The 72,089-nt window shown below is 34.9% G+C and overlaps 5 protein-coding genes across 6 annotated transcripts; 2 read left to right on the plus strand and 3 right to left on the minus strand.

Annotated features, from left to right (window-relative positions):
- Positions 1 to 2,174: 2,174 nt before the first annotated feature.
- Positions 2,175 to 20,395, plus strand: LOC107917357 (uncharacterized). The gene is made up of 4 exons (XM_016846715.1): positions 2,175 to 2,372; positions 2,887 to 3,136; positions 19,365 to 20,150; positions 20,229 to 20,395. Exons 1-4 carry the CDS (start codon positions 2,175 to 2,177, stop codon positions 20,393 to 20,395), a joined length of 1,401 nt encoding a protein of 466 aa, XP_016702204.1.
- A 20,244-nt stretch (positions 20,396 to 40,639) lies between these two features.
- LOC107917932 (uncharacterized) lies at positions 40,640 to 45,730 on the plus strand. The gene is made up of 6 exons (XM_016847354.2): positions 40,640 to 41,063; positions 41,177 to 41,369; positions 41,812 to 41,898; positions 42,277 to 42,663; positions 44,047 to 44,206; positions 44,390 to 45,730. The coding sequence occupies exons 1-6, from the start codon at positions 40,993 to 40,995 to the stop codon at positions 45,511 to 45,513; spliced, it is 2,022 nt and encodes a 673-aa protein (XP_016702843.2). The 5' UTR covers positions 40,640 to 40,992; the 3' UTR covers positions 45,514 to 45,730.
- Positions 45,731 to 45,859: 129 nt separating this feature from the next.
- Positions 45,860 to 47,874, minus strand: LOC121212503 (protein NETWORKED 2A). Its single transcript, XM_041085380.1, has 2 exons — positions 47,376 to 47,874; positions 45,860 to 47,249 (listed from the first exon to the last, which is right to left on the minus strand). The coding sequence occupies exons 1-2, from the start codon at positions 47,872 to 47,874 to the stop codon at positions 45,916 to 45,918; spliced, it is 1,833 nt and encodes a 610-aa protein (XP_040941314.1). The 3' UTR covers positions 45,860 to 45,915.
- LOC121223617 (protein NETWORKED 2A-like) lies at positions 47,768 to 49,009 on the minus strand. Its single transcript, XM_041105503.1, has one exon. The coding sequence runs from the start codon at positions 48,667 to 48,669 to the stop codon at positions 48,154 to 48,156; it is 516 nt and encodes a 171-aa protein (XP_040961437.1). The 5' UTR covers positions 48,670 to 49,009; the 3' UTR covers positions 47,768 to 48,153.
- A 2,715-nt stretch (positions 49,010 to 51,724) lies between these two features.
- On the minus strand, positions 51,725 to 55,021 carry LOC107916811 (uncharacterized). 2 transcript variants are annotated; one of them, XM_016846186.2, is made up of 3 exons: positions 54,359 to 55,021; positions 53,213 to 53,748; positions 51,725 to 52,288 (listed from the first exon to the last, which is right to left on the minus strand). In XM_016846186.2, the coding sequence occupies exons 2-3, from the start codon at positions 53,673 to 53,675 to the stop codon at positions 52,239 to 52,241; spliced, it is 513 nt and encodes a 170-aa protein (XP_016701675.1). In that variant the 5' UTR covers positions 53,676 to 53,748; positions 54,359 to 55,021; the 3' UTR covers positions 51,725 to 52,238. The 2 variants fall into 2 exon arrangements, with proteins under 2 accessions (XP_016701675.1, XP_040961493.1); XM_041105559.1 differs by lacking the exon at positions 54,359 to 55,021 and adding an exon at positions 53,960 to 54,315.
- Positions 55,022 to 72,089: the final 17,068 nt, after the last annotated feature.

Raw genomic sequence — 72,089 nt, forward strand, 5'->3', positions numbered from 1 at the left:
AATTAGGAGTCATGCCATATATGTATAGATTCCTTTCTGAGTATAGTTTCTATAGAAACAAACGGCATCAGTATTGAAGCTCTGTGGAGGGAGATATCCAAATCGTAATGCATGAAGGTCAGTGTAGTCGATCCCTGTAACAGGGGAGACTTTGACTAATAAACTGTACTAATTGGCCCAACCAAAAATTCTAGAAAAAATTTGTAGATGGCTATATGAGTCTAGTTTCAGGGAAAAATCACGAATCTGATTTTCGAGTTGTGAAACTCAAGATATGATTTTTAAGGTGACAGTGATGCAGTTAGCCAGCTTGCCTGGAAAATTTAAAATGGATTGTGCAAAGAAGTGATTTAAGTCTGCAAACCCCTCGTGTCCGACTCCGGCGACGGACTCGGGTACGGGGTGTTACAGCTTTTCGGTCTGATACAACTTACTTGTACATATAGAGGCAGCATGAGTCTGATGAAAGAACACCTGTGCTATTTGGATAAATATCAATATATTTACATGAAAAAGAGAGGAGAGAAGAGGATTTTCTTGAACCTTTCTTTTGAAGCATTTTAGCTATGGTGGCTTAAATCTTCTATGGGTGAATCGACGTGAATGGGATGCAGGTTAGCTCTTAATGAGGACCCTTGAGTGTGATACAAGAGGGAGTTGAGAGATCAAATCGAGATTTTCTAGGAATAGTGCTCTCCACTTGTTTCTTTTATATTTCTTTTCTAGACAATGGTGATTACTTTCTATTTCATGTTTGTATGAAAGTACACATGATTTTTGGGTTAAATGTTATTTAATTCAACCTTGCTTCTACTGTTTAATCTTTGAGTTTGAATGTTTTTAGCATGGAAATGTTATTGCAGTCACTAACACTGGAAAGCGCAGCAACAGTTCAAGCTAACAAGCATGACAACGAAAGTTGTTTGAGGATTAGAGGAATTTAATCTACTTGTTCTTAATAGTGTTCCATTGCTAGCATCGGAAGGTGTAGTTAATGTGCATGTTTAAGTCTTAGATTAAATATAGAATTTAAGCTTGGTAACATATTCATTGTAGTTTAATGCATCGACAATCACCTATCCTTTTTACCTTGTGAGCACTTAGTATTTTGTTGAATATTCACATTGGGGATCCCAGTTTCTCACTATTATATTTTATCTTATTATTTTCAAGTTATTGCTTCGACGACTACTCTCACAGTTTATCTCATTTTATCTATTTATTACACTAACATTGATAAATAAAAGACAACCATCCTCGTGGGATCGATATCCGACAGACTCATATTTGCCTACTATATTTGCATCGACAGTGTTCGGTTGCACATTATTGCTGTGCCGTTAAACAGCCAACCAAGTTTTGGTATTGTTGCCGGGGATGGCGTTTGTTTGATGTTTATTTTTGTTTATTTTTATTTCATAATATTTAGTTGTTACTAACTTGTTTTCTTTTTGCCTTTATTTTCACGTTTTTATTTTTAGTGTTGTATGACCCGAAGCAATTCGGATTTTATTATCGATTTTGATCTAGAAATTGAAAGAACTATTTAGAGAAGATGTTGAGAACAATGGAATATGGCTTTGCCAAGAAATAATGCAGTCATACCCCCGATACAAAACCAAAATGCTAATGACCTATCGTTCCAGCAAGATACTCAAATACAAAACAGGCCTATACGAGATTTCGTAGTACCTGTCTTGGATGACTTACAACCGGCAGTTGTTAGGCCAGCAATCTAAGCTGGGAATTTTGAACTCAAGCCAGTAATGTTCCAAATGTTGAATTCTAATGGGCAATACGTTGGACTGCCACATAAAGATGCATGAGAACATCTAAAATCATTTTTATTGATTTGTGCTTCCTTTAGTCAACAAGGCGCTCCGAATGACGCTTTGAAGATGCAATTATTTCCTTATTCCTTAGAAGGAAGAGCTCGTACTTGGTTCCTTGGGTTGCCTGTTAGATCAATTACTTCTTGGAATGCACTAGCAACACAGTTTGTTTTTCGATTTAACCCACCGACAATGAATGCTTATCTCCAAAATGATATTACAGCTTATCATCAGCTGGATGATGAAAATCTTCACACCACATAGGAATGTTATAAATCTTTCCTTCGATGTTGTCCCGTGCATGACACTCAACAGGAAACACAAATTGAGATTTTCTATAATATGCTGAATTCACACACAAGAAATCTTGTCTACGCATCAGCCAATGGTCCTTTGCTGGATTGTACTTTTGATGATGTTATTAGAATTCTTGAGAGAATTGCTCAGAATGATTATCAATATCCTATCCCTAGAGCTGCACAAGCAAAAGCTACTCTGAGAGTTATTGAATTAGACTCAATATCTGCACTTAATGCTCAAGTTTCTTCTCTTGCAAATATGATAAAAAAAATATGCAAGGGACTAGTGACGTTACACCTATACAAGTCGCTCAACAAGTTGATATTCTGACCTTTTGTTGTGAGATTTGCAGTGATAACCACAACTATGAAGATTGTCCACAATATGCAGAAAATGCCTTTTATGTCAGTAACATCCGTAACAATTCTTATGGCACCTCTTATACTAATTCTACACGCAATCAACATTGGGGAATTTAGAATTCTAGAAAAATACTGCACCATTTCGATATGGGAATATATCTACTCAGGGTAGTTATAATCCAAGGCAAGGGAATTACAATCAACAACAATAGAACTACAATCATCACCCTCTGATGCATCCACAACCAGGCCAAATGAATATAAACCAGAATCAGACGTCGCCACAACCCTTTTCAATGTCGAATCAGCATGGTCAAGAACATTGATGACAACAGTACATACATGTTTCTCCTTCTGACCTGTTAGCAGCTCTTAAAGCTTTAATGTGATAGCATATGACTCACACAGAAGCTATTGTGCAAGGGAACTCATCTTCTATTCAGGCGTTGGAAGAACAATTAGGACAACTTGCTTCAAATCTGAAAACTCGACCACTGGTCACACTACCTAGTGACATGGAAAATCCCAGTTCGAGAGGCAAAGAACACTGTAAGGCTATCACTCTTAGGAGTGGTAAACAAACTGGTGAGCCGACTACAGACTGTGTTGTAGCACCTCAAGATACTAGTAAAGTGATCCCTGGTAAGAAGTTGAATCTGAAGAGCCTGTTGATGTACCAGACAAAGAAGTTCCACAAGCTGTCACTCATATGCCTCATATCCGACCCTCAAAACTGTTGATGCAAACAAGGGTGTCGGCACAATCAGATGTGTGACAGCCCAAAATTGACCCTAGTCGGGAAGTGGTTTCGGGACCGCTAAACCGAGTCACTGAAATGTTTGAATGTGATATTTATTGTCTAGAATATGTAATTATGAATGTGTGAAAATTTCAAGCTTCGATTTAGTCGATTGCATGTGAATTCAGTTAGTAGGACTTGTGTGACACTTTTGAAATGTGATAGGCTAATCTATAAGGATCTAATAGTGCATGTAATAAAAAGGGAGGACTTGCATGTCAAATTTCCCCCCTAATTAGTAGTGGCCGGCCATGCTATGAGTGGAAACATGTCACAAACATGTTATGTTAATGAGGTATGTTAGGAAAAATAAAATAAGGAGTATGGGTAATAAAGAAATGGAAAAAAAAAAGAAAGAATGTGTGTGAGTGTTCCCCCCCCATTGTCGTGAGTTGAAGAAAAGAAAAAAAATTTGTTCATCCTTTTTTTCATTTCTTTTGGCCGAAAATTCTAAGGAAGGAGGAAGGAGTTCTTGCTTCATGTTTGGTTGGGAAGAGGATTAGGAGGAGGTTTGGCCATACTTGTATCTAGATTAAGGTATGTTTGAGGTTGTGCCATGAGATTCATGCATGTTTTTAGTTGCTAGCTTGAGTTCTAATTAGCCCATGGTTCAAATCTTTGCTATGTCATGGGGATGATATTCGGCCTAGGTGGATTTTGTGTTAATGCCATTGCATGCTAAATATGAAGCTTGTTAATGATACATGTGATGGTGGATTGATGACTCTTGGATTTTCTTTTTAGCATTTTTGAGTGAGACATTAAGTTCTTTGTTTAACCATGACCAAAATTGAAATGGTATGGTGTTGTGATGTATTCGGCCATGGTATATCCATAAGTATGATTTATGCTTATTGCATGGTAGGTAAGATTTGTGTTTTGGATTTATGTTCATGTTTAGTTATAATCAACTTTGAGATTCAGCTCTTGCACATATATATATATATGTTTCACATGACGTATTGGTATGACATATACAATATCTCAAGGTATATATTTACATATGATGGTGTTTCGGTTATGGAGTACATGATGGATGCGTATTGAGTTATAATATGTAATGCATTAGTTAGTAAAAGGTATGCCATTTGTGTGTGGTATTGAGTATATAATTGGCCTCAACATAGACATGCATAATCGGCCACATGAATGAGTACATAGGTTGATGTGTTGTTCGGCCATAGGTAAGCATATTGAAGGCTTTATCTTGACTTAGAAAATTCGGCTAAGGAGAGTATTAACTAATGTGTTGAGTTTGATTCATGATTCCGTACATATGTGACTTTAATGTCTAATGAATATATGTGGGCCAAGTACCTTGAGTTCCTCTTTTCGATGCTCAAATGATTAAATTAATTTATTTGTTAAATTAAGCTCAAGAGCAAAGGGGAACTAAATCCGATAAAGGGAAGGAAAAAGTGGTCGAATAGCCATCAGAATCATTCGACAACATCCGAGGTAAGTTTTCGAGTAATGGGACTTAAATTATGATTTGATTAGATTATGTCTTAAGTAAATCAAAATCATGCTCTTGTATGTGGCTATTGAGCCGAAATTGTAAATGTGATAAGTGTCTTGTGTTTGAGCTTTGGTAATGAAAATGAAATATGAATGTGTCATGATTTATTGATATATGTGCATGGTTACTCGAATGATATCCGGGCGAAGTCCTAAAGGGTTTTGTGCTAAGCGACTACATCCGGACTAAGATCCGAAGGCATTTGTGCTAGCGACTATATCCGGGCTAAGTCCCGAAGGCATTTATGCTAGTGACCATATCCGGGTTAAGACCCGAAGGCCTTGTGCGAGTGGTTATATCTGGCTAAACCCCGAAGATGCTTGATTTGGGAATGAGCGATCTTGCTGTAAAAATTTAAATTAATACGCTCGTAAAATCCCAGCGATGAGGTATGTTTCGTGTGTGCTTTGAATTAGTTGATCCCTTACAAATCTGTATTCGCTCAGTCGATAAATGAGCTACCGGCCTTTGGCTAAGTTGATCTTTTGTGTATGAACATAAGGGTTGGTAATGTGAAGTAAGTATGATATTGAGAATTTGTGCATATGAAATTATCCGTTTAGCTATATGAATGCTATACTTTTGTTGTGCTGGAATCCCTTGCTCAAAACTTACTAAGCATAAATTGCTTCCTCCGTTTCTTTGTTTCTCTGTTTTATAGATTTTGGCTCGTCAGCTATCGGACTCGAGATTTTTGGAAGTCGAAGTCTCCCACACTATCAAAGCCCCCTTTTGGTACAATTTTGGTTGAACTTTGAAATGGCATGTATAGGACTACCCTTCTTGTTGTTGGTCATGTACCCATGGATTTTGTGTAAATTTGGATAGCCATGCGAAAATGGCTTATATACATTTTTAGCATAGTACTATAATCGTTTTGTATGTTGATCACTAAGAGGTATGGAAATGTTTGGAAACGATTAGCCATTGGAATGGTTAATCATGATTATACTTGGTGCTATATATGCAAAAAAAGGGCTAATTGAATCATGGAAACTATGAAATAGGTAAAGTCTACCTTAAAGGCAGATGCTGACAGCAGCAGCGATGTGGATGTGAAAAATCACTAAAAATATTAGGAATGGAATTAAATAGTGAATAAATTATGTAAATGAACCTTGATGAATCTAATTTCATATGGAAGAAACGAAACGGTCATATGAGTTGTATGTTAAGAGATATTTAGGTTTTCGTGAAACAGGGCCAGAACGGTTTCTGGATTCCCTGTTCCGACTTTGGAAATTCATTATAAATTAACCAGAGACAATTAGGAGTCATGCCATATATTTATAGATTCCTCTTTGAGTCTAGTTTCTATAGAAACAAACAGCATCAGTATTGAAGCCTTGTACAGGGAGATATCCAAGTCGTAATGCACGAAGGTCAGTGTAGTTGATCCCTGTAACATGGGAGAATTTAACTAATAAACTGTACTAATTGGCCCAACCAAAAATTATAGAAAAAAATTTGTAGATGCATATATGAGTCTAGTTTCAGGGAAAAATCACGAAACTAATTTTCGAGTTGTGGAACTCAAGATATGATTTTTAAGGTGAGAGTGACACAGTTAGCCAACTGTCTGGAAATTTTTAAAATGAACTGTGCAAGTAAATAAATTAAGTCGGTCAGCACCTCGTGTTCGACTCCGGCAACGGTCTCGGGCACAGGTGTTACAATTTCATTGGTATCAGAGCTACGGTTTAGTCGATTCTAGGACTACCGTAATACGTTTGGGTCTAGCTATACATGCCATTTTGTGATTATTTGATAGTGTGGTGATTTCTGACAATTGAAAATGTGTTTATTTATAGTAATGGATCCCGATCCCGACCGAGCGGTAGCTGATGATCTTAAGAGTGTGGCGCATGCTCCCACACAAGGGACAGCTCCGGCGGACTCTCAACCGATTGCTAGTAATCCAAATGACGAAGCTAGACAAGCTTTCTATAGCGTAATGAATGATTGGTTCAACCAATACATTCGAACTAATACGGCTGTCCACAACCTCCATTCCCGACTAATGCCACCCCTGCACCTACAATACCTCCGGCAACTGACCAAATAAGGTCAAATAAGCCCCCAGTTGACAGAATCTGAAAACACGGGGCTACTGAATTTAAAGCTACGGACAACGATGATGCCGAGCAAGCTGAATTTTGGTTGGACAACAGTATCCGGGTACTCGACGAGCTATCTTGCACACCCGATGAGTGCCTAAAGTGTACTATCTCCTTGCTACGTGATTCTGCCTACTATTGGTGGAATACGTTGACTTCTGTTGTGCCTAGAGAGCAAGTAACTTGGGAGTTTTTCCAAACCGAGTTTCGGAAAAAGCATATCAGTCAGAGATTCATTGACCAAAAACGGAAGGAATTTCTTGAACTCAAACAAGGTTCCATGTCGGTTACCGACTATGAACAAAAATTTGTGAGGCTTAACCGGTATGCGCGAGAATGCATTTCTTCAGAAGTTGTGATGTGTAAATGTTTCGAGGATGGACTAAATGATGATATAAAGCTGTATGTTGGCATCTTGGAAATCCGAGAATTTGTGGCACTTGTTGAGCGAGCTTGTAAAGCTGAGGAGCTAAGTATGGAGAAAAGAAAAGCTGATATGGGAGCAAAGGAGTTTTGTAAGAGGTCTTCGGGGAAGCCCTTCCCACAGTCATCGAAGAAATTTAGAGATGACTTAGGCCGGTCTAAGGACACTTCGGGTTTCTCTAGACGAGATCGCGATCGACCCCTTGTGAGCACACGAGTCACTTCGGTCGCCAGTGTTGGAAATGATCGTCGAGACAGAACGGAATGTCGATATTGCGGTAAATGGCATTCGGGGAGTTGTAGATTCCATGACCGCTCCTGTTACAAGTGCGGATCAGTTGACCACTTCATTAAAGATTGCCCGAGGTTGTCTGAACAGAATGTAAATCAGAGTGGGAAACCGGGTGCTACCACTGCTCGAGGTAGACCATCTAGAAATACGGGCAATGCTAGTGGTGGTCAGAGAGGATCTAGAGATGCTACGACCAGATCCGAGGCTCGCGCTCCTGCTAGGACTTATGCTATACGCGCACGCGAGGATGCTTCCTCGCCAGATGTTATTACCGGTACTTTTACTCTCTTTGATACTAATGTGATTGCTTTGATTGACCCTGGTTCTACTCATTCTTATATATGCGAAACCTTAGCATCCAGTAAGACTTTACCTATTGAGTCTACTGAGTTTGTAATTCGGGTGTCAAATCCCTTGGGTCGTTACGTGCTTGTCGACAAAGTGTGTAAGAAATGTCCCCTAGTAATTCGAGGTTCCTGTTTTCCAGTGGACTTGATGCTTTTGCCGTTTGATGAATTTGATGTTATTCTTGGTTTGGATTGGTTGACCGTGCATGATGCGGTTGTGAATTGCAAAAGCAAGACTATGGATTTGAGGTGCGCAAATAACGAGATGATCCGAGTTGAGTCTACGGACTTAAAGGGGTTGCCAGCTGTAATATCATCAATGTTGGCCCAGAAATATGTAAGAAAGGGGTGCGAAGCATACCTTGCGTATGTACGTGATGATAAGGAGTTAGAAATAAAACTCGAATCTGTGCCGGTGGTTTGTGAATACCCGGATGTTTTTCTCGAAGAATTACCGGGTTTGCCACCTGTTCGGGAGATAGAGTTTGGTATTGAGCTTGTACCTGGGACTACGCCGATTTCGATAGCTCCGTATCGTATGGCACCAACCGAGTTAAAAGAGTTGAAAGCTCAGTTGCAAGAATTGACGGATAGAGGTTTCGCTCGACCAAGTTTCTCACCTTGGGGTACACCAGTATTGTTTATGAAAAGAAGGACGGAACCATGAGGTTGTGCATTGACTATCGTCAGCTGAATAAAGTGACGATAAAGAATAAATATCCGTTACCGCGTATTGATGATTTGTTTGGTCAACTAAAGGGAGCCTCAGTGTTTTCAAAGATAGATTTGAGATCGGGTTATTATCAGTTGCGGATTCGAGATTCGGACGTACCCAAAACTGCTTTCAGAACGAGGTACGGTCACTACAAGTTCTTAGTGATGCCGTTCGGGCTCACTAATGCCCCTGCGGTATTTATGGATTTGATGAATCGGATCTTCAGACAGTATTTGGACCGGTTCGTAGTTGTGTTCATTGATGACATCTTGGTCTATTCAAGAGATGAGACCGAACATGCTGAGCACCTGAGATTAGTGTTGCAAATTTTGCGGGATAAGCAGTTATATGCTAAGTTCAGTAAGTGTGAGTTCTGGTTAAGAGAGGTTAGCTTCTTGGGTCATGTGGTACCCGCATCGGGTATTCGAGTTGACCCGAGCAAAATTTCAGCCATACTTAACTGGAAGCCTCCAAGAAATATTACTGAGGTTCGGAGCTTTTTGGGACTTGCCGGTTACTACCGATGGTTTGTAAAAGGTTTCTCGATGATAGCCACACCAATAACGAAATTGCTTCAGAAAGATGTTAAGTTTGAATGGACAGAAAAGTGTCAGAAAAGTTTCGATCAATTGAAAACTCATTTGACGGAAGCTCCAGTACTAGTGCAGCCCGAATCCGGCAAAGAGTTTGTCATTATAGTGATGCCTCCCTACTTGGGTTGGGTTGCGTATTGATGCAAGAAGGTCGAGTTGTGGCCTATGCGTCGAGACAATTAAAGCCACATGAGAAAAATTATCCGACCTATGATCTCAAATTAGCTGCCATCATATTCGCTTTGAAATATGGCGACATTACTTATTTGGTGAGAAGTGCCATGTATTTTCGGATCACAAAAGTCTCAAATATTTGATGACTCAAAGAGACTTGAATCTGCGACAAAGGCGTTGGCTTGAGTTGTTGAAAGATTATGAGCTTGTCATTGATTATCACCCGGGAAAGGCTAATGTGGTTGCGGACGCCTTAAGCCGGAAATCACTGTTTGCTTTACGAGCGATGAATGTACACTTGTCTGTTCTACCCGACAATGTGTTAGTAGCTGAATTAAAGGCCAAACCATTATTGATTCATCAAATTCGTGAAGCTCAGAAAGTCGACGATGAATTGGTTGCAAAATGGGCTGAATATGTTCCGAATATGGAATCTGAATTTCAAATTGATGATGACGATTGTTTGAGGTTCAAGAATCGTTTGTGTGTTCCAAGAAATTCAGAACTTATTTCGATGATTCTGAATGAAGCTCATTGTAGCCGAATATCAATCCACCCGGGGAGTACGAAAATGTACAACGACCTAAGACGTCAGTTTTGGTGGTATGGTATGAAACGAGACATTTTCGACTTTGTTTCGAAGTGCTTAGTATGTCAGCAAGTGAAGGCGGAACATCAAGTGCCCACGGGTTTGCTTCAGCCGATCATGATACCTGAATGGAAATGGGAACGAGTCACGATGGATTTTGTATCTGGGTTGCCAGTGTCGGCAAGTAAGAAAGATGCGATTTGGGTCGTCGTTGATAGATTGACTAAGTCAGCTCATTTTATCCCCGTACGCACGGATTTTTCAATGGATAAACTAGCTGAATTGTATGTTTCTTAGATTGTGAGATTACACGGGGTACCTATTTCTATCGTGTCGGATAGAGACCCGAGATTCACCTCACGATTTTGGAAGAAATTGCAAGAAGCTTTGGGTACCAAGCTGCATTTTAGCACTGCTTTTCACCCCCAAACCGATGGTCAATCCGAGCGGATAATTCAGATACTTGAGGATATGTTGAGATGTTGCATCCTCGAGTTCAGTGGTTCATGGGAACGGTATTTGCCTTTGATTGAATTCGCTTACAATAATAGTTTTCAATCAAGTATTAAGATGGCACCTTACGAGGCTTTGTACGGTCGTAAATGCCATACACCATTGTTTTGGACCGAGCTCGGTGAAAGTAAAATTTTCGGAGTTGATTTGATTAAAGATGCCGAATAGAAAGTAAAGGTAATCCATGAAAGTCTGAAGGCAGCCACAGATCGTCAGAAATCGTATGCGGATTTGAAACGAAAAGACATTGAATATCAGGTGGGAGATAAAGTGTTTCTTAAAGTTTCGCCTTGGAAAAACATACTCAGATTTGGCCGTAAGGGCAAGTTGAGCCCGAGATTCATTGGGCCGTACGAAATCTCCGAACGAGTTGGTCCAGTTGCGTATAGATTGATTTTGCCCCCTGAACTTGAAAAGATTCACGACGTCTTTCATGTTTCGATGCTTCGACGTTATAGATCCGATCCGTCACACGTGATTAATCCATCAGAAGTTGAAATTCAATCTGACTTGAGTTATGAAGAAGAACCGATTCGTATCCTAGCTCGTGAAGTGAAAGAGTTGCGAAACAAAAGGGTTCCGTTAGTAAAGGTGTTATGGCTCAAACACGGAGTCGAAGAAGCTACTTGGGAAACCGAGAATGCCATGAAAGAACGATACCCAAACTTATTTACCGGTAAGATTTTCGGGGACGAAAATTTCTTAAGTGGAGGAGAGTTGTGACAGCCCAAAATTTCTTAAGTGGGGAAGTGGTTTCGGGACCGCTAAACCGAGTCATCGAAATGTTTGAATGTGATATTTATTGTCTAGAATATGTAATTATGAATGTGTGAAAATTTCAAGCTTCGATTTAGTCGATTGCATGTGAATTTAGTTAGTAGGACTTGTGTGACACTTTTGAAATGTGAGAGGCCAATCTATAAGGATCTAATAGTGCATGTAATAAAAAGGGAGGACTTGCATGTCAAATTCCCCCCTAATTAGTAGTGGCCGGCCATGCTATGAGTGGAAACATGTCACAAACATGTTATGTTAGTGAGGTATGTTAAGAAAAATAAAATAAGGAATATGGGTAATAAAGAAATGGAAAACAAAGAAAGAATGTGTGTGAGTGTTCCCCCCCCCCATTACCGTGAGTTGAAGAAAAGAAAAAAAAATTTGTTCATCCTTTTTTTCATTTCTTTTGGCCGAAAATTCTAAAGAAGGAGGAAGGAGTTCTTGCTTCATGTTTGGTTGGGAAGAGGATTAGGAGGAGGTTTGGCCATACTTGTATCTAGATTAAGGTATGTTTGAGGTTGTGCCATGAGATTCATGCATGTTTTTAGTTTCTAGCTTGAGTTCTAATTAGCCCATGGTTCAAATATTTGCTATGTCATGGGGATGATATTCGGCCTAGGTGGATTTTGTGTTAATGCCATTGCATGCTAAATATGAAGCTTGTTAATGATACATGTGATGGTGGATTGATGACTCTTGGATTTTCTTTTTAGAATTTTTGAGTGAGACATTAAGTTCTTTGTTTAACCATGACCAAAATTGAAATGGTATGGTGTTGTGATGTATTCGGCCATGGTATATCCATAAGTATGATTTATGCTTATTGCATGGTAGGTAAGATTTGTGTTTTGGATTTATGTTCATGTTTAGTTATAATCAACTTTGAGATTCGGCTCTTGCACATATATATATATGTTTGCACATGACGTATTGGTATGACATATACAATATCTCAAGGTATATATTTACATATGATGGTGTTTCGGTTATGGAGTACATGATGGATGCGTATTGAGTTATAATATGTAATGCATTAGTTAGTAAAAGGTATGCCATTTGTGTGTGGTATTGAGTATATAATTGGCCTCAACATAGACATGCATAATCGGCCACATGAATGAGTACATAGGTTGATGTGTTGTTCGGCCATAGGTAAGCATATTGAAGGCTTTATCTTGACTTAGAAAATTCGGCTAAGGAGAGTATTAACTAATTTGTTGAGTTTGATTCATGATTCCGTACATATGTGACTTTAATGTCTAATGAATATATGTGGGCCAAGTACCTTGAGTTCCTCTTTTCGATGCTCAAATGATTAAATTAATTTATTTGTTAAATTAAGCTCAAGAGCAAAGGGGAACTAAATCCGATAAAGGGAAGGAAAAAGTGGTCGAATAGCCATCGGAATCATTCGACAACATCCGAGGTAAGTTTTCGAGTACTGGGACTTAAATTATGATTTGATTAGATTATGTCTTAAGTAAATCAAAATCATGCTCTTGTATGTGGCTATTGAGCCGAAATTGTAAATGTGATAAGTGTCTTGTGTTTGAGCTTTGGTAATGAAAATGAAATATGAATGTGTCATGATTTATTGATATATGTGCATGGTTACTCAAATGATATTCGGGCTAAGTCCTGAAGGGTTTTGTGCTAAGCGACTACATCCGGACTAAGATCCGAAGGCATTTGTGCTAGCGACTATATCCGGGCTAAGTCCCGAAGGCATTTATGCTAGTGACCATATCCGGGGTAAGACCCGAAGGCCTTGTGCGAGTGGTTATATCCGGCTAAACCCCGAAGATGCTTGATTTGGGAATGAGCGATCTTGCTGTAAAAATTTAAATTAATACGCTCGTAAAATCCCAGCGATGAGGTATGTTTCGTGTGTGCTTTGAATTAGTTGATCCCTTACAAATCTGTATTCGCTCAGTCAATAAATGAGCTACCGGCCTTTGGCTAAGTTGATCTTTTGTGTATGAACATAAGGGTTGGTAATGTGAAGTAAGTATGATATTGAGAATTTGTGCATATGAAATTATCCGTTTAGCTATATGAATGCTATACTTTTGTTGTGCTGGAATCCCTTGCTCAAAACTTACTAAGCATAAATTGCTTACTCCGTTTCTTTGTTTCTCTGTTTTATAGATTTTGGCTCGTCAGCTATCGGACTCGAGATTTTTGGAAGTCGAAGTCTCCCACACTATCAAAGCCCCCTTTTGGTACAATTTTGGTTGAACTTTGAAATGGCATGTATAGGACTACCCTTCTTGTTGTTGGTCATGTACCCATGGATTTTGTGTAAATTTGGATAGCCATGCGAAAATGGCTTATATACGTTTTTAGCATAGTACTATAATCGTTTTGTATGTTGATCACTAAGAGGTATGGAATTGTTTGGAAACGATTAGCCATTGGAATGGTTAATCATGATTATACTTGGTGCTATGTATGCAAAAAAAGGGCTAATTGAATCATGGAAACTATGAAATAGGTAAAGTCTACCTTAAAGGCAGATGCTGACAGCAGCAGCGATGTGGATGTGAAAAATCACTAAAAATAGTAGGATTGGAATTAAATAGTGAATAAATTATGTAAATGAACCTTGATGAATCTACTTTCATATGGAAGAAACGAAACGGTCATATGAGTTGTATGTTAAGAGATATTTAGGTTTTCGTGAAACAGGGCTAGAACGGTTTCTGGATTCCCTATTCCGACTTTGGAAATTCATTATAAATTAACCAGAGAGAATTAGGAGTCATTCCATATATGTATAGATTCCTCTTTGAGTCTCGTTTCTATAGAAACAAACAGCATCAGTATTGAAGCCCTGTACAGGGAGATATCCAAGTCGTAATGCGCGAAGGTCAGTGTAGTCGATCCCTGTAACATGTTAGACTTTAACTAATAAACAGTACTAATTGGCCCAACCAAAAATTATAGAAAAAAATTTGTAGATGCATATATGAGTCTAGTTTCAGGGGAAAATCACGAAACTAATTTTTGAGTTGTGGAACTCAAGATATGATTTTTAAGGTGACAGTGACACAGTTAGCCAGCTATTTGGAAATTTTTAAAATGAACTGTGCAAGTAAATGAATTAAGTCGGTCAGCACCTCGTGTTCGACTCCGGCAACGGTCTCGGGCATGGGGTGTTACAATATGTATCTCTACCATTACCTTTTTCACAAAGATTCGGGGAGAATGAGCATGGGAAGTAGTACCAATAGTTCCTAAACACATTAAAGCAACTTCAGGTTAACATTCCTTTAATCGATGCTCTTGTGCAAATTCCAAATAATGTGAAATTTATGAAGGAGCTCTTGTCCAAGAAAAAGAAGCTCAGTGATATAGAAACTATTGCACTCACAAAGGGTTGTAGTGTTGTTCTGACAAATAAGTTGCCCCTCAAAATGAAAGATCTTGGGAGCTTTACTATCCCATGTTCCATTGGCAACCATTATTTGGGCAAAGGCCTTATGCCACTTGGGAGCTAGCATCAACTTAACGTCACTATCTACTTTCAAAAAGTTGGGAATTGGTCACATGAAACTTCTACTGTGACATTGCAACTAGTTGATCGATCCTTGGCTCAATCTAAAGGGAAAATTAAAGATGTCTTAGTTCATGTGGATAAATTCATTTTTCCAATTGATTTTATTATACATGACTACGAGGAAGACAAGAAGGTTCCCATAATCTTAGGATGACCATTTTTAGCCACAGAACGAACTCTTATTGATGTTTACAAAGGTGAACTGACCATGCAACTTAACGATGAGCACTTTACCTTCAGTATTTTCAAATCTATCCAATGCAATGACAAAAAATAATGCCATATTGTCGATGTGCTCGATGATTTAAATGTAGAAGAATTCAACGACCAAAGCACAATACTTTCTGAGGAGTTTTCCGTGACATTTGATGATGAATTCTTAGATAATTGTGACAATAGGGTTGACGCTAATCATATTATACTCAGGCATGGATAGCAGATTTAATCCTTAGATTTGGCTAACAAAATAGCTCCAATTTTTAATTCATCTATTGATGAAGCTCCTACTCTAGAATTGAAACCATTACCTACTCATCTTAAATACGTCTTTCTTAGTGATAACAATACTCTCCCAGTTAGTCTCCGCAACACTGGATGTCACTCAAGAAGAGAAATTGGTCGATATTCTTAAGCAACATAAATGAGCTATTGCTTGGAGTATTGTCGATATCTGAAGCATTAGGCCATCTTTTTACATGTACAAGATCAAGTTGAAAGATGAAGGCAAGCAATTGATTAAGCAACAAAGAATATTAAACGAGAAAATGAAGGAAGTTGGTAAGAAAGAAATTATAAAGTGGCTTGATGCTGGAATTATTTATCCTATTTCTGATAGCAATTGGGTAAGTCCAGTGCAATGCGTTCCTAAAAAGAGTGGCATCACTGTGGTTAGCAATGACAAAGATGAATTAATTTCTACACGCATTCCTACAGGATGGCGAGTCTGTATGGATTATCTTAAACTTAATGCTGCCACAAGGAAGGACCACTTCCCACTTCTTTTCATTGACCAAATGTTGGATAGCTTGCTAGAAAAGCCTATTACTATTTCTTAGACAGCTATTTTGGATACAATCAATTTGCGATTGCACCGGAAGATCAAGAGAAAACAACTTTGACCTGTCTCTTTGGTACTTTTTCTTTTCACCGTATGCCTTTTGGTCTTTGCAACGCACCAGCCACATTTCAAAGGTGCATGATGGCAATATTCTTAGATATGATTGAAGATTCTTTAGAGGTTTTTATGGATGATTTCTAAGTCTATAGGAATGATTTTGATCATTTTGCTGACAATTTGGATAAAGTATTGCAACGATGTGAAAACACACATCTTGTTTTAAATTGGGCAAAATGTCATTTCATAGCAACTGAAGGCATTGTGTTAGGCCATCGTATCTCTCATCAAGGCATTGAAGTAGACAAAGCTAAAGTGGAAATCATTGAGAAATTACCTCCACCGACAAATGTGAAAGGTATCTTCAGTTTTCTTGGGCATGTGGGCTTTTACAGAAGATTTATTAGAGATTTCTCAAAAATTGCAAGGTCCTTATGCTTATTGCTAGAACAGAATTGAAAATTCTTCTTTGACGATACATGTTTGGATACATTCATTCAATTAAAGAAGTAGCTAGTAAATGCACCCATTATTGTTGCACTAGATTGGTCTCAACCTTTTTGAAGTTATGTGCGATGTAAGTGACTTTGCTATGGGTGTTGTTCTAGGACAACGCAAGGGAAAAATATTTCACGCCATCTATTATGCTAGCAAAACTCTTACAGAGGCTCAAATCAATTATACCACTACAGAGAAAGAATTGTTAGCTGTAGCCTTTGCTTTTGACAAGATTCGTTCTTATATTGTCGATGCAAAGATTATTGTATTTATCGATCATTCAGCGTTGAGATATCTTTTTGTGAAGAATGATGCAAAACCTAGATTGATACACTGGATCTTACTGCTGTAAGAATTCGACATCAAGATAAAAGACTGCAAAGGTTCAAAAAATCAAGTTACAAACCATTTGTCTTCGTGAAGCAGTGAAGTATCATTGGAACGAACCATATTTATTCAAGGTATGCAATGACAACATTATTCAACGTTGTGTTTCAGAAAAGGATATGCTTTCAATTCTGAAGCATTGTCATGATACTCCTTATGGCGGTCATTTCGATGACATGCGTACTGCTACTAAAGTTCTCTAATCGGGATTCTTCTGGTTTTCATTAATCAAAGACACCCACAATTTTGTGAATCAATGCGATAGATGTCAGCGCACTGGTTCTATATCCCGACGCAATGAAATGTTACAGCAGCCAATTATGGAGGTTGAATTGTTTGATGTTTAGGGTATGGATTTTATGGAACCTTTTCCAAGTTTATTTGGAAATCTTTATATATTAGTAGCTGTTGACTATGTCTCGAAGTGAGTTGAAGCTGTTGCATTCCCAAAGGATGATGCAAAGACAATGCTTAAATTTTTTCACAAGTATATACTCACCCGCTTTCGCACACCATAGGCATTGATTAGTGATCAGGGTATACACTTTCATTGCAACCAAGTGGCAACCGTGCTGAAGAGATATAAAGTTAATCATAGATGGCCACTACTTATCATTCGCAAACTAATGCATAAGCCGAAGTGTCAAATAGACAAATTAAAACCATACTTGTGAAGGTTGTGAACCCTTCGAGGAAAGATTGGTCTTCTAGACTGGATGACGCTTTATGGGCATTGCGAATAGCATACAAAACACCATTAGGGATGTCGCCATATCAATTGGTTTTTAGGAAAGCATGTCAATTGCCAGTTGAAATGGAACACAAAGCAATATGGGCAATTAAGTAAGTGAACATGGACTATGAAGCTGCTAGAAAGAAAAGGCTTTTAGATATCACTTATTTGGAGAAGAATAGGTGAAATGCCTATCAAAACACTACAATTTACAAGGAAAAGATGAAACGATGGCATGATAGAATTAATTTTCAACGATAATTTATAGTGGGTCAGCAAGTTTTATTATTCAATTCTAAACTAAAACTGCACCCGGGTAAATTGCGCTCACGTTGGTCTGGACCTTTCGAAGTTATCGAAGTATCTCCTCATGGTGCAGTCATAATCAAAGATTTACATGATGGACACCAATTCAAAGTGAATGGTCAACGATTGAAACATTATCTTAGGAATATTGATCAAAAGAAGGCCTACCATTAAATTGGTCGAACAATTTTAATTTTTTTCTCTGCAATTTATTACTACGTAATTTTATTTTATTTTTGCTTCTGTTCAAGATTGTTATATTTTTTTTTACTTTTTTAGAATAATTAGGTACCATTGTCAACGCACTTAGGCTTTATTGTCAATGCAGTTCGTACTATTATACTGTCACTTCTGACTCAGCAAGAATAAGGATAGATCAGAAATTTAAGATCCCATCGTTTAATCAAAAGTCACCTAGCCGTCTGATCTGTTTGAGCGGGTGCAATCCTCATTGGATGTAATTATTCCCACCAACTTTATTTCCCTTCAAAAAATCATGTCTTTCCATCTTCTTTTACTCACTATAAACCCCTATTCACTGTGCTGACTGTGAAATACCTAAGCAACCATTTTTATTCACTTTTTCTTCCCCAAGTTCGTACCTTTACACTTTCAAATCATCTTCACTCCACAAAACAAACAAAATATGGCAAAAACGAGAGGATTAGTCAAGAAAGCCACCAAGCCTATTGAACACTCATCCTCTGCAACTGCAGTTTGGAGTCAAAATCTCCATGCCAATAGAGAAAAATGAACCGGTGATCTTTTCAACGAAAGTGGCCAATGACCGATTTCAAAACAACATCTTAAAGTGAAACTTCCTCCTAGAACAGGGCATTCTTCTTTTGCAATAGCAAGACTTCGGTAAACAAGTTTCCAAAACCATCTCTAAGTTGAAGTGGGAAACTTTCTGCACGCATCCTAGAAGCTATTCTCTTTCATTGGTACATGAGTTTTACACTAACCTTTATGACCATGAGTTAGAGTTTATCTTTGTTCGAGAATGTTTAATCCCATGGAATGCTACAAAAATTAATGAGTTGTACAACACTAAGGTGGATATCGATGAACACTCCAAGTTTATTGAGGATACCACAGATGACAAAAGGGACTTGTTGGTGTGGGATTTATGTGTCGAAAGAACATTGTGGATGGGTTCACATCAAAAGAATTATACGATGCACCGCCGCTTCCTAACATTACAAAGAAAAATCTGGTTTCATTTTGTCAGCTGCAGGTTACTGCCACCCATTCATAACACCATAGTCAACCTCGATAGAATGTGCCTTATACATTTTACTGTCAAGGGTAGAAAGATTGATGTCAGTACAATACTCCACCAGGAAATTGCTGACTGCACTGGACGGCAAAATGGAATTTTGGTTTTCCCATCATTGGTGATGCTATTGTGCCAGCAAAAAGGGATCGTGCCCTCCGTGATGATGAAGAAGTATTAGAAAATAAGGATCCGATCAATGAAGCATCTATTAAAAGAATGACTCGTGGCAAAGATATACCAACAATGAAGGAGGCAGAAACCAACAAAACAAAGAAGGGCAAAACTAAGGCAGAGACCAAAGGAATGAACCTGATTATAGAGATATCATTGTTACACAAAATGAAGGATATCGAGAAGTTGGCCAATTCTATTAGCAATAACCAGATCATGCTTGTCACGACAATAGAGGATATGGATAGATCACAAAATTTTTTCTACGCTTATACCAAGGCCTATAACAACTCTATTGTAGCCATATTATGTCAGTTATGCCTGACCCCACTCCTAAAATTTCAAGTGTTCCCACCGATTATCCAAGAGTATGAACCCTCTTCCAAGGAAGATAACCTAGGGGACCAAGATAGATCAGTGGCATCCCCTTTTATTGTGCACACCTCTGATGTTAAAAAAGAAGAAGGCTCAATGAATGTTGAGGAGTGCATGCGATGGATTGATAGCCTGGTCGAAGGTGACTTCATTACTGGTCAAGAAGCACCTGCTGTTGAGGAGGAAGTTACGGTGGAAGAGGAGGACGTCTGTGTTGAAGTTGTGAACAAGAAGGCCGAGGAAGAAAATACTAAGACAGAAGCTACTAAGAAAGAATCTGTTGAGGACATTGTCAATGCATCCGAGTTTGTGGGTGCAACTACTAATAATCTGGAGCGAGATGGAGCTAGACCAGCAGAAGCTACAGAGGTAACCAGTGAGGAGCACCACAACTCATTGACGATAGTGGTATATACTAAACTACTCAATGTGACCCTTCCTACACAATAAGCAGCCGATAATGCCGAGGCTATGCCAGAAACTGAGGAGAAATCCGAGGATCGTGCGAAGCCTAAAAAAAAGAAGAGAAAGTACTCTAAAGATAAAAAGCTAAAAAAGAAGGAGAAAAAGAGGAGGAAGAAGAAACATCATGCAACCACATTGATGGCCGATGAATACTGAGTTAGTTTATTTTAATTTTTAGTTGTAGCATTCATGTATTGTATGTAGCTATAATTTTCATTTTATTAGTGCACATTATCGTTACATTTTTATTGTCATTGCATTTTAATTTTAGTGTATTGGGGACAATACAAACTTTAAGTTTGGGGGAATGCATATGGGTTTTGGGAATACACCCACATTTCAATTTTTTTTTGAAACATGCAAGGTTTATTCGTGGTTAATGCAAATGTGTTTAAATTTTTTTGTTACATTTGATGCTTAAATCTTAAATCATGTGAGCAGTCAATGAATGAGTTGGATAAATTTGACTGAATATTGTATCTTCAATTTTTTGATGAATTATTTAGGTTGTATTAGTAATGGATAACTAGTAGCATTCCTTGAATCTTGAATGAATCTGCCTTTTACAACTACTCAAATGTATATATAGTTATGAATAACAAATGTATATATAGTTATGAATAACAGACACTTCAAAGTGGGTGTATTGTGAAATGTTAAAAGGGGAACGCTCTAATGCAAGCGTTAGCAAAATAAATCTAGCCAAAGGCTGTCGTTGCACGAGTGTGTGTCTGCACACTTACATACTTCCTGGGGGTTTGTTTCATTCCATCGTTACTTCTCAAGAACAAGGGTATAATAACTCAACGAAATCCCTTGTTAAAAAAAAAGAATAAAAAAGAAAGAGAGAGAAACGTATATTGTACAATAAATGCTGTATTGGTAGATAGAATTTAGGATTTAAAATATGATACTGGTTTTGATGAAGTTGCAATCTTATTCATTCATACTCCTGTATTGTCGATGCAATATTTTGTCATTTGAATGTGACTCATTCATTGGGATTTTAAGTGATTCAAGTTGTTAGAATGATCATTTGTCTTAGTGAATTCTTGTGTAGCCTTGCTAGTTTCTGTTTTACTTGAGGACAAGTAAAAACTCAAGTTTGAGGGTGTGATAGTACTAGAAAAAGCATATGTTTCCTCTCTACTTATTGGTTAATTTGTACCCATTTAGTTATCTTTAGCACATATTTTAGTATTTTCAGTTCAGTAAATTACATTTTATAACTCAATGGATCTCAACCTATTTATCCTTAATTTTGTCATGTTTTGGTACTAATGTTTCTGCATGAGTGTTTTCAAATTGCACCTAGAATTGTCGCCGCGCCTGACAACTGTCCAGATAACAGTAAAGAAGTGTGAGTTATCTAGTTTGGTACAACTAACTTGTACATACAGAGGCAGCATGAGTCTAATGAAAGGACACTTATGCTATTTGGATAAATATCAATATATTTACATGAAAAGGGATGAGAGAAGAGGATATTCTTAATCTTTCTTTTGAAGCTTTTTAGCTATGGCGGCTTAAATCTCCTACAAGTGAACTGACGTAAACCGGATGCAAGTTAGCTCTTGACGAGGAGCCCTGAGTGCGGCACAAGAGGGAGTTGAGAGATCAAGTAGAGATTTTCTAGGAATAGTGCTCTCACTTGCTTCTTTTATATTTCTTTTCTAGACAATGGTGATTACTTTCTATTTCATGTTTGTATAGAAGTACACAAGATTTCTGGGTTAAATGTTATTTTATTCAATCTTGCTTCTACTGTTTAATCTATAGAAGTACACAAGATTTCTGGGTTAAATGTTATTTTATTCAATCTTGCTTCTACTGTTTAATCTTTGGGTTTCAATGTTTTTAGCATGGAAATGTTATTGCGGTCACTGATATTGGAAAGTGAAATGACAGTTCAAGCTAACAAGCATGGCAACGGAAGTTGCTTGAGGATTAGAGGAATTTAATCCACTTGTTCTAAATAGTGTTCTATTATGATCGCGTGATTTCGTGATAGATTTTAAATATTTATAATTAATCGTTCTTCAAACTAACTATTATCGCGATGTAGGCAAGTGTACCTATCGAACAGTAGTATAGTTTTAGCAAGACCGGATTGTCGAACCCAAAGGAACTAAAAGTACTAGTAATGACTATCTTTTTATTATCTAGCCTAAGAATAATGGGGTTTTGTTTTAACTAACTAATCATCTAAACTAAGAATTCACAGAGAATAGAATTGGGGAATTGCTTTTAAGAAAATCGATTGAATTAAGACAATACCTAAGGAAAAATCCACTTAGACTGTACTTGTTATTCTAGCTCCGAATCGGATGATTTATTCATTTAACTTGTTCTGTAGAGATCCCTAAATTATGTTATTATCCCTATTCAAGACTAATAATCCCTAGATTGAATAATTGAGACCTTTCTCTAATTAACACCCTAGGGTTGCATTAACTCGATCTATGGATCCCCTTATCAGGTTTTGCCCTAATCCGGCAAAATCTTGTCACCCTATGTCTAGGCGCGCAATCAACTCCGCTTAATTATGACAAATGTACTCTTAGACAGGGTCTATTCCTCCTCTGAATAAGAGCTTATCTTGAATCAGTATCCTGTGATATTAAAACAAGAATTAAAAACACATAATTAAGAATAAGTTAAATATTTATCATACAATTCAGAAAATAATAACAAGATTCATCTTAAGTTTCATTCCCCTTAGGTATTTAGGAAATTTAGTTCATAACTAAATAAGAAAACATCTCAGAATAGTAAAGAATACAAAACATAAAGAAAACCCAAAACTCCTGAAGGGGAATTGAGGAGAGATCTTCAGTCTTGATGATGAATCCGACTTCTAAGATGAATCAATCGGCTTTCTTGGAGTAATTCCTTACTCCCTTTCCTGTGTGTCCTCTTTTCTTCCTCCTCTAGGGTGTATTTATAGGCTTTGGAATGCCTAAGAGCCCTTAAAATTAGCCTTTTCTGAATTGGACTCAACTTGGGCTCGGTAGGGACACGCCCGTGCGACACGCTCGTGTGCGATTACTTCAAGCCGTGTTCGAGCATGTTAGAATGGCACGGACGTGTGTTCTACCCGTGTGAGTCGTGCTTCAATTCTGCCAGATTGATACGATCGTGTGGGCTGCCCGTGTAAGGAAGTCTAGGCCGTGTTGATTTCGTACTTTGGCCCATTTTCTCCAATTTTGGCCCGTTTCTCATTCCTTTCGCTCTCCTATGCTCTCTTAAGTATAAAACATGAAATTAAAGCAGTAAGAGCATCGAATTCACCAATTTTAATAGGAAATCATCCATAAAATGCATTAAACATGGGGTAAAAATATGTATAAATTACGGTTTATCAAATACCCCCGCACTTAAGCATTTGCGTAATATCTTGATTTTGGGCCTAGTCAAAATAGCGGTTTCCTGACCACAAAATCCGAGATAGAAATAATTATTTTATGATTATTTTGAGGTCTATGATATGATTGCATAATTGTGTGAAAATTTCGTGAAGAAATTTTATGCATAAAGTGCTTAAATTGAAATTAGGGACTAAATCGAATAATTTGTAAAACTTGCATTCTAGAAGTTTCTAGTATGAAATTGTATTGAAATATTAATTAGGAGGTCTTAAATAGAATTTTACCAATTTCTAAGTCTATGGACAAACATTGGACATGGATGGAATTTTTGGAAAGTTTAGTAGTAAGGGCATTTTGGTCATTTAGGGGTAAAATGAATTAAAATACAAAATTAAAAGCCAATTTTGCTCATCTTCAACCCCATGGCCGAATGTAGCAAGGAGAAACCATGGATAGGGTTTTTCAAGCTTCCAAGCTCGATTGTAAGTCCGTTCTAGCCTCGTTTTTAACGATTTTTACGTTTTTGGAGTCTCGGTAGCTCGATTAAGCTTATGCTAGCAATAATTCAACCTAGGGTTCATATTTGGAAAAATACCCATAGGTGAAATTTCTGTATTTTGGTGTTTTATGACAGAATATGAGGTTTTAAATTATGTTAGACAACTTGTGCTACTCGGTTTTAAGCGAAAACTAGCAAAAGGGCTTAATCGGTAAAAATACCTAATAGTCATAAGTACATGTTAAAGTGAGAATTTGATGTTGCCATAGAAGGGAAAAATGATCAGCATGTCATAAAACATAAGAAAAGAGGCTAAAGTTTATTTTACGAGCTTTGGGGCAAAAGTGTAAATATGCAAAAGTTTAGGGGCAAAACTGTAATTTTTCCAAAATATGATTTTGGGTCAATTTGAATAATGTGAGTCCTAATTAGACTATATTTTAAATGATAGAGCAAGGAAAACTAAAATTCGGGCTAAAATGGGGAAAATACCAAGTTGTGGACGAAATGGTAAAAGTAGCCATTTTCGCATACGAGGTAAGTTCATGTGTAAATAATGTAGTATAATTGTTATTTTTAAGTTATTGATGTTAATTATATGATATGCTTATTTTTATCATGAAATATATGCTTTGTGGTTATTTTCGAATAAAATGCAAATTATGTGAATTATTTGTCAAATATAAAGTGCTACCGAGTATTGGTTTCGGTATTTTACGGAAGATGGCATGGAGATGTGTTCGAGGAAAATCCCGTTTGAACCTTAGGAATAGATTAGGATACAAGTGACATGTCACTAGGATATTTGGGCATCCGAACTCGTTGAGTTGAGTCCGAGTTCGAGAGATGTATCTAGGCATCCGAGCGAGTTGAGTTGAGTCCGAGTTCACTTATGGATGCGAATGCCCGAGCTCGTTGAGTTGAGTCCGAGTTCACTTATGGGCGGGTTACATGGTAGCTTGGCTACATATGTAGCACTTATGTGCAAACTTTCCATGTATCCGAATTATATTCCGATGTGTTCAACGGGTAAAATTCTACTCAAGCGGAGGAATACTCGAGATGAAAGGCACGTATTGGTAAGTGTTGTGAAATGAATACTTTGAACAAGTATGTACTTAACCCTCGCGTTGAAAACTCGATATAACAACAATATGGTAAGATGATAAATGAAAATGTGATATGAATGTCTCAGTGATGATTATGCAAATGATGTTTTATATTTGCTTATATAGTTATGTTACTTGCTATTTGCATGTGAACTTACTAAGCATTTATGCTTACTCCCTCCTTTTCATTCCTTGTAGTGTTGACAAGCCAGCTCGGAAATCGGAAACGGTCGGAGGCACGCTCACACTATCCGTATACCATCTTGGCATAATGGCTTGTATATTTTGAGTATGGCATGTATAGCATTATAATCATTTTGTGTATATGGTCTTATGATATGGTTATTGAGTGGTAAGGAAATGCTTGGTAATGATTAGCCATTGGAATGGCTAATCATGATCATATTTGGTGTTATGTATGCTAAATTGCTAGCTAATCCATGGAAACCATGAAATAGGTAAAATTTACCATAAAATAGATTCAGACAGCAGCAGTGACGTGAGTTTGAAAAATCACTAAAAATAGTAGAGATACAATTAGATGATGAATAATATATGGAATTGAATAATTATGAGTCTATTTTCATATGGATGGAGCAAAACAGGTATATGAGTTATATTTTATGAGATGTTTAAATTTTTGTGAAACAGGGCCAGAGCAATTTCTGGATCCCCTGTTCTGAGTTTGGAAATTCACCATAAATTGTTCAAAGATAATTAGAAGTCATAATTTATATTTACAGATTCCTTATTGAGTCTAGTTTTATTATAAGCAAATGGTATAGTCATTGAAACTCTGTACAGATATTTGATTTGTAATACACAGAGGTCAGAGCAATCAAACTCTGAAACAGGGGAGACTTTAACTAATAAACTGTAATAATTTGCTCGACTAAAAATTCTATAAAAAAATTATTAAATAGATATATGAGTCTAGTTTCAGGGAAAATTTATGGAATTGGATTTCGAGTTTCGTAACTCGAGATATGAATTTTTAAGCGACTATGACGCAGATTGTTAGCTTGACTGAAAATTTTAAAAATAAATTGTTTGAGCTGTTTAAGTAATGAATTAAGTCTATTAACACCTCGTGTTCGACTCCGGTGACGATCTCGGGTACGGGGCGTTACATTTGGTGGTATCAGAGCAGGTTTAGTCGGTTCTCGGACTAACCTAGCATGTGTAAAAGTTTAGCTATACATGCCACTGATCTGTGATAGTGTGATGTCTTCCGACGCGTATGAGTACCGTCTTATTTAGACAGGGTACTCTCCAACCGAGCTACACCGACCATGTTCAATGTTATGTGAAGGTATTTGAGTAAAATTATGATTATGATAAGTCTCGGTTCAGAAAAGTATGAATAAAAGTTTATGATACATATGTGATAAATATCCATATTTGCTTCATGCTCATATGATGTAGTGTATATGGCTTACTTGATAAGATGAACGGCATAAATAGAAAGTAGTAGAGGTATGAATAAAAGTCATAATATTATGACACGAATGAAAATGTCCTTGTCTTGATTTGGACGTCGAATTTTGATGAATGCTAATGATATATAATTTTTATGAGACAAAGGATTATAATGAAATGAACTTATCTATGTTAAATTGTTGGACTGAATTATATGATTGTAATGATATGTACATGATGATGCACGAAATGAAAGTTGTGATTGTGATGCAAATATCTATGTTTGTTTGGTCTTATATGATGTCATGAGCATGACTTAATTTAATTAAATGAATGGATAAGTAAAGCTATCTAGAAAACATAGAATGTATGCATAAGTATATTGTCTAAATGGACAATAGGAAAATTTGTGTAAGCCAACATGAATGTTGCATTGCCTGAATGAATGACATGATTTTGATGATGTTGCTATGATGATGGGAGTTATGTCATATGTGTATGTATAAGAAAGTCGAGTCAGAGGTCCTACAACCCTTCCCCCTTACCGAAGTGGTACTTATAATGGAATTTCATGAGATTTGTATTGAATAAGTTTCCAGTTGAGAACCCAAAGAGTTTAGTGATAGAATAATTATAAGTATGATCAGAGATTGAAAATAAGCTGATAAGTAAAGTCAGAGCCAGTAAAGTATCAGATTGACGTAAAGATTATTGGAGTTATGCACTATCCCAATTAGAGAAGGAATTCTCTTTGGTAAATCAAATTACTCAGGTGCAAGGTCGAGAAAAGTGTAAATCGAAATTTATTCAGAACTGGTCTTCTTTAGTGAATGGTTTAATATGAAATTTGTGACGGCAGAACTAGTTGGGGAAATGATATTTGAAATGTGAACTATCTGAGTGTGACAGTTATGACTGGACAGATTTAGCAGTCTTTTTTGAGATGTTCTATGTGTTTACCCGTTCTCAGAAATATTTCTATGGCTATTGATCTTCTGAAGAAATTCTTGTTATATGGGAATGTCTTCTAATTCTGGTGTTGGATGAAAGCATTGGTAGTCTGACTGGTTTATAATTTATATTGCTCTATTTCATCGGGTATTCTATTTCATTTCGTCTGATAAGAATTGATGAGAGGATATGATATTATGATTCTGTTTCTTCTACTTGATGCTTCATCTGATATATATGTATGGGAAGATATATTGTTCTTTTTATATTTGATTTTAGTGGGATTAAATGATGTTTTCTTTTGGACTTTCTTTCTTTGAAGAATTATCGGGGTATTTTGTATTTTCTCTATGAGTTTGGTTTTCGATTCTCCGGCATAGTATCGTATCTTGGGTTTCTTTATCCTGGATCTCTTTATTCTGGATTTCTTTATTCGGTTTTCTTGTTATCTTTGTTCCATAATTTGTCAATTATGACTTATGTTCGAAGTACGTTCTTCAGCTCGTGATAATCATGTCAAATATGACTATACTTCTAATTTGATCTTGGTAATGTGGTGATTTTAGTATTGGGATTTTTTTCTAATTTCTATATAAGGATTTGACATCAGTAAAGGCATAGGTGATAAAAGCGCGAGTTTCAGTCGGTATGGTGAATTATTTATTTGAAAGATTTCATGTGACAATTATGTCAGGATTATTTTTTTCAAGTCTGATAATATAATTTCATTTTTGTAAGGATAAAAGAGTAAATAGTCTGAACGAGAAGTGTATATTTATTAGAAAGAGTTGGATATTAGTTAAAATCACTACGAATGATAAGGTTTTCGTCTTGTGAAAGCTAAAAAGTTTATTACATGTTGACAAAGTTTGGATAGATGAGAATATTGGTAACTGAAGCGTTTGAACTAGACTAGTCTACATTGAGTAAAGACTTCCTGACTTTCAGTAATGTACCGTTGTATGAATTGTGATGTGTTTCAAGACAGTGAGGTAATGTGATAGTTTAGAGCTTTCGATGTTACATAAAATCGAAGTTGTTAAAGGGGTTAAAGCCGAACATTGGGATCTATCAAAATTATCCTTTTCAGTGTTGATATTGGGATGGAAATGAGAAGGATTATTCTTGAGGCCATATCAGAAATATTTCCATGGCGGAAAGAGGAAAATGTGATGTATCCTATTGTTAAATTTTGGCGAGATCTATAAATCATATATGTATTGAATGAATTCCTACTCATCAGATTCATGGAATTTCAGGTCTCTTTGATTGTTGGATTTCTTGGAATTCCGGTCTCCATTAAATCAAGTTGAGATCTGGGTTTTATGTCATGATATCATGGGAAACTGAGAAGGGTTGAAAATTTAAGAACAGTTGAGAGTTGAGACTGTAAGCTTTTAGATCATATGAGAAATTAAAGAGATGTATTGGAGGTACAGCCTAAGTGAAAGTTCTTCGGCACCGAATATGAGATTAAAAGTGAAGACCACTTTTCTGGTAAGATTTTCGGGGACGAAAATCCCTAAAGGGGGGGAGAGTTGTAATATCCTGATTTTGGGCCTAGTCGGAATAGCGGTTTCCTGACCATAAAATCCGAGATAGAAATAATTATTTTATGATTATTTTGAGGTCTATGATATGATTTCATGATTGTGTGAAAATTTCGTGAAGAAATTTTATGCATAAAGTGCTTAAATTGAAATTAGGGACTAAATCGAATAATTTGTAAAACTTGCATTCTAGAAGTTTCTAGTATGAAATTGTATTGAAATATTAATTAGGAGGTGTTAAATAGAATTTTACCAATTTCTAAGTCTATGGACAAACATTGGACATGGATGGAATTTTGGAAAGTTTAGTAGTAAGGGCATTTTGGTCATTTAGGGGTAAAATGAATTAAAATACAAAATTAAAAGCCAATTTTGCTCATCTTCAACCCCATGGCCGAATGTAGCAAGGAGAAACCATGGATAGGGTTTTTCAAGCTTCCAAGCTCGATTGTAAGTCCGTTCTAGCCTCGTTTTTAACGATTTTTACGTTTTTGGAGTCCCGGTAGCTCGATTAAGCTTATACTAGCAATAATTCAACCTAGGGTTCATATTTGGAAAAATACCCATAGGTGAAATTTCTATATTTTGGTGTTTTATGATAGAATATGAGGTTTTAAATTATGTTAGACAACTTGTGCTATTCGGTTTTAAGCGAAAACTAGCAAAAGGGCTTAATCGGTAAAAATACCTAATAGTCATAAGTACATGTTAGAGTGAGAATTTGATGTTGCCATAGAAGGGAAAAATGATCAGCATGTCATAAAACATAAGAAAAGAGGCTAAAGTTTATTTTACGAGCTTTGGGGCAAAAGTGTAAATATGCAAAAGTTTAGGGGCAAAATTGTAATTTTTCCAAAATATGATTTTGGGTCAATTTGAATAATGTGAGTCCTAATTAGACTATATTTTAAATGATAGAGTAAGGAAAACTAAAATTCGGGCTAAAATTGGGAAAATACCAAGTTGTGGACGAAATGGTAAAAGTAGCCATTTTCGCATACGAGGTAAGTTCATGTGTAAATAATGTAGTATAATTGTTATTTTTAAGTTATTGATGTTAATTATATGATATGCTTATTTTTATCATGAAATATATGCTTTGTGGTTATTTTCGAATAAAATGCAAATTCTGTGAATTATTTGTTAAATATAAGTGCTACCGAGTATTGGTTTCGGTATTTTACGGAAGATGGCATGGAGATGTGTTCGAGGACAATCCCGTTTGAACCTTAGGAATAGATTAGGATACAAGTGACATGTCACTAGGATATTTGGGCATCCGAACTCGTTGAGTTGGGTCCGAGTTCACTTATGGATGCAAATGTCCGAACTCGTTGAGTTGAGTCCGAGTTCGAGAGATGTAACTAGGCATCTGAGCTCGTTGAGTTGAGTCCGAGTTCACTTATGGGCGGGTTACATGGTAGCTTGGCTACATATGTAGCACTTATGTGCAAACTTTCCATGTATCCGAATTATATTCCGATGTGTTCAACGGGTAAAATTCTACTCAAGCGGAGGAATACTCGAGATGAAAAGCACGTATTGGTAAGTGTTGTGAAATGAATACTTTGAATAGGTATGTACTTATCCCTCGCGTTGAAAACTCGATATAACAACAATATGGTAAGATGATAAATGAAAATGTGATATGAATGTCTCGGTGATGATTATGCAAATGATGTTTTATGTTTGCTTATATAGTTATGTTACTTGCTATTTGCATGTGAACTTACTAAGAATTTATGCTTACTCCCTCCTTTTCATTCCTTGTAGTGTTGACAAGCCAGCTCGGAAATTGGAAACGGTCGGAGGCACGCTCACACTATCCATATACCATCTTGGCATAATGGCTTGTATATTTTGAGTATGGCATGTATAGCATTATAATCATTTTGTGTATATGGTCTTATGATATGGTTATTGAGTGGTAAGGAAATGCTTGGTAATGATTAGCCATTGGAATGGCTAATCATGATCATATTTGGTGTTATTTATGCTAAATTGCTAGCTAATCCATGGAAACCATGAAATAGGTAAAATTTACCATAAAATAGATTCAGACAGCAGCAGTGACGTGAGTTTGAAAAATCACTAAAAATAGTAGAGATACAATTAGATGATGAATAATATATGGAATTGAAGAATTATAAGTCTATTTTCATATGGATGGAGCAAAACAGGTATATGAGTTATATTTTATGAGATGTTTAAATTTTTGTGAAACAGGGCCAGAGCAATTTTTGGATCCCCTGTTCTGAGTTTGGAAATTCACCATAAATTGTTAAAAGATAATTAGAAGTCACAATTTATATGTACAGATTCCTTATTGAGTCTAGTTTTATTATAAGCAAACGGTATAGTCATTGAAACTCTGTACAGGGAGATATTTGATTCGTAATACACAGAGGTCAGAGCAGTCAAACTCTGAAATAGGGGAGACTTTAACTAATAAACTGTATTAATTTGCTATACCAAAAATTCTATAAAAAACTTAGTAAATATATATAAGAGTCTAGTTTCAGGGAAAATTTACGGAATTAGATTTCGAGTTTTGTAACTCGAGATATGAATTTTTAAGCGACTATGATGCAGATTGTTAGCTTGACTGAAAATTTTAAAAATAAATTGTTTGAGCTGTTTAAGTAATGAATTAAGTCTATTAACACCTCGTGTTCGACTCCGGCGACGGTCTCGGGTACGGGCCGTTACAATTTGCTTGTCCTCAAGCAAAATCCTCAACTCATAATCAAAATAAATTCTTCTCAACTTACAATTTCTATCGATAATATCTCAAAATAATCCACAGGTAATCATACATTTGAGAATTCAACTAAAAGAACATCAAAGTTTCAAACATTCCAAGTTGAGCATTTTAGCCTGAAAACATAGGTGTCTCCCCTCATCTAAGTAATTACCTTTGATTCAGAATATCACAGAGTTTCACATTCTCACTAAAGATTCACTCAAATCACTCGAGGTGTTTTAAGGACAATGAATAAAGCACTCAATAGTCAATAATGAAAATTCATTACCATAGGCTTGCATGAAAATAAAATCTCCACCACTATAAGTTTAAGATGATACATCAATCAAAAGGTCTTTAGAAGGTTGTAATGAGGCTTGGTTAGGGGGTGTGGTCACAAGCTGAAAGAAAGGGTTAGAGTCGAGATTGAATTGAAAAATTGCCTAACTAGAAAAAGAGTTAATCATTACTTGCATACAACAGAGCTTCTTCTCAGAATATGGAATTACTAATGTGTATACATAGTTTTTTTATGAACAAGTTAAATAACATAGACTAACTATTAAGAACAAGACATAGCTGAGCAACTATTTTAATTCAAATCTTGACAAAAATAGGGATCAAATTTAATTTAGGGGATTTCAACAATAATGAGTTAAGGGTTAATATTAAAGGTAATACAAGAAATGGGTTGTTAGGCTCAATGGGGGTTCACTAAGGGTTAATCATGGAGGTAGGCTTTTCATGGCATGAGTGGGTTAATCCTAAGTGCCTCTATCATCTTGACATTTCAAATCAAATAGTATGGTCTTAACATGCATAATCAGGCAAGTTCTAGAATAACAATTCAATATTGACGCACTCAAAACAATAATAAAAGTGAGCATGAAAGAATTAATAGATGCTCAAAAGGCTCAAAAATCTCACAAAAATTATGGCTTTTTGATGTTTAGACTCGTGAATTCCAATTTAAAGTAATACGTAAACTTGGGGAAACAACCTATAATTTTAAATTCTTAAAAATCAACTTATCATGTTTGATTCTCTAATGTCTTAAAGTTTAAACAATCAATGCATAAATCCCTATGTTTAATTCAAGATATATGAATCAAAATCATAAATCAATTAAAATTTATCCTAAATATGATATTAGAGCTTTTCAAGAGAACAAGGTAATCATTCAAGGATTTTTCTGATAATGAAATGAATGCCTCCCCACACTTAAGATGTACATTGCCCTCAATGTACAAAGATATATATTTAGAATATAAAATAAGATAATGAGAGAAGTGAAACTTCCTGAGTGAAAAATGGATGAAATTCCTGGATTAGCGAGAGCGAGTTGTTGGAAATAAAGCTGGAGGACAAACATGATTCTGAAGAACAAAAGGAGAATTGAGGGAATAATTTGGTAGTAATCATAAATATAAGCCGTGTTTAAAAACAAAAGAATCTTAAAAAATTAATGAAAGAAAAATAAAAGAAGATAGATAATCTAATTTTTTCTCAAGTGGCACGACCAGTTCACACGCTCGTGTGGTTCGTGTCCAGCCCGTGTTTGTCGCGAAGTGAGATATCATCATACAGCATTCAGACACGCTCGTGTGTCTAGGCCGTGTGGCTATATGATCATGTTACACGACCGTGTGTTATGTGGTTCGCTTCTCCCATGGTTGTGTAACTCAGCACATGCCCGTGTTTTTTTGTCAGTGTTGTCTACGGGTGGTAGACACGAGCGTGTCGCACTCCCGTGTGCATTTGGCGGATTTGACCACTACCAGGTCGCACGCCTGTGGCCACTTATCGCATCCCGTGTTGGGAAAGATAACTTTTACCTTGTTTTTGCATGGTCGTATTGCATGGCCTTGTTTTCGTTCGTATTGGTTACACGGCCTTAAGCACGGCCATAGGATCGGCCGTGTGGAGTTGGGAACCTGTGCTTCAAAGACTCGGTTAGTGACCTAGATGTTTAAAAATTGAAATTAAATAATAAAACCATTAGTACTCGGGTTGCCTACCGATAAGCGCTTATTTATAGTCAAAGCTCGACTTACCTTTCTATTGAATGGTCATAGTGGTTCGAGGAGTTTATACTCTTCATTCCTACTATCAATCTCATCAAAATAGGGTTTTAAACGGGTGTTGTTTACCTTAAAAGTGTCGAATTTGGGATGACTCACCTCGACCGTACCAAATGGAAAAATACTAAGTACCGTAAGAGGGATTTCTTCATCCGGTCTTGCATTGAAAATGTGAGGATCTGCAATATCTAATAAGACTTTATCGCCAACCTTAAGTTGATTCAGAAAGGTATCGAGCTCGTTTTGGTGCAGTTTTGGTTTATCGTGTGTTCTTGGTTTATGTGTTCGCCATTCATCTAGCTCCTCTATTTGCAGTCTTCGTTCTTCATAAGTAGGTCCTCTACTATTGCTTGAGAATGACTCATGTCCTTCTTTCAGCCTCATTTCCTGCAACGTAGGTTGCACCATATTGTTAGTTTTAGTAGAATGGGTTAAACGATCACCTTCAATTTCCGATGTGTTGCCAGAATTGCGAACTTGAAGGGTAATTGTTTCATCTCCCATCCGGAGTGTGAGTTTACCTGTGCCAACATCAATGATCATTTTAGCAGTTGCTAAAAAGGGCCTTCCTAGAATTAAGAGAGTGCTTCTATCCTCTTCTATGTCTAGAACAATAAAGTCAACGGGAAATATAAATTTATCGATTTTAACTAGCACATCTTCAATAATACCTCTAGGGAATTTTATAGTTTTATCTGCTAATTGAATGCTCATCCTAGTCTATTTGGGTTTCTCAAGACCTAGTTGCTTAAACATTTTATAAGGCATGACGTTGATACTAGCCCCTAAATCAACTAATGCATTATTAACATCTAAACTACCAATTAAGCAAGGAATCATAAAACTCCCTGGATCTTTTAGTTTGTTGGGTAGTTTATTTTGGAGGATAGCTAAGCAAACTACGTTTAGCTCCACATGCGACGCCTCGTCCAACTTCCACTTATTTGCTAAAAGCTCCTTTAAAAACTTCATTGCGTTTGGCATCTGCGATAGAGCTTCAATAAACGGTAAGTTAATATGTAATTTTTTTAAGAGTTTAAGGAATTTACCAAATTGTTCATCTGAGCGGTCTTTCCTTGTCATGTTGGGGTATGGCATATGAGGTTTATATTTGACAGTCACTGATTTGTTTTTATTATAATCTACCTCACCTTTACCTTTGCTTACCACTATTTCTTGCCTCGGTTCTGGCTCAGGCTCAACGACTTATTCATTTTGAACATTAATTGCGTTGAGCTGTTCCCTTGGGTTAGGTGCAGTATTACTTGGCAGGCTACCTTGTGGTCGTTCGGAGATTAGTTTAGAAAGCTGGTCTATCTGAGTTTTGAGCCCTTGGATTGACGCTTGTTGATTTTTAGTGCTATTTCGGTGTTCTGAAAGCGGGTTTCTGATACCAAGATAAACTTTGTGAGCATCTCTTTAAGGTTTGGCTTCTTTTCCTATTGATAAGGTGGCTGTTGGTAACCCGGAGGTGGTCGCTGATTTCCTTGGCCTCTCCATGAGAAATTGGGTGGTTCCTCCAACCTGCATTATAAGTGTTACTATATGGATTGTTTTGAGGTCGAGGATTATTACCCATGTAATTTAATTGCTTTTATCCATGTTGTGGCCTTAAAGTTGGTATTTCGAATGGCTTGTTCCACCTCCACTTGCTTCGCACTGCATTACTGGATGAACCTGTGAAGAACTAAGAAAACTATCAATTTTTTTATTCAAGAGTTCTACCTAATTAGAGAGCATGGTGATCGAATCAATGTTATAAACACCGGCTATTTTCGTTGGCTTTGTCTTCATGACTTGCCACTGATAATTATTCAGTGAAATTTCTTCTATAAACTCATAAGCATCTTCAGGTGTTTTATTATTGATGGTTCCGCCAGAAGCTGCGTCAACCATTTATCGAGTCGAAGGATTCAGACCATTATGGAATATTTGAACCTGAAGCCAATACGGTAACCCATGGTCTCCCATGCATTGTAGCGTGTTTCTAAATCCATCTGCATAAAAGAAGAGATATCATTACGTAATTTAGCTGTTTTAGCCGGTGAAAAATATTTTAGTAAAATTTTTTCGGTCATTTGTTCCGAAGTAGTAATTGACCCTCGTGGTAACGAGTTCAACCGCTGTTTAGCCTTGTTCATCAATGAAAAGGGGAACAACCGATGACGTATGGTATCATCAGAAACGCCATTGATTTTAAATGTATCGCATAGTTCCAAAAAGTTAGCTAAGTGAGCGTTGGGATCTTCATCCTGCAAACCATCAAACTGAAAAAACTGTTGTATCATTTGAATTGTGTTAGGTTTCAATTCAAAAGTATTTGTTGCTACAGCAGGTCTAAGTATGCTCGATTTAGTTCCTGTTAAAGAAGGTTTAGCATAATCATACATAGTGCATGGAGCAGGATTTTGATTAGCCGCAATTGTAGGAGGTAGCTGATTGCCTTGGTTTTCAGCCATCTCTTCGGTTGGGAGTTGAGCATCGTCCTTTTGCTCGTTCTCTGCGTATCTTAAGCTTCGCCTTATTTCTCTTTAGTTTCTGCGAACTGTGCGATCGATTTCTTCGTCAAAAAGTAGTGGCCCTGACGGGTTTCTTCTAGTCATAAACTATAAAAACCTATCAGAAGAAGGAAAAAGAAAATTAGTAAATTAGAATAAAATTAAAAAGAAAATTAGATTGCAAGAAAAATAAATGGCTAAAGTAATAAAAATTGAGTGTTCCTAATATTTTAGTTCCCCGGCAACGGCGCCAAAAACTTGATCTCGTGATTTCGTGATAGGTTTTAAATATTTATAATTAATCATTCTTGAAACTAACTATTATAACGATGTAGGCAAGTGTACCTATCGAACAGTAGTATAGTTTTAGCAAGACCGGATTGTCAAACCCAAAGGAACTAAAAATACTAGTAATGACTATCTTTTTATTATCTAGCCTAAGAATAATAGGGTTTTGTTTTAACTAACTAATTATCTAAACTAAGAACTCACAGAGAATAGAATTGGGGAATTACTTTTAGGAAAATCGATTGAATTAAGACAATACCTAAGGAAAAATCCATCTAGACTGTACTTGTTATTCTGGCTCCGAATCGGACGATTTATTCATTTAACTTGTTCCTTAGAGATCCCTAAGTTATGTTATTATCCCTATTCAAGACTAATAATGTCTAATCCCTAGATTGAATAATTGAGGCCTTTCTCTAATTAACACCCTAGGGTTGCATTAACTCGATCTATGGATCCCCTTATTAGGTTTCACCCTAATCCTGCAAAATCTTGTCACCCTATGTCTAGGCGTGCAATCAACTCCGCTTAATTATGACAAATGTACTCTTAGGCAGGGTCTATTCCTCCTCTGAATAAGAGCTTATCTTGAATCAGTATCCTGGGATATTAAAACAAGAATTAAGAACACATAATTAAGAACAAGTTAAATATTTATCATACAATTCAGAAAATAATAACAAGATTCATATTAGGTTTTATTCCCCTTAGGTATTTAGGGAATTTAGTTCATAATTAAATAAGAAAAAATCTCAGAATAATAAAGAATACAAAACATAAAGAAAACCCAAAACTCTTGAAGGGGAATTGAGGAGAGATCTTCAGTCTTGATGATGAATCCGGCTTCTGAGATGAATCAATCGGCTTCCTTGGAGTAATTCCCTACTCTCTCTCCTGTGTGTCTTCTTTTCTTCCTCCTCTAGGGTGTATTTATAGGCTTTGGAATGCCTAAGAGCCCTTAAAATTAGCCTTTTCCGAATTGGACTCAACTTGGGCTTGGTAGGGACACGCCCGTGCGACACACCGGTGTGCGATTACTTCAGGCCGTGTTCAAGCTTGTTAGAATGGCACGGGCGTGTGTTCTACCGGTGTGAGTCGTGCTTCGATTCTGCCAAATTGACACGACCGTGTGGACTGCCCGTGTAAGGAAGTCCAGGCCGTGTTAATTTCATACTTTGGCCCATTTTCTCCTTTTTTGGCCCGTTTCTCGTTCCTTTCGCTCTCCTATGCTCTCCTAAATATAAAACATGAAATTAAAGCATTAGGAGCACCGAATTCACCAATTCTAATAGGAAATCATCCATAAAATGCATTAAACATGGGGTAAAAATATGTATAAACTACGGTTTATCATATTACCAGCATCAAAAGGTGTGGTTAATGTGCATGTTTAAGTCTTAGATTAAATACAGAAGTTAAGCTTGGTAAGATATTCATTATAGTTTAATACATCGACAATCACCTATCCTTTTTACCTTGTGAGCACTTAGTATTCTGTTGAATATTCACGTTGGGGATCTCAGTTTCTCATTATTATATTTTGTCTTATTATTTTCAAGTTATTGCTTCGACAACTACTCTCACAATCTATCTCATTTTATCTATTTATTGCATTGATATTGATAGACAAAAGACAACCATCCTCGTAGGATCGATATCCGACAGACTCATATTTGTCTACTATACTTACATCGACAGTGTACGCTTGCATATTATTGCTGTGACGTTAAACAACTGACCACTCTACGATTTTGTTATTGGACCAATTGAGAGTTCTGTGTTGTTCGTTGTTTCGATTGAAAGGTTATTAGTGTAAGTTCCATCGTTATTCTTTTGTTTCTATTTGATTTAATTTGTTCTCGTCGAGGTTAGTTATTATTGCCAGTCATTATGAACTTTCCGTTAATTATTCAATTGGTTTTCTTGTTAGGTGCAGATCTTGAGAGTAACGTTCCTCTAACAAATTAGGGTTGAATAACTGATGTTCTTTCTTTAGTAAGCGAATGGTTTTGTTTTGGGGTTTTATTTGCATCAAATTTTTTGACGTAGTTTAGTTTGAAGGCTAATTAGTGTTTGGTTTGATTATTTCATCTGAATAGTCAATTGATTGTTGTTTTTAGGTTTCAGAATCTTTTTTGTTGCTTCTACATTGAATCTATATCAGATGTGTAATGAAAATCAAGAATTCTGCGAACAATAAAAGTCGAAATTCATTGTTGTCGATGCCACATGGCCGTGTGTGTGTCAGGCCGTGTGGTAGGCCGTACTAGAGACTATTTTGGAATGAGAGTCACACGGGTATGTATTTAGGTTGTGAGAGAGACTTTTTAGGTTTTGAGTCACATGAGCGTGTGCTAGATCGTATAACTCTGTATTTTGAGTCACATAGTCGTGTGCTAGGCCATGTGATAGATCGAGTGCAACACTGAAATGGGCTATACAGGCGTGTACCAGGCCGTGTGGGCTAAAAACCAGAATGTTTCCCTAAGGGTTGTAAACGTCATTCTAATCGAACATAGGCCTATCGTAGGGTACATGTGATCTGAATTAGGCTACATATTTTGATATATGATGATTTGATAATGAATAACCTGTTAATTGTACTTATATTCGATGTGATATCTGTTAATTGAGTCTGATCTGTATTATCTGAATATGATCTGAATCGGGATAATTGTATATACATTACTGGTATATGATAATTCTGTATCTGCATTGGCTTGGGATTTGTGTAAAGGAGGAACTGCGGGCAGTTTAAAAATTTATCGTTTCTGATGGCTAAACCACGTATATATATCTAATTCTGACAATCTATCGCATTCTGATCTGGCAGCTAGACTACAAATATTTTGAAACGTGACATATTGTTAATATCGGTATGTAGGGATGTATAAAGATGATGTGTAACAAATGAGGGGTAGGATTCTGCATCTGTAATTGATATGTTCTGTATTTGCAATTGATATGTTCTGTATCCGATTTTGATTCTAATATCTGACCAAAAAAAGATCTGGAAGTATGATTGAGATTGTTTTTACTCATGTGGTTACATAAGTTACACACTAAGCCGTTAGCTCATTTAGACTATTTTTGAATTTCAGGTAACCCCTAGACTTAAGCGGGTCGGCGTATCGGGAGCTTGGTCATTTCGCTTAATCATTTTACCACGTTATCTGGAATTACACTGTTACTAATTTCTAGGATTGTTATTTTTTTAAGACTAGATTTTATGGTTTGTTTATTATCGTTTAAATGTTTTTGGATCGTTTGAAGTCTTAATTATTAAAAGTTGGATTTTTCATAAGTAGTTTAATGTAACTTTCCAGATTTGGCTATAATGTCTAGGCTGATTTTAGGGTGTTTCAACCTCTATTATCAACCCCTTTAAATTTGCTTCACCATTAAAGTTGAAAAGTGTCGCTTTTGAAAAGTTTGATAGTGTTTATTATTACTATTAAAATTTATTTTTATAAAAATAAAATATTTATTTTAGACATGATATTATAAAATAGAAGATATATTGATCTTCTTTAACAAGAGTAATAAAATAATTTCAATGAAAATGACATTTACAAAAGCTAAAAGCTAAAAAAAAAAATAGTTTTTAAGCTTAGGTTAAAATCCATATTTAAATACGTGGTTTTGTTTGAAAAGTTTATTGTTTATTATTATTTATTTGAAATCATTATTCAAAATCATTATTTTTGGTTTGTGATCATTAAAAATTTAGGTTTATTGGGATATTTTGATGGATAGAAAAACTAAAGTATTCAAATTAAAAAAATAGGAGGGGAGTAATTTGAATAAGTCTAGATAGTAGAGGGCACTATCGTCAGAAAAAACTCCAGCCCAGCCTGCGTCCGTAGTTTAAGGAATGGCATCGATGGCATTATACCCAAAATACCGCAATCTCTTTTTAGTTTGTATTTTATGGAGATGTAAATTGAACTTGAAGAAAACAAAGATCCCTCTCCCGACGAGATTTCCGTTTCTTTCTGCGCAAGAACCTTGTCAGGCGCGTCCTCTCCACGCTCTTCAACGGCTTCAATCACTTCTATACACGCCTATCCTTTTCTTCTTCTTCTTCTCCTTCTTCTTCCCTCTCTCTCTCTCTGTCTCTTTCTGCTTTCAAAGGGTTTTAGTAGGTGCTTTCCCTTTTTCTTAAACCCTACCTAGGGTTTTCACAAACTCCCAATTCAACTTCTTTTTCCTTTAATTACCCTGCAATTTTCCACCAATCAACAACTATGATTCAAAATACCAAGAAACAGAAAAAAGGTTCAATTAGTGAGGAAGATATCTCTACTCTTTTACAAAGGTCCCGCCTCCTTTTATTTGGTTTTCCTTTATTTTCATTACTTTTTATCTTGACTTCGTTCTGTTTTGCTAATATTAGGGTTCTTTTTTTTATATTATTTTTGGTGTGGGCAGGTATACAGCAACTACTGTTTTGGCACTGTTGCAAGAAGTTGCGCAATTTCCTGGGGTAAAGTTGGATTGGAATGCTTTAATCAAGAAGACTTCTACTGGCATTTCGAATGCGAGAGAGTACCAGATGTTGTGGCGCCATTTGGCCTACAGAGACGTTTTGCTTGAAAAATTGGAAGATGGGGCCGCTCCCTTGGTCAGTTTTCTAGTTTTGTGTTTTTCTTTGGTATAATATGTTGCTATCTTTTGGCAATGTCTAATTTAAAAGATTTGTTGAAGTTGTTTAGCTACTGCCTTATATGATGTTTGTTGAAATGTAGTTTGGCAATTGCTGTTAAAAGAAAACACTTCCTTAAATTAATATACCATTTCAATATGATGTAAATCTTTTCTGTGTATTGGAATACTTTTCCTTAATTGAGGGTGTATATCCTTCCAGATATTCTAACTTATAGCCTGCCAATCTGCTATAGTCTTGGTTTGACTTTGGATTTGGGAGATCTTATAATATTTTGTCCACTGATCCAAGGGCTAAAGTTGTGGTTGCTAATTTATAAATTAGTCCTTTTGGTTGAAGGACAAGTGTTCTTGATAGTTTTTATGGCTGTAGTCCGGTTATTTAACTTCTTATTTTGCAGGATGATGACAGCGACTTAGAATATGAATTGGAACCTTGCCCTTCTGTTAGTAGTGAAACTTCAGCAGAAGCTGCTGCATGTGTGAAGGTAAGTAAATTATTTGTTATTCCCATAAAACTATCGTTTTACCTTTTAGGATGGAAATAGTAATGGTAGTTTAGAAACCATAGATGACATGTTAGAAAGTTAATACCAAAGTTAGTATCTCTTGCCAGTAGCATAGTTGGTTCTGCTTCTAATGGTTGGAATATTAGGAAAGCAAATACTTAAACCGTATGTATCGACTAAGTGATATTAGTAGAAGATACTTTTGACCAAATCTGGTTAGTAGGTAACCTGTAATCTCAATGAAAGATGAATAGTTTTGGCTGTCTGACTACCTTCTCTTCCAATTTTCCAAACTGGTTTTATCTTGTTGCTCATTTCATTTCCTTGCAAGTAAAATCAGATGGTTAATCTTGTCAGGTACTGATTGCTTCTGGCTTGCCAAATGACTCAAGTCTTGCAAATAGCTCAATGGTGGATGCTCCATTAACAATAAATATACCTAATGCGAGGTCATTTAGAGTGTCTTCCGAAAATTTGCAGCCCACTTGCTCAATGCCAGGGACGAACATTACTGTTCCAGTTTCTGTTCAGAAAAAGATTCTACCTTCAGTGACATTGGCTGAAACAATGGAAGGAAATGGACCAGCTGGTGCAAACCTGCCTGCTCGCAGGAAAAGAAAACCTTGGTCAGAAGCAGAGGATTTGGAACTTATTGCGGCTGTGCAGAAATGCGGTGTTGGGAATTGGGCAAACATCTTACGAGGAGACTTCAAGGGAGATAGGACTGCTTCACAGTTGGCTCAGGTTTAACTAAACTGACTTGTTTATTTTATAGATGTGTCCTTCAATCTCATCAATCCTGCTATTTATGCATTATATAGATGCAAATGCACCAGTCCTTTTGTATACGGCTGCAATTAAATTCACTGAAGGTATAATATAGTCTAGTTATGTATGTGTTGCTTGAGGGCTGGGAGTTATTAGAATTCAATTAAAGCATCTAGTAGATGTGAAAGTAGTAGGGTCACTGAGCTCTCCTGCTGTTTTATGCTAAATTGGATCTTCTTAGGATGTGAAAGTTATGTTTTGGTTGATTGTGTAAGTATGTATGGAGTATGTGATAGAAAAAACTCAATTGCTCTCATTTTTAGTACATATGTTTTTTCTCTCTTTAGTTTTGTATTATGATTTGCTTGTGTGGCTGTGTTGCTTCTTGGAACATTAATGATAAATAGAACAAGATATAAGTGTATTTTTCTCCTCACTTAAGTTTGGTATGATGCTTTCTCCTCTCTATCATTTATCTTTTGTCCCAAGAAAAAATTTTGTATTGGTTCTGGAATATTCATGATATAAAGAACAATTTATATGTATATCTCTTCAAAGAAAATTTATAAAAAAAAAAAAAAAACAAAAAAGGAATTTATGGGAAAATTTGAAGATTTCTTCTGTTTAGTTTTTGCCAAAAAAATTTATGATTCTAATAATTTATCTTGATAACTTATTTTGGAACTAATATTCATTTCTCGAGTTAGAAAGTTGTTTTTCTTGTCATTTATATTTTTTCCTATTTGAATTTTTGTATCACAATGTCACTACAGTAAGATTGTTTATTTACAATGGAATAATATACAAAGTCAAAAGACCTCATTGAATACAAAAATAGATTTATGGCTACACAAACCATTAAGGATAATTCTAGATCTGGTCCAAGACGAATGGTTCTAGGGGATGTTTTGCAACTTTTGAATTTGAAATATCATCGAGTAGCCCCTTTTCCCCTGGATAGTGAATAACTTAGATGCTTTGTCGATACAGAATTTAAAGCATATTCTGGAAATTGGTAAAAACTGACGGATGTAATTTATTTTTGGCATTTTTCTATATTTTACGAACAATTAGCTTCTTCTTTGGTGAATATTATCTAGTTATTGTAGAATAACAATCCGTTGTTTATCTATTCCGGTCATGATTTCTGGGTTTGCCCAGCTTTTCCGGGTTCAAATCCCGGCAACGGAATTTTTTTCAATTATGTATTTTATAACTTCTTTAGAAAAAGGATCAAATCTGTGAATCTTTGATTAGATGGGTATAAGTTGGTCGTGCAGATTAAGGCTTCACAATAGAATGGATTTTTCTCTACTTCTCCACAAGCTAATTGTGCCAATTTTGTTCTAATATTTGCAGAGGTGGACTGTTATTAAGAAGCGATGTGGCAACTTAAATGTGGAAGGAAACTCAGCAATTCCCCAGCTTTCTGAGGCACAGTTGGCAACTCGTAGTGCCTTGTCCTTAGCCCTTGATATGCCAGATAAAAATTTAACTGCGGCTTGTACAAATAACCCTGGTAATCTTCTCCATCTAATGCTATTTTCAGTTTTTCGAAGTGTTTGATGTGGCAACATTCTTTTCAGCAAGTGAAAATTGTGAAGTGACGAACTTATGAGAACCTTCTTTTCTCCCACCAGCTTTCTTTGAAAATGGGAGGTCGTTCTCTTTCTAATAAACTGACTCTTGGCTACTGGACCAGGTTTGAAGATCATGTCCAGCTCTGCACCTCCAACTGCTGGTGGTGAAGCTTCTGTTCAAGCCCAAAGCCAGGTCCAACAAGGTCCCCTTGCTTCTGTTGAAGCCCAAATTCAGTCTCAACAAGGCCCTATTGCTTCTGTCTCATCCCGTAATCGATCTCAAGAGGGTCCTATTACTTCTGCATCTCCCCAAAATCCATCCCAGCAAGGTCCTGTTGCTTCAGTCCAAGTCCCAAATCAGTCTCAACAAGGTTCCATGCCTACAAAAACCTCCCCCAGGGGATCGTCTGGTTCTACTTTGAAATCTCGGGTTACCTTGAAAAAGGCCCCAGCAAAACCTTTTTCCACCACAGGTTCGATCCTAGATGCCACTGCAGTTGCTGCTGGGGCCCGCATCGGTAGCCCAGAGGCTGCTGCATCACTGCTGAAGGCTGCTCAATCCAAAAATGCAATTCATATTATGACTACTGGTGGCTCTTCTGTTAAACCTGTCATACCAAGTGGAACCTCTTCCCAATATGTTTGTACTGGCTTAACAGCTGAAGCACACTCTTCTCCTGTTACATCTTCTACCTTGCATCCTGGTTCAGTAAAACCTGCAACGCAGAGAGTTGAGCTTACTTCATCTGTTTCTTTGTCAATAAATGCACCAATGCAGCAGTGTAATGCTGTTACATCTGGTACAGCTGTTGAAGTTTCTCCAAAGGAAGATCTAGAGATCAAGGGTTCTGTGTCAGACAGTTTGCCCAAAGAGCAGGTACGGGAAAATAGAGCATATGTTTCAAAAAATGAACGAGGTGAGGAAGTTAAAGATCATAAAGAAGCCTTGACAAACCCAGGATCTGAGTTGAGGAATATCGTGGCTGAAGCTGAACATCCTAACGAGAAATTAATGGTTGACGGTGATCAAGTAGGTGTCAAAGCAAACCCGGTCGAAGAGAGTGTAAATGCCAGTGATAGTAAGGATTGCTTATTGGTTAAGAAAAGCACAACTCAGCCTACAACTGAAGAGAGTTGCAGGAATCATAGCATGACTGAGATGCCGGCTAAAGCCAGCTCTTTAAGTGATGGATGCGCAAAGAATCTTGAAGTTTTGAGCACAGCAGAAACTGGCCGAGCTACATAGCGAGACATAGCATCTTGTTTATATTAATACATTTATACATTAAGGTTTTCTATCCTGCCATTTTAGAAAAAATATATTGTAGATTTATTTGGAAAATGGATCTCGTGAAAAAGAAAGAAATTGCATTCCACACCAGTGTTACTCTGGTAGTTGTTGTAGAAGATAATTGTGTACTCTTTTTGTGTCACAAATCATTCATAAGCGGGATTCAATTCAAGACTTCTCCAGCATTTGGATTAAAATAGTTGAAGATATAACAATCTTTTGCCTCATCCCTTTCATACAATTATGTGGTAAATCTTGGAAACATCTGTTACTTGTACACTAGAAACATGAAGGACTAGACTAGAAAGTATCAACCCAAAAGAATTGTGGTGAGAAGTAGCTGTAAGAGGCAAGAGTCTATCCTGAAGGTTCTTTAGGTTCTATTATGTAACTGAGCTGTTTCTGCAATGATTTCTTTGTCTTCCTTCTGTTCTTAAACTTTATTCCGAATAAGAAAGATTGCATAGGAACTCGAGGCTGCCAGGATTTTGACTGGAATTGTGAAGATGTTGAGGAGCTGAGTTCTTTCTCCAAATCTGCTGTTATTTTCTCGACTTCCTGCTTGAGTTGCCCCGCACGAGTGAAGCCTGCATTCAGTTCATCGCCAACTTTTTTGATTTCCTGTTTCATGTTGAGAACCTCACCTTGAAACTTGGCAGCCTGATATTCACTGATCCCAGTTTCTCTACCACGGTTGGTCACATTGGTAACTCTTGCTATCTCATCTTGGAAGTTGCACAACGAGAAATGTCTATCTTGGACTTCGTCTTTCAACACTTCATTGTTTTCCAACCATAATGTTAATTCAGTTTTTATTTCTCTCAAGTGAGAAAAGATGGGGCACACTTCCGATTTCATCTTCCCTCCGCTTCCTTCTTGATGAATCTTTTCTCTCAACTTTGATAACTCTGCTTTCAAGTCCTTGACTGAAGTTTGATATTTCTGTATCTGATGAATTGATGTGCTGAACCTCAACCAGAACACCAGGTTTTCCTCCAACAAGTCATCGATACCTAATCTGATTTTATCTTCTATTTCTGAAACAGCATCGGATTTTATCTGTTCTCCCATTTTCTTTGCAGATTCTTTGAATCTTCCTTGTGCAGTTTGTTCAACTACTGTTTCATCGGCTTCCTCATCTATTGGCGATGGATGAATGAACTCTGTTAGGTTAGATTCTGGGCTTGTGCTTCTCTGGGTTCCTTCATGTTCTACCGACTCTCCATCCTTGTTATATTCAACAACAGAACATAATCTTTGACGTAATGAATGAATCTCTTGATCTCTCACGATAACTGCATACTTGAGTTCCTTTATCTGCAATGCCATTTCAAAGAAACCGTCGCGGTTTTTCTTGTCTACATCATTAAGCTTCTTTCTTAGCTCCTTATAATTCTTAAGTACAGATGAGTACTCGTCTCGTAAAATCTTTTCCCTGTCATCCTGTCCTTTCAAGTATAGTTGCCTCCAGTTTGGTTGCTCTTCTTCATCGCTCTCGAGTTCCTCCAGCTCAGTATCAGGGACAATGCTCTCCGTCTCGGGAAAGTATTCCTTCTCAGCTTTGTTTGTACCCTCCAGTTCCTGACCCTTTTCCGAATCACCATCAGCCTTATTATAGCTTGATTCAACATCAACATTGTTTTCTCCTTCAGCTGAAACATTTTTGTCCTCTTCCAATTTATTTCCCGTGTCTTTTAATGGTCAACTATGATCAGGAGCTGGCAGAATTTCATGTTCTTCGGTTCCCCTGTGAGCTTTGGCATCCAATCCGATGGTCTTGAGCTCGTGCAACTTAACTGATAAATGATTAACATTACAGATTGCTTCAGTGAAATGAGTTTTGAGGCTGTTATTTTGGTCTAAAACTGTTTTTACCAGGTCTTTAACTCTACTTAGTTCCCCTTCCAACTCGTCTATCCTCTTTTTCATGGCGTCTGAACCTTCGATCAGTGCTTGCTTGTCTTCTTCCAGGGTCTTAAACTGTTCCTGGAGTTCATCTGCTTCTGATTTCAACCACTTTACCAAAGCTTTTTCGGAAAAGATGGCAGCTTCCAAACAAATAACTCTTTTCACAAGGTCATCAATTTTCTTAACAAGCTCCAGCATTGTAAGAGATTCATTCAAGTCTACTTGAAGTTTTTCTTCGATCTCCTTTTGCGGTGCTTCCAAATCTTGGCTCTCGTTTTCTTCATTGTTGATATTGTGGGCCATGCTGTCAAGCTCCGTAGTTGAGCTAATGTGCTTATGCTTATCTTGCTGATCTGATGCTTCCGTATCTTCTCTCTGGTTTGCTTCATTGTCAATATCGTAGGCCATATTATCGAGCTCTGCAGTTGAACTCACACGCTTATGCTTCTCTTGCTGATTGGTTTGTGGGGAGTTAAATGCTTAATCCTTCTGGATTCTGCTCTTGCCACTTTTGACGACAGCTCATGTTTTTCTTTCAACGTATTCAAGGACTCTTGGCACGACTTAAGGGCTCAATTTGCCATTAGACTCCGACCTTCGTTGTTGTCAATAACAGACCCGATTCCAAACTCATCCTGTAAATCACAAACTCTCTTTTGCTTTTCGGTTATCTGGTCTTCGATTTCCTTAAAACTTTTTATATCCATACTCATATGAACTCTGCATAAACTCCCTTTCAGTTTGTAATGCCAACATTTCCTTCTGAAGCTTATCTATTTCCTCCAATGCCTCATCTTTGTTCAGCCCTGAAGTTTGGAACCTGACAGCATTCTTCAGTTGTCCCTCCTTCGACAAGAGCATAGACCGGTTCCTGAAATCTTTCTTTAGAGTTTGACCTTTTGGGAGGCGTGGTTTGTTGGAATGGATGGAAGAAGTTGATGTTTGGTTGAAATTGTCATCATCTTCTTCTTCCATGGCATATGGAACTCGATCAGGGAATACAGAAGCAATGGTGCGATTGTCACTTTTTAGGTCTTTTGATAAGTGATCGAACTTTTCGGTTAACCAGCAGTAAGATTGAAAAATTTCTTCAAGGGTGCTTATGAGTTCTGCTTTCTTGCTATAATACATTTCTACTCTGTGCAAAGGGGTCTCCATCATTATCAATGATTTCCGACATATTAGTGACCATCTCCTCCGCATCTGTAATTTTCCAAGTATCAATGTTTAACTGTCACTCTCTATGTCCAAAAACAAGCATGTTCAATTTTTTTTGGAACATGAAGAACACATCTCATAGCCATTAACTACTATAAGATAATCAATGTTTTGGAACATGCATAAACAACCACAAAAATCAGTCTGTTTATGATACTTGCATGTAGAAAAAATAAAGGAGGAAATCCTTGAAACCAAAAATTGAATGTGTTGAAAAAAAACCAGTTTACCTTGAAGGTTTTATTCAAGCCATTTAGACTGCTTTGTCCTGATGTGGCTTGCCCACCACCATGAATATGCATTGCTTGCAGCTCTCTGCAACATGTTTTTTTGGTTGTTGTTATGAGTCTAAGAAATGTAAAGATCCCATTGACAAAGGTAATGGCCACGAAAGTGAATTTTTGCAGCAAATGGGAAGGGGGGGGGGATTAGTGATGATGACCCGGATTATGTGTTGAATCTTTTTGACAAAGCTGAAAGTTAGGGGAGTAACAATGTCCAAATGTCACTGTGTCAAACTGTTCTTCATTTTGCCAAGTTTACGGGTTTCCTATAATAAGGAAACTAATCATCTTAATGTGAAATTAACCTAACATGTGCACATTTAGTATGTCACCCTTACATATAACCATACTAATTCAATGGGTTAATTTGTTTACACAAATAAAGTTCAAATGTGAACTATTTTAAGTGCTAAATTGTCAAAAAAGAAAATATACAATGAGCAATGTCAATTAACTTTTATTTATTCAAATTTGTATACCAAAGAATAAAAAGTGAAGAATCTTAGGGAAAACATAGCTTTTTTTTTTCAAAAAGTTACGTTATCCAAAATTATAATTTAAAAAAATATATATTTGGTAAAAGTACCATAGAGATCTTTGTACTAATAGTCGGATTATATTTTAACCCCTCTACTGAAAAATAGACAAATTAGTTTCTGTATATTAGATCAAAGAGCAAATCAATTCTTTTGTTAAATTTTTTATCCATTTTTACTATTAAAAATTAGTTCTTGTACTTCAGCATAATGTACATGTGGTATGTCAAGCGTCACTATTTGATTATTTTGTCAGCCACATATTTTTTTACAGTACAAAGAGATGGAATTTTTAACAAAAAGGACTGATTTACTCTTTGATCTAATGTATAGGGCCTAGTTTCTCCATTTTTAAGTAGAAGGAATAAAATGCAATTTGACTTCTAATACAAAGGCCTTTGTGGTATTTTTACCAAAATATTTTTATGTGTATTCAATTATAAATATAAAAAATCATATATATTATTTTTAAAAAAATGTAGAAATTTTAAGTTCTGACCTAATTCTTTGAATTTCAAAATATTTTTTTAATTATATTCAAACAGCTCTCATTTTAAATTAAGTTTTAAATATAATTTTCTTATCAATAATAAAGTTTTCAATAATAAACAATTAATTTCTATTTTTAATTTCTAATACCATGTTTTTATGTAATTACATAATTGTTTTAATCTTTTTGAATTTTTAAAAAACATTTACATATGAATGGACACAAACATTTTTATAAATATAATAAATTATATTTATTTGAATATTAATAAGGTAAATGTTTCACATATATTTTTAGAATAAAAACTTATAAAAATTCATAACATACATCATATATATATTATAAAAGAACATACAGGAGCACGAGAAAGGATTGCATGAAACAGTGACGCCACGTCATCTGTATCCCTTTCCAATAGTTTTATGCCATATCAGTATTCTTATCCTGAATTTTAGTATTTTAATTTGGATTTGATTTTTTTTCAGGATAAAATCTTGAAATTTAGGATAAAAGTACTGATGTGGCATAAAACTATTGGAAAGGGATACAAATGACGTGGCGTCACTGTTTCATACAATCCTTTCCCCAAGAGCATATATGAAAACATTGAATTTTGGAATAGTTGTTTGAGTTCCAAAATATTTCCTTAGTTATTAGTATATAATTATAATTATGTGACTCACTATTAACTTAATTTAATTATCATGTTATATATTTCGCTATTAATCACATCATATAATAATTTAATTTAAATTTATTTAAGAATAAAATATAAATATAACATTTATTTTTTATCGAATTCATCAGACAAAAAACGGAAAAAAGAAATAATCTTATTTTATTTTTTTTTGTTTATTATATATATATTTGATTGCATATATACACATATCATATCATATCATATTATATCGCATAGTAAAACTAGAGTTTTAAAATAATTTTAGTAATAATTAGTTCTAAACCAGTTCTAAGACATCTATCATCTATTATATGCTGACATTAGTATGGTTTAATTTCGTAATCAAATTATTAATGAAACATTATAAAATTAAATAGATTTGTAAAAATAATTGAATGCATTTTAGTTAATACATACAGTGGCGGAGCCAAGGAGCGCTGGCAGGGCCTGGCCCCCTTAAAATAAATTTTTTTTATTTAGACCCTTTATAATTTATAAAATTTTAAATTAGTAATGGTAAAATTATACTGACCGCCTAAAAAATAATAAAAATTTAATTTAATCCTTTAAAAATTATAAATATATAGACTATTAAAATGATGAAATTACATTTTTACTATCCTAAAAATATACAATTTAATTTCAACCCTCCCAACAAATTTTCTGGCTCTGCCACTAAATACATACAATTGGCCTGTGCATCGCAGCTATTCAAAGTACTATATATGACATAAATGAATGTTTAATGAATAAAATGATGCTTTTAGTCATCGATTCATTCACCTAAAGATACAATTTTCAGTTCTGTTGATCTTGTCTTCCTTTTAACTGATAAACATCACCTAAAGCAGTACATGTTCTGAAAGTTAATTTTTGTAAAACACAATTAACCATTACTGGTTTGTTACAGGTTTTATGTCCTTGAACAACATGCCTGAGGGCTGCCATATTGATTTCATTTTGGCACTTTCAGATCCTTTTGTCTTTAATCATAACATGCAACACTACGAAAAACAAGAAGCAGCCATCCAACTGTGTTCCATGGATAATGTTCGGAAAAAGAAAGACTTTTTGTCATTTACACAATACCTGCAATTATTCATATATTATTTACACTAATACAATGAAAAGATTAATCTGATTCAGTTTTTAGTATGTACATTGATTGATATTTACAGCAAAGAATTGAATACACACAACTTTCTCCATTTATCTTCTAGCCAAATCTAACACACACATGAACATTGATCTACTTCATCTGAACAGCACACAAGGAAGACATACTGTCGGCTCGGGTCTCGAAAGAAAAGGACATATCCAGTCCAATATTCACACTATTTAGGCCTCTTCACTGCTGTTTCCGCTGCTCATCGGTTGATACCAGCTCAGATTCTCTTCTACTAGAGACAATAAATCAATGAAGCAAGCCATCTTTTTAAAATTTTAACACCATCTACAATATCTTTATACAATATTTATATCAATGTTAGAACACTAGACCATGTTCTTCCAGCAGATCGGCAACAGAATACGGTTTCATATGCAATCTTCAACAGTGCATGATATCAATTAGCCTGCAAAGAAGAAAGCCACTGTTCCACGTATTTTTTGCTTTCTGCAAATCAAAAGAACAGAAAGACAAATTTAGATCAATGCATATGCTGTAAAGCTTATAGAACGTTCCAATGATTGCCCAGCAGAAGACAAGTAATGATAACATGGATGAGTTAATTCAATGGACTTCAGTATGACCTACATATAAATCTGATATTTGATTTGAAAAGGGTTGAACAAAGAGCAGTAGTCAGTAAAATAACAAACTAATAGACAACAACTGAATAGCAGCATGCAAGTTTGAAATATCAAACATTTCAGCCTTACAGCGAAAGTAAAATGACCTTTATGCTGAGAATCCTTATAGCTTGGGGCCCAGGATTGTACATTCATAAATTAAAAAGACACATCAAGTGTTTATCTTCAATAGATCTCTACTCCAAATTAAGTGCACTCAGTATGCAGGGAATGACAACGCACTAGAGCAACATGCCAATCAAAAGATGAGGAAGGCCGAATATTAATAAGAGTCCAATTAGCGGGAAGAGAGCTCAGCCATACAAGAATTTCGATGAAACATCTCACAGTTCAATGTACAAACCTAACTAACTAAAATCACTTATCTCCTTGTTTTAAGATCACTGTTACAGCATCCAAGAAATGGGTTATAACAATTAAAATGTCAAAACGAAGAGCATTACTAGTCTGCACCAACTTCTCCTAATGCAATCTTAAACATTTTTTCAACACTTTGAACAATTCAAGCAATTCAATAATATATACGGACAAGTTCAAAAAGGGAAATAAGTGCATCGAGCTAAATTTAGTGTTAGCAGCTGGCCAATGACCTGCCAAATGCCATGCAGCATCTTATTGAAGACTTGCAACTCAACCTTAGAACCAATATGTTAAGCAACAAAGAAGACAGAATTGAAAACTAATTCAAATTCTTAATATTAAAATACGGATAAGAAAGGGTTGTTACCAGCAGAATAATTGTCAGGAATGTTGACAATGGCACCCAGAATCTTATTTTTTGAATCCACCACCATATTATCCTCACTTTGCTCATAACACGGAACCAACACCGCGAAACTGTTATCCGAATCATCATCACTATGGAAGCCAGGTCCATGAGGCTCCAACCATCCAATGGAGTAATCAGAACCATCAGACTCCGACCCTGAAACACACTCTCCATCAGATGGCACTAGAACTACATCATATTCCCTATCGATCTTTCTTTCCTCCCGGCTATGCCATTTCCTCTTAACTCTTCTCGACGAAGAAGCCATATTAGCCCTCTTAATCCGAGGAAACTTCAGATGATCCGATTCCCATAAACCTGTATCAGGTGAAGAACTTAAAGATGATCCATTAGGAGTTCTAGGCTCTTGATATTTCCCACTCCATAACCACCATGAAAGATGAGTGAAGGCCAAAGCCATATGTATAATTAACCAAAGCAGGGTGCGGTTCCAATCACTTGGCAGAAAAAGAGCTAATCTGAATCAGCACTTTCTGCATTTAAAACAAATCACATACTCGTTAACAAACTGCAGTCAACCCAAGGAATTAGATGCAGCAAAACAAACCATTAGATTGAACTTATGAAATCTTATATTATCCTCGGCACAATGTGTTCATCTTTGTGCAAAAACAAAATAATATCTTTTTTAATTCATTAGAGGCAACAAAAAATACAGTCTTAGACAATATTTACTGTCAATACCAGAAATTTAGACATAATCCAGAAGAATAAAAGAGGCTAAGTGATAAACAGGCCCTGTCAAAAATAGAGAAAAAGGGATAAAGAACACATCTTTTCTTTTTCCTGCTAAAAATAGATTTCGCAAAATTGGGCTTTAAACTAACCATAAAACCAAAAACTCTTTTCCCATTTACTTTTTCAAACTCCGTTTACATTTTCCTGAATTCAAGTACAAACAGAATCTCAAAATAAACCAATTAAACACCCTCAAAAAAGGTGGATAAGTTGAAGCTAAAGTTTCCTTCTTTGATGAATGCAAAGCAAAACCAAAAGTTCCTTCCTTGAATTTCAATATTCGATTATGAGAAAAGAAAAAATTCATTGGAAAGTCTAAAGAAAAAAAATCAACAAACGAAGTACCTTAAAAGCTTTCCAACGAAAAAAGAAAAGACACCCAGATTTTCAGATATTCTGCACGACAATCAGATAAAAGGGGTGATGAAATTGCAAACCCACAGATTTTTATTACTATTATTAATATATATTTTTTAAAAATTGTTTTATCCCTTCAATTCACTTCCAAGAATCAGTTTTGTTTTAAACAGAAGGAGAGTACATTACGAATACAAGGGAATATTATTATACTTTTAACAGCGGATTATCATCAATATTATTTAAAAAAAATGAAATAACTAAGCAGGGTCAGGGAAGGGATTTCAAGAGATGTTGGTATGACTGGGGGAATTTAGTTGATTCAAGTGAGATGGGGCGTAGAGGATTAACGGCAACTGGGGGCGGAATTTGGTTGCCAGGTCAGATGTGAGGTGCGGTTGAAAGGGTGACGTGGCGCTGGATTGACCAGAAACAGGAAAAAAGGAAAACGTGTGATGGTTGTTCAAGTAACCCTCACACCCACTTCTCGGAATTTCCCACCGCTTTTCGGCCCTATGCCCTCTTTCCTTTTTATATAATTTGGGTTAATATAATTTTGGTCCATATTCAAATTCAAACCCTTTCTTTTTGTTTAGATTGATATTCAACTTTGATTTCCCATTTTTGTAAGTCCAGTAAAATTAAATGAAGTGGATTAATTAAGGTGTTATACGTGACAACTACATCAATTGATGATGTGACATTTATACTATATTTTTAGATCGGATGATTTATGTCATTCGATTTTAACGAAGTTACTAAAGTGGACTAAAATATGTGTAGGAAGTTAAAAATAAGTATTAAATTTGAATATTGAAGATAAACTAATGTACTCAAATAATATGGGTAAATTATACTCAAGATCATTAAACGATTAGTAAGTTTATGTTTTGGTCATTTGACTTTAAAATGTTACGAAATAATAATTATTGAACTGTTCGAAAGTTTTCATCAAAGTCATTGAACTATTCGAAAGCTTTTATTTAAGTCACAGGGACATTTAAAATTGTTAAATGAAAAAAAAAATTGTAGAAGAGAACGGAAATAAGAGTTTTCGATTGGTGTAGGTGATGTAAATAGAGAAGCCATACAACAGCAATTTTAATAGGCTAGTGACTTAAATGAAAACTTTTGAATAATTCAATTACCATTTTGTAACTTTTTCAAATTGAATGACCAAAATATAAACTTACTAATAGTCTAGTGACCTTGAGTACAATTTATCTAAAAACTATATTTTCCCTTTTATTTTTCAATACAACACCAATTATATAAATCTTATTATTTTGTGGATTCTTTCTTAAAAGAATGGTAAATTTCATTCGCAGTGATCCAACTATTAAAGTTTTTATTTTAAGCACTCAATTACAAAAATTTTCAATTTGATCGTTAACATTTTTGACATTTGATATTTTTGTCACTTCTCCATTAAATTGTTAATAGAATGTTAACGTGACTTTTTTTTGTTGATAAAATAACAAATTTAGCCATGAACATTTATATTTTCTATTAATATGGTCTTGAATAAAAAAATTGAAATATATATATTTAAAAATTAAAAATACATAAAAAAATTAAAAATAAAAACATATAAAATTAGGTTAAAATGTGTCACAAGTCCTTGTACTTTTCAAAAATTGAGAATTTAATCCCTGTATAGTTATTTCATGGAATTTAGTTAGTTTACTTTTTAGATTTCAAAATTCAGGTCCAACTATTAAATTATTATTATTATTTTGTTAAATTCAAGTTAATTACAAAGTCATTTTTTTTAATTATATAGCTACCAAGTGAGTATTTTTTATTTAAAAAAATGTCATAATAACAAATTTAACAAAAAAGTTTAACAATGTTAACAGTTGGACTTGAACTTTAAAATTTGAAAAATAAATAGACTAAATTTCATGAAATAAAAATATATAGACTAAATTCCTAATTTTTAAAAAATAGGGGAACTTATGACATATTTTAACCATAAAATTATAATTCCAATAAAGAAAAGGCCACATCACAAGGCCAAAATATCAAATGTCAAACAGGCTAGCGATGAAATTGACAAAAAAGAAGTAAGTGTTTGTTTTGATATTGAAAAAAAAAACGGGTTAAAAGTTTATTTTGATTTAATTTAAACGTTAAGGGTTTACTAAAGTACAAATAAAAAAGATAAGAGTTTATTTAAGTTTGCAAAAATTATAAGAACTTATTTAAGTAAAGTGATGAAGTGTATAAGCTTTTTTATAAATTATAACAAAGAATAAATGTCTTTTTATATTATTTTAATTTTGAAGATATAAACTTTTAGGTTTTAAATATAATGTAAAATTGTATTTTTAGTTTCAATAGTATTAGTAATTAGTCAACGATAAGTAGTATAACACTCCAAACTCGGCCTAGACGTTATGGTCGAATCCGGAGATGTCACTAAGAAGAGTTTTGAAAACAGAATAATTACGATAAGTCATTCCAGCTTAATAACTCATATTCTCTTATATTTGTTTGTCAAAAGCGTTGTTTAGTTATTTCATTTGCCAAAACACGATTTATAGTGGGAGTTTAATTAAACCGATATATTTTGGAAATCCAGCTCGTATCTTCAGAAAAACTTTTGTTTGCGTAAAACTGTCGTTTTCTTAAAACATTTTGACAAACTATGCAATTTAACTAGCAAACGAAACCAAAACCAAGTTAAAAATCATACAGTCCAAAGAGTCCCTGAAATTACAAACTCTTAAATAAATCTAAAAATTTTAAATAAAAACCATAAATTACTAAGAATAAACAGTTCTCGGTCCCGTGGTCACCACTAAGTCTCCGTCGCACTGATCCACCTAAGCCCGTGGATTACTTAAATAGAACAGAGAAACGGATGTAAGTTTTAGTAAACTCAGTGTGCAACCCAACAGAATTAGACATGCAACTTATACAGATATCACATACACAGTTAGATTCAGTTTCAGATTCGGACTTAAGTCCTTTACAGATGCAGATATAGATATACAGAATCCTACCCCCATCCTTTACACATCAACTCCGACCATCCTATCACACCATGTGAGGTTAAAAACACTCACCCATCCCTACACACCACATTGTGTCATTACGACACATATTAGATAATATGTAGCCATGCTACCAGAAAATAGGCGAAGGTCGCCATACAGAACACTTCCTCCGCATATACAAACCCACCCCAGTCACAGATACAAATATACAAATACAATAATCTCATGCATAGCATGCTCATATACAAGTGTCATATATATAAATATAATTAACAAAATAATCAATCATGCATTTCAGTGTCCAACTCAGAATAGAATATCATATCACATAATTTTAGGGTTTGGTTAGCCTTTACCGACCCTACAGTAGGCCCACAGTCGATCAGAACGACTTGTGCCACCCTAGGGAAAATTTAAAAAATATGGGCCCATATGCCTGTATGGCCTACACGCTCAGATTGGCCTTGCCCGTGTGGCCCACATAGCCTAGCCCAAAACCCATACGCCCAACATGGCCTAGCCCGTGTAGCCCACACAGCCATACCCACACCATCACATAGTCGTGTCTGGCGCACGGCCAACCACACGAGTGACCACACGCCTGTGTAACATCGACAGTCTGCACTTTTGGCTTTCCCCGAAACTTGTTTTTCACGCGTAAGGGGTACACACCTGCTTCGATTTTGATGCGAGAACACACCCGAGATCACCAGAACCTAAAATCAACAAACCAAACACCAAATTCAATCTTAATTCACTATTAATTCGAAACCACGAAACCAAAAAAAGTTTGATTCAACCGTTCATCACTTACCCCAACACCCCGAATGATTTCGACTACAAATCAGTAAGAGGAGAGCCCCGTTCTTCACAATTCACCGCTGCCAAAACAGAAAGTAAGGCTCCAATCGGCAATTTGGAAAAACAAAACTATAGAAACGCTAAAACCCCACTTACTGAACAATGAAAAGAAAACAGAACAACAAGATTCAAAGATTCGTTGACAGATTGAAACAAAGTAGAAGGAAGTAACAAAATAGATGTGGAATAAAATAACAGAGAAAAGCAAATGAAAATTGACGTCAGTTTTCTTGAAAAGAGGAAATTTTTTTGAAAAAGAAAAAGAAAAAGAAAAAGAAAATAAAAAGATACTAATATCCCTCAAATTCCTCCCCATTACCCACCATCAACAACTAACTCAAAATTCCAACTCCACCGAAACTCTCTCATACAACTGAGCAAAAAATAACTTCCACGCTCGCGCAAGAATTCAAACACAAGACCTCTAACACTCTAACTCTCTTACCACTCGAACCAACAAGCTCATTCTAATATGGATTAACAGATAATTTTATACAAGCTCACCCAACAAGGGTAAGGCTTGGATTTAAAATAACAAAATTTGGCAATGATAAGACTTGAGCCCAAAACCTCTCACACACACCCAAAACACTTAACCACTAAAATATATACACATTTGTGTTAAATATTTATAGAAACAGAAATAAATTATTCAAGGCGTTACAAGTAGAGTCAAGGGTGAAGCCAGAACAATCTTTTAGGGGGGCGAATGAAATTTTAATTTTTTATAGTCTATATCTTTATAATTTTTAAAGGATTAAATCAAATTTTTATAATTTTAGGGGGCCAAAGTACAAATTTACTTTTACTAATTTAAAATTTTTAAAAAAATTTAAGGGCTTAAATAATAATTTTACATTTTAGGGGGGTTGGGGCCCATGCCAGCCTCGTCTAGATCTGCCACTGAGTAGAGTGCTGGATTTTCAATTTTGATAAATAAAATAAAATAAAATAAAATATAAATAGTTTATTATGTAAATTAAATTATTTTTTAATAAAATAATATTAATTTAATATATCATTTGACACTCAAGTTTGTTACTTTTTTCTAATGTGGTACATATGTTAATTTTTTATTCAAATTTGACAAAAGTGATATATTTGGGTATTTAAAGGTAATGATGTTAATTTTTTTAGTATTTAATTGAGGTTTTAGGATTCATTTGATCAAAGTTATATGTTAATATTAATAGATTTTTCTAATAGAACAAATTTAGTATTAATTTTGAATTTGTTTAATTTACCAAATACAGTTCGATGGATGTGATTTAATTCAGGTTTAAAGATTGATTTGATGAAAGATAATAGTTATTATTATAATCTAATTATAAATTTTCATTAAATCAACTCTCAAACCCGAATTAAACACTAAAAAGTTAACACTGTTACCTTCAGGTACCAAAATGTATAACTTTTGTCAAATACATATACCACATTGGACTAAATAAAAATACATATATCACATTAAAAAAATGTCAAATTCAAATGTATTAAACCAATAATATTTTTTAAAAGTTAAATTGTTAAAAATTTAGAAGTCTTATATTTGAATCTTATTTTATGTAAATGTGTTAGAAAAGTTTATATGCATTTTTTTATTCATAAAAACACTACAATATAACATCTTTACTTTTCTGGAAAATGATTTACTTTTCTGGAAATGATTTACTTTTCTGGTGTTTGGATGAATCTGTGTAAAATATTTTTTGTTGTTTGGCAGATTTCCTGAAAATATTTTCTTGAAAAGCTGTTTTAAGAAATTTATATATTTAAGAATTTATTATCTTTCCATTGTTTGATTGAGTTTATTTTATATATATATATTAATAAATTTATTTTAAATTGTTTTTACAAATATTGCAATAATTTATTTAGAAATAAATAAATCGTTTTAAATATATAATAATGCTCAATTATTAAACTAGAATATTAACCGTCATAAATTTAAAACAACCATAGTCAAATAAATTATTTGTAATTGTGCTATAAAAAAATAAAAAACAAGGATTGAATAATTATAAATTAGCTTCCAAACCACAATTAATACTAGAAATTAATAATATTATCCAAATGCATAATTAGTAGTACACCACATGATAACAAAAACATTGTCCATGTGCATAACTAATATTACACCACATGATAACAACAACATTGTCCAAGTGCATAACTAATATTACACCATATTAAAACTATCAATATCTTCAACCTTGAGAAAATTTTTGAAGCCAAATTTTTCTATGTTTCTTACTTTTAACTAAAAAAGCTTTTGCCTCAGATTCATGACTCACTAGATAATCAAACACAGAACATAAGAAGTCATCATCAAATCCTTCTACCTCCATCGATATCACTTCTTCGTAAAGATATAGTGTCTTATCCGCAGTAAATTGTCCCAAAGCATTAGCAATTTTTCGAAGTTATTCACCCACAAATTTAATTTGTTCATCAATGACACTTTCTTGAGCCTTTTTTCTTTTACGTTTGGATGTGACAGATGAAGATACATTTGTTCTTACCTCTTCAGTCTCTTCATTGTCGCAGTCTATAGGCACTGAATCTTGGTTATCATCATCCAAATCTATGTTAGCAAATGTTCTGGCAAAACTCCCTGTTGCCATATCTTTGCCAACAACCAAAGCCATTTCATCATAATGATCAATGCTTTTATTCAAAAATAGTTCATACTTCTTGTGTGCCTGTTGGATATTATACACAATTAGAATAACAAGTAAAAAACAATTGAAATATACTTAACATATATATACATATATTACCATTACTATTGCATCATACATCGCTCTATCACATGTGATCATTTTCATGTTATCATCCCATCCAAAACCACTTTCACCCCGAATTGTGCATATAATCTGCCATTGTTTTTTTACAGTCCTCAAATGATTTTCCACATGTTTTGCATCGCATCGGACTTGAAAATTTTCAGAAATAGCTTTGACAACTTGATTAATAGAAACTGCTCTGAAAGTATTAGAAGGCTTATTTCCTTTCTGGGCATCCTCTGCTAGAATTTCAAGAAAAAGATGTTCCATCAATTTTGTCCACCTAAATTGCTTGGAGGTCCCTTCTTTGTTGCCCTTACCCATTATACATTAATAGTTGTCATTGTCAATCATTTCAATATCCAACAAGCTTAAAACATAATAAATTCAATATCTAATAAGCTAGAAACATAATCAATATCTACAAATTCAAGACATAATAATTTCAGAATCCAACAAACTAAAATTTCAATATCATTATCCAACCAACATTAACAAAAAAAAACAATTTTAATTCTAAAACATACATAACATAGAAACAACAACCCTAAGCTCTAAACCTACCTAATATTTCTAGCCATATAATCAGTCCACATAGTTTGTGCAATTTCATCTCTCTTAGATACCATTCTCTTGCTTCTTCTCTTTCTTCTTGCTCTGTAAGAGTTGATATTATCAAATCAGACTCAGACTCCTAATATAATCCTTGATTAAGTAAATCACTAGGAACAACTCCCATTATATGATTATGAATGATGCAACAAGCCAAAACTATATCTACTTGAGTTTGAAAATTCCAAAATGGTTCAGAATCAATACACAAAACTGTTTCTTCAAAATCCCAAAAACACGTTCAATAGTGATTCGCAATGATGAATGATGAAGATTAAAGAGTTCCTTTGCATTTTCAAGCCCCTAAACACTAAACTCTTTTAAATGATATCGAACACCACGATATAGGGTAATATATCCATTTCGGATGCCATATCCAACATCAACAAGATAATATTTACCTACAATTTGACAAAACATAATTATTACTAATAAATTATGAGCTTACTAGAACTATTTGGTATTTAATGTTTTATAATTCTTACCTTCCGGAATTCTTAATCCTTTTGGGCGTGAAAGTGCATCACTTAAAATACGAGAATCATGTGCACTACCTTCCCAACCAGCTAGAACATAGGAAAATTTCAAATCAAATGTAATGACAGCCAATACATTTTGTGTCGTCCCCCCTTTATGGCTACGAAATCTTCCTTGAATGCTAAGTGGAACGGATGCACGAACATGAGTTCCATCTAATGCTCCAATACAATCTTTAAAATAAGGATAAAACCTTGGATTGTTTCTGATTTCACTAGGAGTTGACTCATTAGGTAATCTAATAACTATCTTATACAATTTCAAAATAGCTCTCAATACAACCCTAAAGTAACAGTGAATTGTCTCAGTTGATCTATAATATCTAGATGCAATCACTCGAAACCTTACATTATGACCAAATTATATGTAAAAATATAACTACTTGCTCCCTAATATTCACCGGTTTAGTTGATTGTAACAAATTTTTCCTGCTGAGAATATCACACAAATTAAAAAAGGCTATCGGTCTCATCCTTATCACATCAATACAATGCTGGTCACCACTATATAAAATACTATTAATATAATTTTCTCTTTCATAATCTCGATTCACACGAGGGTGAGAATTAATTTCCTTCTTAGTTTTTAATTTTTTAATCCAGAGAGCCCCAAAAGTTAAAACTGAAGCCACGACTCCGACAATTGCATTTTGAGCTTGTGTCACATGTTAGTGCTGGATGTTGAGAAGGAAATGGGCAACCAAACTAACCAGATTAGGCTACAAATGCATTGACCCATAATTTTTTTTATTATTTAACCAATACTTTGGTGCTCATGTTGCCACCACACACAAAAATGAATATCTATTTTGGGTTTTAAGTAACAATGATTGAAGCAAGACCCATGTGCTTTGATTCTACATGACAATTGGAAATGTCTAAAGATTCAAGAAATAAATTGAGGCACTTTATTAGTTTGAAATTAAGTTGGATTACTGTTTAAGGTAGTCGGTGTCAATAAATCCACTTTGGAGTGTTTGTTTGATTTTATATTGCTTAAAAATATATATAGATCAATTCAAATTATTGCTAATTGTTGTTCAATTAAGACATATATATAATTTAAGACATAAGTTTGTGATGGACATCATCAAGAAAAGAGAAGAAAAAGTGAAATTTGGAGAAATAAACAACTATGGTACTGATTTTCTTAGATTACTTTTACAAGCATATCGTGACATATATATAATTTACAAGCAATAGAAGAAGTGATTGAATTGTTCGGTCACCAAAACCCACATCCAGATGACTTATCTAAACTAAACATTGTAAGAAATTAACTAACAGGTATCCATAGAACAATGTCCTTCTATAGTTCTTTACTGAAAGCAAACTGCTACAATTTTCAGGGTGAAGGTAACCTCTTCAGCCAGCTTTTCCCAGCTACTCAAGTAACCAAAGTTATAGTATGTACTTGTTTGGCAATGGCATATATATAATCCAAAAAATCAGATGTAACCATATTTGTATAATGAAAAAGAATGAATGGTGAATGGCTCAAGGTATATATGTATTACTTAATTATTTTTTAAAATAAAGGTTTTACCCAACTCCACACTATAGTCCAAATCTTTTACTATGGCTGCAATGATAACTTAATATTTATGTTTATTATTGTGACAGTCCTAATTCGACCCTAGTCGGAATGTGGTTTCGAGGCCACAAGACCGAGTCTCAAAATTTATTTAAAAATTTGGTTGCATATCCACTATGTGTATTAGTGCATGTGTGAAAATTTGATGTTTTAATTTAGACTTATGAATGTGAATTTCATGTGATTGACTTAGTTGAAAACTTAAGAAAATATGATAGGGGGATATGTAAGGACCAAATAATAACAAAGTGAGGAAACTTGGGTTTGCATGTCAAATTGCCCAAAAACCCAAGTAGTGGCCGGCCAAACCATGATGCCCATCCACTAGGTTGAATTTCAATGCAATTCTTTTATTAGTTAGCAATTAAAATAAATTAAAGAAAGGAATTAAAAAGAAAAGATGAATAAAATAAGGAAGGAAGAGGGAGTATTCATCTTCTTTCTTTTCTTGCAATTGCCGTGAGTTAGGAGAAGGAAAGAAGAAATGCTCTAGACATTCGGCCAACTCAAAAGGGGTTGATTAAGGTAGGATTTATATTACTTTTACTAAATTCTTGTGAAAATCTAGTTAGTAGCCAATGTCTTATTACAACCCATATGTTAATTTTCTACCTAAAAGGGTACTTAGATGGCATATGGTTAGGAAGAGGTAAATGCTAAGAGTATGGTGCTTTTGATGTTGTGAATGGAAGTAGTGGAAAAGTAAAAGAAAATTTATGTAGAAATGTGGTATATGTGGATTTATAGGATGTTACAAATAGATGTGAAGCCATGCTAGATTAGGAAAAATTCGGTCAAGTGTTCATGAGATGAAATTTTGTGTTTAGGTGAATTAAAGATGATAGTATAGTTGATATCATATATATATGTATGCATATTCGACCATCAAATTAAGAGCATAGGTGATGTTGAGTCTAAGCTTTGCACATTCGGCCATATATATATATGCATGTGTGATTGGATTATTGATAGTAGGGTGATAGCATATGGTTATTAGCCGAATAGCTCAAAAACATATGGTAGGAAGATAAGAATTAGTCATGTATCTCCTATGATATGAAATCATTAATATTTTGATATAAATATTTAGCAAGATGGTTAAACTAGTTAAATTATTGATTAAGCTCAAGAAGTTAAAGGAGGAGAATCAAGCAAAGGCAAAGGAAAGAACATCGAGTAGCTGAGTTGGAACCGTTTTACCCAACACAAGGTAAGTTATTAAGCATATATTTTGTATTGATTTAAATAATCATAATACTTATGTACTTATGCCGAATGGGATGATATATAAATGCATGTAGTGACAAAATTATCGATTGTAAAAAGAAGTGAGATGTATTGAGTTGTTGATTTCGGCACTAAGTGTGCGGGTATAAACATTTACGATAATGAGATTGGCACTAAGTGTGCGAGTTTAATTGTATAGCACTAAGTGTGCGAGTTTGACTATTAAGCACTAAGTGTGCGGACTTACTATATATTTTCGAATAATTATTAACGTTAAGTGTGCGACTTTATCGAGTAAATCATGGATAGCGGAATGAGTAGATATTTTGAGTTCATAAGGAATAGACGTTATGTTTATATTTGGAACTGAGCTTGGTAAGTCTTGAACCTATGTGGTGATTATATTTGAAGTTAGGAACATAAGATTATTGTGGAATAGATGAAATGCTATTATTAGTATAATCTAAACGAAAATAAAATGATGTGTGGAAATGCATCGAATATCATACGAGATGTCAATGGAGGCTTGGCTAGTTGAGAGCATGTAATGATAAATGTGCGTGAAATTATAGCATAGTCGGTATGGATGGAGTACCTAATCTTGCATTATTTGTTTTCTTTTATGATATTTTATAAATGGACAGCAGTGTAATGCTTATGACTTACTGAGTTATATACTCATTCGGTGTGTTTATTTGTCACTTATTTAGGTTCCTTTGATCCATTTTTGTGTGCTCGGGACCATCGTCGAAGTCATCACACCAGCTTGAAACTTTTTGGTATCTTCTTCTTAGTTGGTCTAAGAGAACATTTCGGCGTGTATAGGCTATTATGTTTTGTTTGAACTTTGGTATGTATACTTTTAGCCATGCGAAAATGGCATAAATGTTAAGTTGGATTTGGTCTTATGATACTTAGTTATAAGCAATAATTAAAGTCTATTTGATTATTATGCCGTTTGTCATGGCTAATCATTTCCGGTGTTACACTCATGATATGGTTATTGAGTAGTAAGGAAATGCTTGGTAATGATTAGCCTTTGGTATGGCTAGTCATGATCATACTTGGTGATATGTTTGTTAAATTACTCTAATAGGTAAAATTTACTCTAATAATAGATGCAGACAGCAGTAGTGATGTGAAATTGAAAAATCACTAAAAATAGTAGAAATGGAATTAAATAATGAATAAATTATGGAATCGAAGCTTGATGAGTCTATTTTCACATGGAAGAAGTAAAACAAGAATATGAGCTATATTGTATGAGATATTTAAAATCTCGTGAAACAGGGTTAGAACGATTTCTGGATCCCCTTTTCCGAATTTGGAAATTCACCATAATTTCTACAAAGAAAATTAGAAGTCATACCTTATATTTAAATATTTATTATTGAGTCTAGTTTTATTAGGGACAAACGGCATAGTCATTGAATCTGTGTACAGAGAGATATCTGGTTCGTAATACACAGAGGTCAGAGTAGTCGAACCCTGAAATAGGGGAGACTTTAACTAATAAACTGTACTAATTGGACGGACAAAAAATTGTGGAAAAATTTTAGTAGATAGATATATGAGTCTAGTTTCAGGAAAAATTTGAGGAATTAAATTTCGAGTTTCAGAACTCAAGATACGAATTTTTAAGTGACTATAACGCAGATTGACAGTTTGTCTGGGAGTTTTAAAATAAATTGTTTGAGCTGTATAAGTGATGAATTAAGCCAGATTACACCTCGTGTTCGATCCCGGTGACGGCCACGGTTTCGGGGTGTTACAATTATAAAATAAAATAAACATTAGTTCTAAAATTATAAAGCCAAACAGAAACAACAAAGCGATAAGACTCATACTCAAGGTTGTATGAATGAAGGAATGCTTGAAACAGAACATGCAATAAAATTGTATTTATTAGTTCTAAAATACATATTATATAGGTTGAAGAAGAAGAATAAGAAACAAAAAAAAGGGATGCATAAGTGCTGCACGAGTGTTTGAGGAAGCTGTGGCTTTGATTGATTTGATCATCCAAACTTATTTTTTATTTCCTATAGACATTTTGTTATATTTGGCTTCTATGGTTTTAGACATTTTGTATTGGTCTTCCATTTATCCTTGAAAAAAAAAATATCTAAAAATGATTGAAAAAAAACCTTTCTTTACTGCTTGCAGAGACTTACCTAAAAATGAAAATGTATTGAACTCCACAAAAGATAATAACTTATCATGTATTTCATGGAATTTGGCTCAAACATAAACCCAAAATAAAAATTTGAAATGATATTACAATTACAGAAGCTATAATTGACTTACTTGCATATTATCTTTATAGTGTTTAAGTATCAAAATTGATATGAAGCGCAGGCAACTTCAAAGAAGATCGAGATAACCATTTCCTAACATTGAAATAGCATCCATACCAAAACCCTGACTTGTTAAGGTTTGGGCAGACATTTCCAAAAATAACAAGCACAAGAATCAAGCACATTTGCAAACAAAACGTGGAACCAGATTACATTAAAGAAGATGCCATACCTTGCAAAGAGGAATGAGATCCCGAGAAAGAGAGAAAGATAGGAAACTAAATAGTAGTGCGTAAAATTTCGACTGGTTTCCCTTGCAATCAAACATCAAATCAATTTCAACTTTCATTAGTAACTGTGAAACTGCGAAAATCATCCAACAAGGAAGAGAAGTCTTGAATATAATAAATGCCGAAACTCCCTCTATATATAATTTTATGCAAGTCTTGAATATAAAGCTTTTTTGGACTTGCTAACATTGAGATCAATCATAATATAATCCCTCAAAGTAGCAACATGTAATATCCCGAATTAAGGCCTAATCGGAATAGTGATTTCGTGACCACAAATTCGAGATAGAAATAATTATTTTATGATTATTTTGAGGTCTATGATATGATTTCATGATTGTGTGAAAATTTCGTGAAGAAATTCTATGCATAAAGTGCTTAATTTGAAGTTAAGGACTAAATTGAATAAGTTGCAAAACTTGCATTCTAGAAGTTTCTAGTATGAAATTGCTTTGAAATATTAATTAGGAGGTCTTAAATAGCAATTTGATCAATTTCTAAGTTTATGGACAAAAATTGGACATGGATGGAATTTTTGGAAAGTTTAGTAAAAAGGGCATTTTGGTCATTTAGGGGTAAAATGAATTAAAATACAAAACTAAAAGCCAATTTTCTTCATCTTCTTCACCATGGACGTGTATACCAAGGGAGACTCCATGGATAGGGTTTCCAAGCTTCCAAGCTCAATTGTAAGTCCGTTTTAGCCTCGTTTTTAATGATTTTTACGTTTTTAGAGTCTCGAAAACTTGATTTAGCTTATGCTAGCATTAATTCAACCTAGGGTTCATAATTGGAAAAATACCCATAGGTGAAATTTGTGTGTGGTGTTTTATGATAAAATATGACGTTTTAAATTATGTTAGACAACTTGTGCTACTCGGTTTTAAGTGAAAACAAGTAAAAGGGCTTAATCGGTAAAAATACCTAATAGTCATAAGTACATGTTAGAGTGAGAATTTGATGTTTCCATAGAAGGGAAAAATGATCAGCATGTCATAAAACATAAGAAAATAAGATGAAGTTTAATTTCTGAACCTTTGGGCAAAAGTGCAAATATGCAAAAGTTTAGGGTTCAAAATGAAAATTTGTAAAAATATGATTTTTGGACTCGTATGAATAGTGTGACTAATTATTAGGCTAAATGTGATATTATAGATGAAGGAAATCGAGATTCGGGCTTAAATCAAGAAAATACAAGGTTATGGACTAAAATGGTAAATTGCCGTTTCTGGATCGAGGTAAGTTCTTATGATAATAATAATGCAATGTTATGTTTGAATTATATTTCTTACTATTATTGCATATATTGTATGATTTAATATATTGGAAAAGTTGATGGAATGGCATTTATGATGTGGAAATATGACATGAAAGAATGTTACATGAAATGCAAGAAAATGATGATACATGACAAGTGATATATGAAATATGTGATATATGTTATGTAAATTCTTAAAAGCTGATTTGATATTTGAGTTGTGTCTTATTATACTATGAATGGACAATTGGTACTATGGATAGTGAGATCGACACTTCGAGTAAGTTCGTACATAAATAATCTATGGATTCTTTTTATGTTATTATATTTTGATATCATATGAAATGTGGCTGCCTATCAAATGGTTATTTGATGTAAGTTATGAATTTAAATTGATTACGGACAATTTAGTAAAATTTTAAAAAGTGAGGAATTTCCCGGTTGAACCTTCGGAATAGAAACGATACAAATGAACTATTGTGAGGTCACGTGTGTAGTACTAAGTGCGCACTACTACGTGTACCAGATAATTGGTCGCATGTGTAGTACTAAATGCAGGCTACTATGCGTACCCGAAAACTGTGATCACGTGTGTAGTACTAAGTGCAGGCTACTATGCGTACCAGATAGCTTCGGCTACAGGTGTGGAAATGGGAAAATGTGCAGGCAATTGTGTATCTGTTATTATTCCGATGAGATCAACGAGAAATCGATTAAATGAAAATACATGTGAAAGTGATTATGTGATGAACAAGTGAAAGTATATGTTTATTTGAATTTTTGAGCAATATGCTCGATATTTGAGCGAACCTCGGTAAAATGGAATGGATTAAGTGAATTGTGTAAAAGTGAACTTTAGTAGTAAAACAGTGTTGAATAGCAGCACTGTATGGCTTTGAAAATTTACCAAAATTTTTTTAAGTTGAATTAAATTTCAAAAAAATTATAGAATTAAAGATTAATGAGTCTATTTTCATATAAAAGAAACATGGGGAGCAAAAGAATTATATATTATGTGATATTATAATTTTTGTGAGACAGTGTCAGAATAAATTTGAGATCCCCTGTTCTGACTTTAGAAATTCACCATAAATTGTAAAAAAATTATTAAGAGTCATACCTTATATTCATGGATTCCCTATTGAGTCTATTTGTTAGGGAAACAAACGGAATGGTCGTTGAAATTCAGTACAGGGAGAAATTTTGTTCGTAGTGCACAGGGGTCAGAGTAGTCATACCCTGAAACAGGGGAAACTTTAATGAATAAACTGTTCTAATTGGATAAACCAAAAATTTTGGAAATTTTATGAGAGAAAGATATATGAATCTAGTTTCAAGGAAAATTAACGAAACTAAATTTGGAGTTTTGTAGCTTTAGATATGAATGATTTAGTAACTGTAACTCGATAACACAGCTTAACCTGAACATGTGTAATTGTACAATTATAGTGTTTTATCTTGAAAAGCGTAATTGCTTATTATTTTCATATGAACTTACTAAGGGTAAAACTTACCCATCCTCTCCATTTCTTTAGTATTGGCAGGTCGGCTCGGGGTTGGAGATCGTCAGAGGCAAAATCACACTATCAAACTATCATTTTGGGAGAATTAATTCAAATATTAGAAATATCAAGTGAGTGGCATGTATAGGAAGTTGGTTTGTGATATGTATTTTTATTATGATTTTGACCATACGTATCAGTCAGCATTGAGTTATCGTATATGATCATGAGATGTAGTCCTTATCCATTATGGTTTATAAGTTTAATTAATCGTGCCATGTCCTATGTTTTGATGTGATAATATAGTTAGCTTTGTTTGTTATGCATGTGTTCGAAAAGTTTTGAATTAAATGAAATTTTATGACCCGATTTTCGTCTCTGTGTATTGTTAAGTCTGGTAATGCCTTGTACTCTGTTCCAGCCTTAGATATGGGTAAGGGGTGTTACATTTAGTGGTATCAAAGCCATGGTTTAGTCAGTTCTCGGACTAACCTAGCATGTGTAAAAGTCCAGCTATACATGCCACTGATCTAGGATAGTGTGATGTCTCCCGACGCGTATAAGCACCGTCTTGTTTAGACAGAGGTACTCTCCAACCGAGCTGCACTGACCATATTCAATGTGATACGAAGGTGTTTGAATAAAATTACGATTATGATGAGTCTCGATTTAGAAAAGTATGAATAAAAATTTATGATATATATAAGTGATAACACGTGAGATGAAAGGTCATGTTGTGATAAATATCCATACTTGCTTGATGCTCATATGATGTAGTGTATTTGACTTACTTGATAAGATGAACGGGATAAATAGAAATTCGTAGTGGTATGAGTAAAAGTTCCTAATATCATGATATGAATGAAAATGTCATTGCCTTGATTGAATGTTGAATGTTGATGAATGTCAATGATATTTTTTTATGAGATAAATGATTATAATGAAATGAATTTATCTATGTTAAATTGTTTGGACTGAATTATGTGATTGTAATGATATATATATGATGATGCACGAAATGAACGTTGCGATTGTGATGCAAATATCTATGTTTTTTTAACCCTTATATGATGTCATGAGTATGATTTGTTCGAGTAGATGAATGGATAAGTCAAGCTATCCAGAAAACATAGGATGCATGCATAATTATACTTGACTAAATGAGATAACTGGAAAGTGGGCATTAAACCAATATGAATGTTAGTTACTTGAAATGAATGACATGATTGAGATATGATTGCTATGATGAAAACTGTATTACATGTATATGTATATGAGAGTTGAGTTAGAGGCCTATGACTTCTTCCCCCTTACCAAAGTGGTGTTTTATAATGGAATTTCATGAGATTTGTACTGAATAAGTTTCCGGTTGAGAAACCAAAGAGTTCAGTGCTAGAATAATTATAAATATGATTAGAGATTGAAGAATGAGTTGATAAGTAAAGTAAAAGCTAGAAAAGTATCAGATTGGCATAAGGATTATTGCAGTTATGCACTGTTCCAATTAGAGAAGAAATTTATTTTGATAAATCGAATTACTAAGGTACAAGGTCGAGAAAAGTTCAAATCAAAAGTTATTCAGAACTAGCCTTCTTTAGTGAAAAGAAATATGAAATTTGTGATGGCAGAAATAGTTGGGGGAATGATATCTGAAATGTGTAATATCTTAGTGTGACAGTTACGGCTAGACAGATTTTAGTAGTTTCTTTTAAAATGTTCTATGTGTTTATCCGTTCCCAAAAATATTTCTATGGTTA

The sequence above is a fragment of the Gossypium hirsutum genome, chromosome A01, assembly GCF_007990345.1.
Source record: "Gossypium hirsutum isolate 1008001.06 chromosome A01, Gossypium_hirsutum_v2.1, whole genome shotgun sequence".
Classification (NCBI taxonomy): domain Eukaryota; kingdom Viridiplantae; phylum Streptophyta; class Magnoliopsida; order Malvales; family Malvaceae; genus Gossypium; species Gossypium hirsutum.

Excerpts from the sequence above, each read along its gene's own strand:
- LOC107917357 (XM_016846715.1), top strand. The coding sequence starts at position 2,175 with ATGCTGAATTCACACACAAGAAATCTTGTCTACGCATCAGCCAATGGT. Across the intron at positions 2,373-2,886 it reads TATCTGCACTTAATGCTCAA|CATATGACTCACACAGAAGC; the intron begins GTTTCTTCTCTT and ends TTAATGTGATAG. Across the intron at positions 20,151-20,228 it reads AGAAGCTACAGAGGTAACCA|CCGATAATGCCGAGGCTATG; the intron begins GTGAGGAGCACC and ends CACAATAAGCAG.
- LOC107917932 (XM_016847354.2), top strand. The coding sequence starts at position 40,993 with ATGATTCAAAATACCAAGAAACAGAAAAAAGGTTCAATTAGTGAGGAA. Across the intron at positions 41,899-42,276 it reads AAGCTGCTGCATGTGTGAAG|GTACTGATTGCTTCTGGCTT; the intron begins GTAAGTAAATTA and ends TAATCTTGTCAG. Across the intron at positions 44,207-44,389 it reads GGCTTGTACAAATAACCCTG|GTTTGAAGATCATGTCCAGC; the intron begins GTAATCTTCTCC and ends CTACTGGACCAG.
- LOC121212503 (XM_041085380.1), bottom strand. The coding sequence starts at position 47,874 with ATGGCCTACGATATTGACAATGAAGCAAACCAGAGAGAAGATACGGAA. Across the intron at positions 47,250-47,375 it reads TCATTTCACTGAAGCAATCT|ACACGGGAAATAAATTGGAA; the intron begins GTAATGTTAATC and ends GACCATTAAAAG.
- LOC121223617 (XM_041105503.1), bottom strand. The coding sequence starts at position 48,669 with ATGCGGAGGAGATGGTCACTAATATGTCGGAAATCATTGATAATGATG.
- LOC107916811 (XM_016846186.2), bottom strand. The coding sequence starts at position 53,675 with ATGGCTTTGGCCTTCACTCATCTTTCATGGTGGTTATGGAGTGGGAAA. Across the intron at positions 52,289-53,212 it reads TCCTGACAATTATTCTGCTG|AAAGCAAAAAATACGTGGAA; the intron begins GTAACAACCCTT and ends TTTGATTTGCAG.